This window comes from Scardinius erythrophthalmus (genome assembly GCF_964197995.2).
Source record: "Scardinius erythrophthalmus genome assembly, chromosome: 2".
Classification (NCBI taxonomy): domain Eukaryota; kingdom Metazoa; phylum Chordata; class Actinopteri; order Cypriniformes; family Leuciscidae; genus Scardinius; species Scardinius erythrophthalmus.
Genome location: NC_138222.1, coordinates 41104608 through 41176158, shown reverse-complemented (window position 1 = coordinate 41176158; position 71551 = coordinate 41104608). Strand labels below are relative to the sequence as shown.

Below are 71551 nucleotides of genomic sequence, written 5' to 3'. Positions count from 1 at the left end.
CCACTAGTGTGCCAGCGGAGTGTTCCTTAGCATTACCACACTTATTTCTACTGTAATGTGCTGTCATGACAAGCAATGTCAATGTTTTGACCACTCTCATATAAGCTCCCTTATTCTTTTTGATGTTACACAGAGCATATTCATTCACTAAATCTCCAATCCTATCAGGAGAGGATTCGAAACTGAAGAAGCAGCGACCCCCACTAACAGGCCCAAATCTGTCATCTCTGACTCTAACACCCCCCGCTTCTGCCTCAGCATTCCTCTCTCCCCGCGCGGGGCCGACTGGGGCCCCCTCTCCCCCTCCGAGGACCAGCATTCAGCTCTCTGACCACTCAGTGAAGGCTCGCGACCCCCTGACCCCCCAGCCGCCAGCCTATCCAGTCTGATTAAGTCAAACACAGACTGATGGCATTATTTTGCTTCACAGGCTCTATTGAGGGAGAAGATCTAAAGCCCTGGGCCTGTGCCCCCATTCTGCTCAGTCTCAACCCTCTCTGGCCCAAACAGACAATCAGAGGACACACTGTTAATGAAGTAAGTTTTGGGTACGGAAATGCACTGTCATTATCTTGGATTCTCTGGCCGCTGACTTAGTAGGCTATGTGCTTCCAAGTACATAAAAAACAGATATGCATGGAAAAGACCAAGACCAATTTCCATAGAGATTTGCATAAAATTACATTTCTTTCTTTTCTGGATTTAAAATAGATACAAAGGGAAAACCAGGCAAAACACCCATCAGAAGTCACTGAAAAGAATACAAACAATCTGCTTTTCAAAGAGTGCCTCATTAATGTTGAAGTTTAACTTTCTTAAATCTTACGCAAAGACATGGAAATTGAAATAAATAAGGAATAAACACATTTGCTGCCTAGTTTAATTCTGTAAGCAATGCTATTGTGTATGACAATGAGGTTTCAGGATCTCCTTTAAGTTTAAGTAAGTTACTCATATGCACTGTTTTGCATGCACAGTTGTTAGTGCCTGCAAAAGCATTCTTGTGTGCCTAGCCTAAACCAACACCACAAAATGAGAGGGGGGAGGAGAGGATGGAGTCTTGTGTGTCCTGCTATGCCAAATATTAGATCTCCCTCCACACATTAGACCCTTCCACCGAGCCAGTAAGTGGTGGGGGAGCTTAGAGGGGTGATAATGAAAATGCCACGACAAGAACCACCAGAGAACTCTATAACACTTCCAGTATTTTCACAGCTCTAGAATAATAGCAGCGGTCCAAATCGTTTGGCTCCAAAAGCAAGCTAACATCTTTCTTTCTGTGCATCTAAATCTACACTCTGAAATAACTCTTAAAGGGACAGTTCACCTGTACCTGCCCTCATTCCATTTCAAACCCCTTTTATTTATCCATTAAATAAAAGTCAATGGGATCCAGTGTTATTTTGGAGCCCATATACTTCAGAATTTCATAAAAATATCACTCCTTTGTGTTGTAAAGAAGAAAGTATGTCAAATTGGTTTGGAATAAGGGTGAGTAAATGATAACAGAATTTTCATTTTTGGGTGAACTGTCTCTCTATGCTACATTTTTAGTAAAATAATACATGTCAGTCAGGCATACATGCACAAATCCTTAAATTGGGGGACATATTTGTAGAAATGTCTCTCTTTTGCAAGTCATTTTGTTGTTCATTCCTCTGGATGATGAATTTGTGGTAAGAGAATTGACTGCATATTGATCCCTATCTAAGATGAAACTAATAGCTTTTGTCAGGATGAGAAAGCAAAATGATTTCTCCCTGTCACAATACTGAGGAGACACTGAGAGAAATATGCAGACAGACACACACAATCATGCATAAACATAATTACAATAAATCAGGCAAAAAACAAAAACAAAAGAAAAGAATAGATCTAAAAAGCCTAAACATGTGTCCCTTAAAAAGCGGGGGCAAATCATTTTCCAACAATTGATAGAGTCATTCTTTGTCAACATCTGCAAAGAATCTCTGCAGAGACAGGCAGGATTTCATTAGTTAAATTGCGTGTTGGCCTGCGCTCTGTCAGGAAGAGGGGAAGCCACAGCGAGGCCTGTAATTTAAACCTTATTTTAAAATGCGACTGGCTGGCTATGCCAGGGCTTGCATTGCAAAACTCAGCAGGAAGCATCAACATGAAAATAATGTAGGAAAGAACGTATGCGACACACCAAAAGGATCTTGTTCCTTGTCTTCAGAGCTTTATATGCAGGGTAATAATCAGCGCAGGACTGTAAGACTCACAGCAGATAAGAGCTCAGGAGGCCCTGAGTCCCCCAGTCAGCATCCTGACAAGACTGCCCATTGTTGCTCATAATCTAATTTTGACTCAGTGCTGAAAAGCTGCTGGATGACGTCTTTTAGCTGTTTGCATAAAGCTCATCTAGATATCATATTCAAACTGGAGACAGTCAATATCAATGAATGAATATTCAGAGGAAGGTGTAACATGTTTTCATCATATTAAAAATATCTTTAAACACAGAAGCGATTAAATGGAGAGAACCACAAACCACATGGGTGCATAATTGGACTATAGGAAAAAGATGAAGAAGGAAAGAGACAACAAAACAGATGTCTGCACATAGACAACATGCTTATCCTTCAAGAACCATATATATAAGAACCATAAGAACCTCACGACGTAAAGTTTGTGTGCGTGTTATATAACAAGCACAGAAACTTTACGTGGGGAAGTTATTATATGCACGGTAGAGAGAGGAATGCTTAGCTGACCAGTGCTAACAAAAATAGCATGGATAAGCAAAGCCATTTGACATGTTATCCTAATTAGCAGCTCTGAAAACAGCAAGGGCCAAACCAAAGCATCACATTCAGCATACACTAACGTTCAAAAGTTTGGGCTTCTTCTCTTATCTCTTAAAACAGGAATAGTTTGAAAAAATATTACAATATAAAATAACTTTCTCATTTTTTTTAATGTAAATGTGATGGCAAATCTGAATTTTCAGTCTACATACTACCAAATAATCCTTTAGTAAATGGATTGACGGCTCAATCAGACTGAAAAGCCTTCATGTAAACACCTTAATCGATCGGATTGAGCTCGATCCGAATGAAATTTCGATCGGATTCGAAGGGATGGTTTATTCCTTTTCTAATCTGATCGAGAGGACATGTAAACACTTAATCGGATTGAAAAACGAAGCTGGAAAGGACTGTGCAAGTGAAATGACGCAGAAATGGCGTAATGACGTATGACGCGTGGAACGAGCTGCAGTTGTTGTTAAATAAAGTATTATAAATGACTTTTGTGTTATTCTAAAATTCTCCTACCACTCATCATCTGTGAAGTGGAGCAGAACTAAGTCCCATCAGTCCTTACTTCAAACTCTCATCTGCAGACACTTTATTTTGGGCATGGGAAGAGGTGTTTTCACTGATTGAGAAATATAAGCAGCACGGCACAACAGTTTATGTGCTCGTCGTCTCCTAGTCAGGACCCGTCATAGCTTGTGTCATAAAAACGCGAACATCAAACCGATCACTTTATTTAGCGTTCATGTAAACACTACCATCGGATTCCTCAGACGGAATGAATTCATTCTGATTGAAACAAAAGGTGTGAATGTAAGCGTAGCCAGTGTCACGTGACATTATCCTTCAGAAATCATTTTAATATGGTGCTCAAGAAAACTTCTTATTATTATTCATGGTAGTCTCGACCCTCTCTGGCCCAAACAGACATCAGAGGACACACTGTTAATGAAGTAAGTTTTGTACGGAAATGCACTGTCATTATCTTGGATTCTCTGGCCGCTGACTTAGTAGGCTATGTGCTTCCAAATACATAAAAAACAGATCTGCATAAAATCTGCATTGCATTTTCTTTCTTTTCTTGGTTTAAAATAGATACAAAGGGAAAACCAGGCAAAATGCCTATCAGAAGTCACAGGAAAAAAATACTCAAAGAGTGAAATTTCAAAGAGTGCCTCATTAATGTTGAAGTTTAACTTTCTTAAATCTTATGCATAGACATGGAAATCTAAATAAATAAGGAATAAACACATTTGCTGCCTAGTTTAATTCTGTAAGCAATGCTATTGTGTATGACAATGAGTTTTCAGGATCTACTTTGACAAACCAATTTGACGTGTTGAATACTTAACCATGTTAACTTCTCTTCATGTTTATTTGATGAATATAAAGTTCAAAAGAACATCATTGATTCAAAGTAAAAAAATATTTTGCAACATTTTAATATTTTGAACTTTTGAATGGCAACCCAAACTTTTGAACAGTAGTGTAAATACACACCACTTGATTTTCAGGATCAACCAGAAAGTCTCAGTAATTATTGAATACTTTTCCCTCATTTAAATGCATTAATTTACTGAAGACTTGAACACCAACCTGAATAGTCCTGCGACATGCCACAGTGTGAACGCGTGGCTTCGGTTTCTATGTAAGGCAGCATTGGGAGGGAAGAATCTGCAAAATGACAAGACATAAAATTCAATCTTTTCTCATGACAAACAGAGTTAAACATCATACTTTATTTCAAGGAATCTTTGCTTACTCGAACTAAAGAAAACTAAATTACTTACTCAGTGGCTTGTGTTCTGGTAAGGGGGAGAGATGGGAGTATGGAGGAGGTGGTGTGTCTGAAAATAGGGAGAACTGAGTTAAGAGTTTTCTTTTGATTGAGAATACCTCCAAAACTGAACACATCTCTGATGCCTATTTGACCAGACCTAGATCTAAAGATTTAACACTGCGAAAGTGTTTGGCACAGATTCTCCAGCACTTTTACAGCCAATGAGAATGTTACCAGCTGGTATGAAAATTACAGGTGAAGAAGAGCCATCCATCAAAAAGACAATGAATGTGTCACCATGACCAAGAATGCATGGAATCCAATTAAAAGTGATCAGTTCTGAATCTCATTAGTACAGAGGGTGGAAACACTTTTGCTGACACAGTGAATAAAAAACTTCAGATGAAAAAATATGGAAAACACTTTATGTATCAGACTTTGCTTTAAAACTATTAATCACTTACATGACATCAATGTTGGACTGTAGTGACCATTTGTATGCATGACTAGTTCTCGTGTAGGACTAAAGCGCAAGTCATACTACTTTTATTCTTGATGTATGGTTTAGTTACTAAACCAGCATGCTACATTTTTACTCTATATTCTTTCTTGACCCTCCTCTAAGATTATTGTTCAATCAATTCTGTTCTCAATCTGCAACTGTTCATACACAATGTTAGGGCAGTGTTTTTGTGAATAGGGAGGGAGCAGAGAAATTGAGAATCCCAGAGGGACTCTAGTTGGGAATTCCACTTCCTGAACAGGAGTATCACTGTCCAACTCCCCTCCCAATCATTCACCCAGGCTTCACAAAAAAAAAAAAAAAAAAAAAAAAGTGTTATATCAGTACAAAGGACTTCATTTTGTGTTTTGCCTCATTTGATACTATACAGAAACAATTAAACCAGCCTAAGATGGTTTGCTGGTCTCAGCTAGCTTAAAATGGTCTTAACTGGTTAAAGATGGTCTCCTGGCTTAGGTCAATTTTTACTTCCAAAAAGTGCCCATAACTCATCTAAAAGCATCAAACAGACCAGCCTGGATCAGTGGGAAGAAACAGCAAAGAAGTTCAGTTTTTTCTGCAGGGTTGAAATTAAATTATTACAATTCAAAAGCATAGCAGATTGAACAAGAAAGTCATTATTGCCGTGACTAAAAACATTCACAGGGTTTCCTTACCATCTTTGACTGGTCCACAGAGGCGGCTGTAGTGATGGGGGTTGCAGCAGAGGGTCTGGCTCTCCTCTGCCCTGAAGCTTTGACAGTGACAGAGCGGTTTGAGGAGAGAGGAGAGCCGCAGGTCTGGCCATCGGAAAAGTCGACACAACAGGTACTGTGGAGATACCAGTTGACCTCCAATGCGCACTTCAGTCTGTGAAACCAGGACACAACCACTCGGCATCCCGCCTTGAGATTCCACAGCTTCCAATAAAACATCCAGAGACTTCTCTTTCAACTTTTTGAGAAACGCATAAGTGCACTTCTTGAGTTCTTGTTCGGTCACGGCACCATTTTTCAGTTCCCTGCCACTCAAACTGCTGTAGTTGTTGTGGTTCCTATGTTCCACGCGACAAGCAAGTCGGGTTTTGCCTCTGGGGAGGTCTTTAAACAAACAGCATGTCACCGTCCTGCCCTCGCTCCCCTCGTCGAGGGGTCCATCCTGTTCAATAAGGACCCCCGGTTCCCCGCGTTCCTCTACGCGTTTGCTGCAAGAGCCCGCATTGTTTCCCAGTGCGTATTCCGTTCTGGGGACCTTCTCTGGGTTGCTGTCACTCCAGTCATCCGGACCTCCATCGCCCCTCTCTTTACCAGCGGTGACCAAACGGCTTCTCCAGAGTCGCCGAACCAGACCCGAGCGTCTCGTCCTGAACATACGACAATTTAAACAGTTTGCATCCGTTTTTTCTATGTTTGGTCAGAACCGCGGGGACTCCAAACGGTCGTGCGCTCGCTGTCCGACATCAATGATCTGTGCTCACATACACAGCCGAGCAGAGCCTGAGCAAAGCCCAACATTAGACTCCACTGCTACAATATATCAACACTGTAGCAACGGGATGCCTGTAATCATAGTGCACTACGCGAGGAGCGGTGCATCCACTTTCTAAACATTCCCCGTCAACATGATAAACTTTATTATTGATAAACAACGCGAAATGCACGATATGCAGGAAAATTATTTCCGAAACAAACCTCCTTTTTCAAGAAAACCTCCTGCAGCAGTTTAATGACACCGAGCACATGAATGGATCTCACTATTATCCTTATTGACGTTTAACGCTCTATTCGCGGAAGAAAATGATCGTGTTGCGACGGCAAAGTGGTCGTTCCGGGTGGATATGGACATATAATGTCTTGAGGTTTCGTTCCGTGTTTCGTGCGAGATTAATGGGATTCTTCGATGGTTTCTTTCACCGTTTCACTCTCTTTCTTCTTCAGATACACACACACACGGGGCCCCTGAGGAGAGCAGTGGAGCCATTGGTTGATTCCCATCATGTGCTCGTCTAGACACTTTGGCGGCTGCGAGCCGCGCTGATTGTTGCGCAAACACAGTATCAAGTTTCCGAACTCTTAAAGGAGCAACATGTACCTCTGTGTGTGCGCGCGCTGTGCCTGCGACAGGAAACCAAAATGTTATGGCTGCAGTGATTGTGATTGTGCACGAAAAAACGTTATTGCAAGACACCAAAATGTTACTGCTGTAATGACTGTGATTGTGCAAGAAAAAGAAAACGTTGGCTATCACAAACTGCTACCTCTCAAAGTGGATATATCGCTAGTAAGACAAATAGTAGGCTACAACACTCATATTCAGAGCCGGATTAACGCAAAGGCAAACTAGGCACGTGCCTAGGGCCCGATTGGCGGGATGGGGCCCAGACAGAGGGACAAAAAAAAAAAAAAAAAAAAAAAAAAAATTAAATGTCCTATCTACAATTTATTTCAAAATGTAGCCTATTAATCAACTAAAAATAGTGACGATGTTTATCTTAACCATAGACTGTTACATTACGTCACATTAACGCCAGCCCATGACTGTAGAGGCGCCAGCCAGTTTAGTCCGAGGGGACGTCAGAGGCGATCAGAGGCGGTCAACGAACGCATCCATCAGGTGCTGAGTGCGAAGCAAAAGCAGAAATAGGCACGCAAAGAAGCACAGCTCGTAATGCAGGTCATCGATTTTGGTGTGATTGCAATGTATTTTAAATATAAACTTGTGGGCTACTGTAGATCAGCGTCATTTCTGGAAAAACCATTCACCGCTTTATGAGTTTAAAAGAGCGCGCGAGCGTCATTAACGTGCCCAGACGCGACGCTTTGAATTTGCGCGTACAATCAATGAATAACATCGCGTCCAGAGCTGACTAGTAAAAAAGCTACAAAAGTAAAAGACAAGACGTTTGTATTCAAAGTTAAAAAACCAACACACTGCAACATTTTTAAATGTTTCAAATAAAGGATCTCATATCTATGGGTCTATCTTCTATATTCTGATGCTGATGATTAGATAATACCCTGACATCATAGCCTATAGGAATATTAGTTTAGATTTTTTTTCCTGCTCAGTAGCGATCGTGTCTTTCTCTTCCACTTGATTTGTGTATAGCATATTTAAGGTAGCAATGCAATACATAATAACATATTACTGATATTAATAATATGACAATATCTGCAGTCAATATTGATTAAATGGGAGGGAAAAATCCTGCCCATAACGCAGAAAAATGATAAAAGCACGTTCATGATGTTCATCTACTGAAGTGGTATTCTGGAACTGTGAATAAACTGAATAAAACAGCAAAATAACAACAATAACAATAACATCTTCATTAAACAAAAAAAGAGATTAGCTTAGATAAAGTTTGATAGGCTACCAGTAAAAAGTCTGGACCCATTACTATTTTTAATGTTTTTGAAAGAAGTTTATTATTATGCTACAAGCCTGCATTTATTTGATCAAAAATACAGAAAAAAAAACAGGAATATTCAGCAAGGATGTGTTAAATTTATAAAAGTGATATTGAAGACTTTTTTAAAACAACTTTTTAATAATCAAAGAATCATGAAAAAAAGTATCACATGTTATAAAATAAATATTAAGCACCATTTCTAACATTTGATAATAAATCAGAATATTATAAAGTTTTCTGAAGGATCACGTGACACTAAATTCAGCTTTGCATCACAGAAATATATTTTAAAGTATAGCCTAGTAAAATAGAAAACCATTATTTTAAATTGTAATAATATTTCACTATATTATTTTTCTGTATTTTTGATCAAATAAATCCAGGCTTGATGAGCATAAGAGACTTCTTTCAAAAACATTACAAATAGTAATTTGTCCAAACTTATGTACTGTGTAAGTAAAAATATACTAAATTTAAAATTAAATGTTGTATAAATAAAAAGGTTAGGAATCATATTTGTTTCAAGTGTGTTTTATTGGGGGTGGGGGGCCTCCAACATGAATTTTGCCTAGGGCCTCCAAATGTCTAGATCCGGCCCTGCTCATATTTCAAAATAAATAATAAATAAAGTATTCTTTGGGGAACAATAAAAATCTTTGCATCATTAGCCTAATTTTTATTAAGTTCATTTTTATAATATAAATTATATGTTTTATATAAATACTACTAGTAGGCTACTGATTATTCTTATAATAGGCTAATTATTAATATAGAAACATTAACTTTTGAAATAACTGCATGCAAGACGAATTCACTTCATTTAACTTTAAGTTTATTCTACATCTTTTTTTGTTTCACACACACACACACACACACACACACACACACACACACACACACACACACACATCATGTCATGTGGTTCACTGAAACAAACATTAAGTAAAATGTTCTTATTTTTTCTTTTGCACATTTTTTTGCACGCATATTTTTGTGTAATTTTCATTTCACATATGTAATTAAGTAAACTCTACTTAACTAAGTTGGATATAATTAGCAAAGAAAATAAGTTATTTTAACTTGGCCATACAGTAAAAGGTTGAGTAATTTCTACTTAGTTGAAGTTTCCTAAACAATACTTTTTACTCAAACAATATAACACTGAACCAATGATAAAACTGAAAATACAGCTGGAAAACTGCAAAAAAAAAAAACCTTATTAATTATTTAAGCCCCAGTGCATGATGGGAGCACCACTCAAATTTATAACGCTGATATTTACACTTTAAATTCTACAAGCTTAAATTGAGTGCTAATATAGAATTTACTTTTGTCTTTTTACATTATCCAAACATTATTAACATTTACATTATCCAAAATAATTTGGATAATTATATATATTATATATAAATTTTTTGGTCCCCATGAGAAAAACAGCTTATAAATCATACTAAGTGATGTGTTTTTGAAAATCTAAAAATGCAGAAAGTTTTATGTGATGGGTAGTTTTAGGGTTAGGGGGATAGAATATACCGTTCAGTATAAAAATCATTATGTCTATGGAAAGTCCCCATTCATGAAAACCCAACATATGTGTGTGTGTAGTCAGAAGTCTGGATAAACCCATATGATATTCTTTATTACTTTGAGAATTTGCAATTTGTATTAAACATTTTTTTTTCTGCACTAGTGAATGATATTTAGCATAGATAACAGACATTCAGAATGATGAAGACTTTGCCCATTATGTAAATGTTGCAAACTTTTGCAAATTGTCAACATCAAGAGCAAACTGCATTTGCTCTTACACTCCTACTTCAGTGGCAGAATCCTTAGGCTTTCTCCCTTCACTTATCAGAGGGAGTGATAACTGTTGTAGCCTGCATGGCGTCAGGCTAATAATTGCAGCTACTCCCATGAAGTCTCTTAGATAATCTATCAGCAGAGGTCTGGAGCAGAGACGGAGAGACCAGCACCAAACTACCACCCAAAATAACCCCAGTCCTTACAGTCCAGACAGACGTGGTCCTGTTGATGGGGTCTAGCAAGACCCAACAGGAATAGCATGTCAACAAGCCCCTTACTCCGAATGGACTTTAGGGAGAAAGGCAAGACAGTGGGAGACAGAAAGGACGGCACTCAGATCCCCTCAAGGCCTTTCCTTGGGCCCATACTCCATACTAGATGGCACTGTTTGGATACTGCTCAAATTCTCCAGACTAGAGAGACAAAAACATAGTAAAAAAAAGGGCTAGTGAGTTGAGCTTAGATGGAATGAGTTTAAGAAAAAATCCTTACATTACACAATGTAAAGATGTTTTAGCAGTTTTGTAAGTTGCTGATTTGTGACTGCTGGTGTGGTCTATGTTGTAGCCACAGACAGACATTAGCAGTGCAATCTGTCTCCTGTGGAAGATTCTGGAAGTCAAAACAGAGTTTCGGCAAGGAAAACCTCATTTATGGTGAAGACAAGGAGACAGCCAGAGACTTAAATGAATGTCTGCTGTGTAGATGTGACAGATGTTTCTACGTGGCAGGAGTATGCGCATAAAAAACCCAACTATGGAATATCCTTAACAAAAGCAGACTGTGAAGTTTTCTTCTGAAAATTGTAATATAATGTCAACTTGTACTGTTTGGAAACTTTTTATGTGTAGTTGCTGGTTGTTTTGATGAATATATTATTGTGTGCATTATAGCATCAAGGCATCAGTGTGTGTGGAGGGTGTGTGAGTTGCTGTGTCATTCATCTCACATCCACTGTGGCTGCTTCTCACTAAAACCAATGAAAAATTGATGGACAGTTTATGGTCATTGAAGACATAAATAAAATCATATTTAATGAATTAACATTAATGTTCATAAAACATCAACATTAGAATTTGTAGCTCTGTATTTTAGATTTAAAAATGTTTGCACAAAATTTCAGAACCTGGCACACAACTAATTGAATGAGGTTCCTGCTGATATCTTTTAACACTGATGTCCATTGTGATGGACATTAAACTTAAAAAAATAAATTGAGTTCTGAAACTCTGAAAGATCTTCAAAATAACTTTGAATATTTTCACTTATTAAGTTTATATTAGGTGAAAGTTGACGAGGCTGCCATGAACATAAATCTGCATATAAAAGATTAAAAAGGGGCTCCTCTTCCTCCTGTCTAGTTGGTTAGCTTGTCTTTTGAGATGCCTGAAGCTTAATCAGATTAAATTAGGGGTCATATCTTCATTGTGATTGGTTGATCAGAAACAGTCAGTGACCAGGCATTACTCATATTTTAAAAACATAAAATATTATTGGTTTAAATAAAAAAAAACATGTGATGTCCAATCCAATGACTGCAGGGTCTGAAGGGGTTAATAAAGGAGGCACGCACATTTATGTGATGTTGCTTTTATATGACAATTAAAAAACCTTTTTTTAATTCAATATTTTGTGTGCTTTTGCTGCAAAACTGTATCAAAGAAAGAAACCACAGAACCTTTGCAACACACTGTTGTGGCATTTGATTCCTGAATCAGTCAGTGTTTTTGAACGAATCAGTAGAGTTAATGATTCAATGACACATTGTGTTGTTCCGGAATTATTCCCTTTTTTTAAATGACTTTCTCATACAGTCACTTGCTTTGCTCCTCAATGAATTAGAGTTCCCATTCAGTCTGTTCACTCGGAGCAACTCATGACTATGGGATATCGCCATCTTCTGAAGACACCTTTATTCACGCCTGAAAGGCCAATGACGCATTACGACGTGGGCGAGGCCACCTGCACACAGCATATAAATACAGTATGCCGTGCTGTTAGAACACCATCACGCCACATTTTCGCAAAAAGAAAAGCCCACAGTGGTGATTTCTTGTAGAAACTAATGCAGAAAGAGCAAGCTTTTAGCAACAAGTTTAGCTTTGTTAACAAAGGGCTAATAAGTTTTTCTCAAGCAAAATGTTCAAACATGCCACATTCACAAGAAAACCCATGGTGGTGACACTTGTTGAAGGAAAAGACATAAAAGAGAAGTTTTTAGCTCTAGTTTAACACAGCTAACAAATGGCTAATAAACCTTTTCACGAGACATATCTAAACAGAAGTTCTGTCCTATGGCATGTGGGTGTTTATGGTATACTCAAGGACTGTCAGTGTCCAGTGTGTTTGGAATTGTCCGCGCTAGGCTGGATCTCTCCAACCCTAATGCACGTGTGCTGTGCACTGCTGGCAGCTCTATCGTTCCGCTCGAGCGGCGTGTAGCACGTGCTTAGCAGGGCAGTGGCTGAACACGGTCCGCTCCTGTTTTCGGGTGCTAATCCAAATGCAGTGATCGCCATTTTTGGATGATCGTGTGGAGGTCGAGAAGTGTTGGTGTAGTGTTCACAGCATGTTTCCTCTAGCTGCCCTGAGTCTGAGCGGAACAAAGACATGGTACGCGAGCATCATGATGTTGCTGTTAAGGACACTGTGATGTTTTTCCCTATGCAGGGACCTGCTGTCCCAGGTGGGAGGCAGATTCTGCACCCTCGGCCGGAACGGTGCTCTCTAGAGGCCTATCTGTTGAGAAAGGGAGAATCTGATTGTAGCTACAATACAGAGCGCTTGCATTCTGAAGTGTGTTGCGTTGTGTTAAAGCAGTGTTTATTTGAAGCTTGGTGCGAGCAAAGATCTGTATCGCCGTATCAGTACCCGATTGAGGGGATACTGTTATCTTTTCTGAAGGAAAGTCAGTCCCATTCCACGCTGGAAGGTTATTGGACAGCCATTTTGGCTTTTCATGAGGGTATTAATTGTGCTGCGCCAAAGCGCGCACCTGCTTGCCTTTCGGTTCCTTAAAGGCCCAGGTAAACTTAATTTTTCTATCCGTCTCGCGCATAGTCGAGAGTGCAAGTCTACTCATTTGGCTGCATGGGTGTAAAGACACTTTCGGCGCATGCGCACTTTGTGGATGTTGTTTTCAAGTGCTTTGGTTTTCAAGTGGTCTCTCTCCTCTCCACCTATAGCTGGTGTGTGTTGAGCGCACTGGCACCGTTGTACTGTGGCTGCCGAAGCATCATCCAAGTGGATGCTGCACACTAGTGTTTAGGAGAGACCCCTAACATGATTGTAAAGCGCTTTGGGTGTACAGCAGTAAATAGGCAACAAGCTATAAATACCTCTTCATTATCACTCACACATGCACTGTTGTACCAGATATCCGCGGGCTCTCCTGATGGTGATGATTACGTCACATGGACAGTGCGTGGGCTGTCGTGGAACTTCCGCGTTTTGCGCACAGTTGAGTTTGTGAGCATTTCAAAGTATACTACTTTGGCTGTGAGTGTGAAAAGACACGTTTGCCGCGCAAGCACTTGCTAGTGGACTATGTTCCAAAGCGATCAAGTCGCTCATACATGCGCTGTTGTACACACACAGTGGACCCGCCTGTTGATCTAAATTATGTTGCGTGGACGGTGTATACAGCTAAAGTATACTTTGGGCTTTAAGGGGCTCGGCGTATTTAGGCTCGTTACAAGATTTAATGGTGCTGTCCTGACCTGATGGTAGGTCTGGAAGGATATGTGTGAACCTCCATTTGAGCCTTTATAATCCTTGAATAGAAGGATGCTGGCCTGTCGTTGATACTGGCATCAGCAAAGCAAGATGGTGTTCTTCATGCGCTATTGGTGCATCCCTTTTTCATCCAATTTGCAAATACACCTAAAGTCATGTCAAGAGTGTGCTCTTGTTCGAGCTACCCACCCTGTAAAATCTCTGACTCAGAGGAAGACAGGAGAATTGCTTCGTGCCCTGTGCAAGTTGTATGCAGGTACACTGGGCAGATGCAGGCTATGCACTCGTCTGACCAGCCTTTTTGTCATGTTTTCCAACTCGGCCAGTGTGAAGCTGCTATCTTAAGCAACATATTTCGCATAGGATTGTAAAAAGCTATGTCTATATTTAAAGAGTTGGTTCTGCCTGGAGGGGTGTGTGCACTCTATGAGGGCATAGAAATGTCATGGGCAAGATTTTCGTGCGGATGCCAGCTGGTCGTCATTGCGTACGTTTGTCCGGTTAGATGTTACTGCAGCGACGGTAGCTCAGTCCGTGCTCACTGCAGGGTATTTTTAACCAGGGGCCTTCTTTCTCTTGAAAAAGGGATAATTGGCGGTGGAGGTCCCTTCCGTCTAGTTCAGCGACATGGCGGGGTGTGAATATATTTCCCATAGTCATGTGTTGTACCGAGTGAACCGACTGAATGGGAACGTTGAGTTATGCATTTAAGTATAACTACTGTTCCAAGAAGGAGGGAAACGAGGTACAACACCTCTGAGCCTCACGCAGTCGGAGGCTCTGTGAAAAGCTGGCCTGAACAAAGGTAATGACGCATACCACTGAAATGCTGTGGGTAGATGGCCCCGCCCACGTCGTCATGCGTCATTGGACTTTCAGGTGTTGATATTAGCAGTGGGTAATAAAGGCCTTCTGAAGCAAAGCGATGAGTTTGTATATGAAAAATATTCATATTTAAAACTTTATAAAGTAAAATAACTAGCTTCCGGCCAAACGCAGTCTACTTGCACAACTTACGCAACTTGTGAGGTCGGACGGGCGTAGTGTAAAAATCAGCAGTACGCCGCATGACTCGCATTAGTTGCACTTTAGGCGCAAGTAGACTGCGTATGGCCATTTGGCCAATGGCAAGAGTGATAAGATTGTTTGGCCGTTAAGCAGATGGCACAAAAGCGCAATATCCCATAGCCATGTGTTGTACTTCGTTTCCCTCCTTCTGGGAACAGTAGTTATATTTATAACTCAACGTTTTTAAATTAATCAGTTTTGTGAATAATTTAAATGACACACTCCTAAATACAGTCACTTGCTGCCACTTACTGGCATTACAATATATGAAGAAGAGTAACTGAAAAGCTAGACCAGGGCGTGCTAGACCAGAAAGTGGCCATGAAAGAAAACTTGTCACTGCAGGTTGTCACTTTTATTTTACATAAGCCAGTGATTGAATTAAATGTATTTTGTATGAAAAATAAAAAACCCTCAAAATCTAAATTCTTGTATAACTAAACAGCATATGAGGAGTACGCAATTCAAAGATTTCCTCTTTGAATATACAACAGTCTCTGCATTGCAAAGCTGACTCCTTCCATTCATTTAGTGTGCTTTTAAAGCCTGTTGTTGCCTCTGTGAGGAAAAGAGAATATCTGAGAACCCGAGGAAGGAAGTAGGCTGAAAACAGAGGAAAGGGAGAGAAACTCAGCGAGATCAGGCCACTCTGTTGCTATAGCTGATTGTACTCTAGTCTAGTCTCAGAGCGCCTGGCGCCGACGGAGCGGGCCATAAACTTCTAGACGATAGAGAGAGATAGAGCTCATACTCTTACTTGTGCGAGTAAACAAAGAGTTTACTTCACTTAGCGTGCAATTCACTTCGCATTTGTGCAGCACAGTCGATGCAAATGAAGTTATCTTATGCCAAGTCATTTCAGAACTATTACGGTGGCACACAAGACTAAATGATTACAATAACACCGGTAAAAACATGAACAACGATAGACCGCTGCTGAGATTGAAGTACGCTTCAGGGAAAAAAAAGAAAGAAAAACAGAGACAGAGATGTACAAACACAGACAGACAGATATGAAGATTACAAGTTCATCAGTTTGCGTTCATCAGTAAACCTGCATAACAAGAGACAGGCGTGTCCCATCAGAAGTAATAGACTTTGCGTGCATCTGTGCCAATCAGTATTTACGTCAGTGGGTACAAAGACTACATCTAATCTACAGGAGAGAGAAAGAGAGAGAGAAAGAGGACAGAAAGGGAGACGACTAGTCCAGGGGCCAGCAGGACTCCTCGGGGTGAGCTGAATTAAGAGAGAGATCGAGAAAGAGAAATAGAGAAAGAGCAAGGGGTGGAGAGGCAGAGTGAGGAGAGTAAATCAATGGAGGAGATTTGAGACAGGAAGAGTATGGCGTCAGTACAGGCTGGAGATAAGGGCTTCAGTTCCATACACAAACACACTTGTTCTCCCCGGGCCGAGCAGCTTTGTCTCACTGTCAACTGGCCAGACACCCACAGGGCCTCTCTGCTGGTGCTTTTCAACAGCACTCATGCACTGCTATAGGGACCGTGTGACTGAGTTAATGCTCCCGGCGCTCATTGACTTCCCATGTTGAGATACCCCAGTGATTATGATTATGTTTAATTAAGATTCTTTCTTTTTTTCTTTACTGAGAGGCTTTTTTTTACATTGCTCAAAACAAAATGGATTCTGGTGTCTTATTTTGCTCCTTTCATTTCTCTCATCTTAATGTAAAGTTGAACTTGGGTCAAAATGGTAACAATAGATTGGCTGAACACACATGTATTTCGTCCTTGAATAAGATCCGCAACACTAAGGTGAGGAAAGGCGGACCTGACTGAGAAACGTGTGAGTCTGGCTGGGGTCAGACAAAATTTTCCTTAAAGATAAGCAAGAAAGATAGAGTAGAAAGGAGACTAAGGGAAAATCTACTTCTTTCAGGAAGAACCCTCTGCTTTGCAAGTAATGTTGAGTATACGTTTACCAAGAATGCATGTGTTTTTGTGTGTTTTTGGCTCTGATTTAGACTGACACAGGAGCAGGAAAGAAATTAGGAACTGAGCTCCTCAAAAGAAGAAAAAGAAAGAAAGATGACTTTTATTTCACTGCTTTCTTTCAGTTCTTTTTGTATTTTGTTCCTACTGTGACTTAAATGTTATTCAGTGATCTCTGTCAACTTCATTATGTTAGCTAAATTACTCAAAAATTACCTTTGAGGCTGCATTTTGAGGCATTGAGGTACTATTTCAGTACCCCTTAAAATGTTGCAGTGTCTTTGGACTGAACATTCATTGATCTGTGAGTAAACTGATCCCGTGTGGCTCTCTTTTTGTGCACTGTATCACAGCACACAACATGCTGAATGCTTCACAGAACAACACTGTCCTTAGTTTAAATCATAGTGATACGATTATTACTGTGTACACAAAAAAAAAACATTTTAATCATATTTTTGTCTTGTTTTCCAGTCAAACTATCTAAACATCCTTAAAAACCAATTGTTTTCAAGTGTTCTCATTAGAAAAATGCTTTAAAGTTAAAAAACAACAACAACAACAACATTGGTATAAAGAAAATAAACAATTAAATATATGTATTGTCTGAAAACAAGTAAAAAAAGAATAAAATAAAGGCTATAATGTATGTGTGTGTGTGTGTATATATATATATATATATATATATATATATATATGTATGAAGAGTTCAGATGCAAAAGCCTCAAAGTGCCATCTGAAATTTTCTTCTAGAATGATCATTTTTATCAAGCTCGTATATTTAAGTTTAGTAATTTCACTTAAATGACAATTAATAGGTAAATTTCATTGCCAATTAAGTGAAATTACTTAACTTAAATATACGAGCTAGCTTGATAAAAATGATCAATTAAGAAGAAAATTTCAGATGGCACTTAGAGACATTTGCATCTGAACTCTTCATATATATATATATATATATATGTATATATATATATATATATATATAATTTATTTATTTATTTGCAGTGTAGTATTTTATTGTAAAAAACAGTATTTTATTGATCGAAGGAAAACCAACAGGAATAAAATGCTAAAACCCTGACATTCCTCAAAATTATACTGTACATACAATATTTGAATGAAACAAATGAAATTTGGCTTGATGTCCTTAGTGGTGGAACTTATAATGAAGAAATAAAAAGTGTAATATTTAATATCTGTAGAAGAAATGAAGGTGGATTCGGGGTTGTGAACTTGCCAGAGGAGTGATTGTCAGGATTAAATAAACATGGTCCGTCCTGGTGAATGTTCTTTGAGCGACACACATCACAATCATGTCAAAGTTACTATTTAGTAGAACACACATATAAAAAAACATTATGCAAATCATCTTTATAAGGGTGGGCATGGAGAGAGAGGGAGAGAGAGAGAGAGAGAGAGAGAGAGAGAGAGAGAGAGAGAGAGAGAGAGAGAGAGAGAGAGAGAGAGAGAGAGAGAGAGAGAGAGAGAGAGAGAGAGAGAGAGAGAGAGAGAGAGAGAGAGAGAGAGAGAGAGAGAGAGAGAGAGAGAGAGAGAGAGACTTATTCTTATTCTTCTCTGATTGTGTGCTATGGTCATCTGGGGAATTCTTTGCATTCTTTCTCTCCTGAGGAAGTTTAGTTCTCCACTCCTTCACTTACCGGAATCAGACACTTTCTGGTTTTCAGAGAGACAAGAATGTTGGGCACAAAGGTGTGACAGTTTCATATTTCTAAAGAAGGCTAAAAGTAAAGACAAAGAGAAAGGTACTGAATGCATGTAAGAAATAACTATTATGGGTAATGAATTCATCAAATTTGTGTTTGTGTTTTTTCTGCATGTTTCTGGAGGGAATGGGTGGGATGTTTTTATAGTGCGATTCTTTCAACTGTTTAAAAATCTCTCTCCTTGATTACTGTATATTGAATTCCCAGCATTTGGCGAGTCAACAACTCCCACTAGTTCATAAAAAATATAAGCCCTCAGTGAGAGAAGGAGAGAGAGGGGATCTGTTTTTTGGAGAACGTGGTTTATATCGCAAGTAATTGCATGTGATTCTTCTCGCAACTTCAAAGGCGAGCGGTTCTGCAGTTTAGGGTTGGGAGGCCAGACCACTACCAGGTCGGCTCTCAATTTCCTGTCCCTGCCTGGCTCTGAGCAGAGAGAGAGGATCTGAGGCAGAAACGTGTGAAATACAGAAGAGAGATCTACAGGCAAAGTTTGTGTGTGTGTGTGTGTGTGTGTGTGTGTGTGTGTGTGTGTGTGTGTGTGTGTGTGTGTGTGTGTGTGTGTGTGTGTGTGTGTGTGTGTGTGTGTGTGTCTGTGTGTGTGTGTGTGTGTGTGTGTGTGTGTGTGTGTGTGTGTGTGTGTCTGTGTGTGTGTGTGTGTGTGTGTGTGTGTGTGTGTGTGTGTGTGTGTGTGTGTGTGTGTGTGTGTGTGTGTCTGTGTGTGTGTGTGTGTGTGTGTGTGTGTGTGTGTGTGTGTGTCTGTGTGTGTGTGTGTGTGTGTGTGTGTCTGTGTGTGTGTGTGTGTGTGTGTGTGTGTGTGTGTGTGTGTGTGTGTGTGTGTGTATCAAGTTTCAACATCAGAAAGTTCAACATTTAACAAAGATGCACCTCATGTTCATAACATCTAAATGAATTATTTTTATTCAGGCCAAAGAATGATTTATATTTCTGAATAGCCTTGGCCTGACACCAATGCAAGGGGTAACAACTGCACGTTCATTATTTACAGTTCATTCTTTATCTTTGTATGAATAAAAATAACAAGCAAAATCCAATTATTTTTCAAGTTGCTGGATTTAAAACCTCACAAATCAACTAATAACAACAGGGAGACTGTCTTTTCTGTTTTCTGAATAAAGATAATCATTTATGAATGAACAAACAAACAAATAAATAAAACAAATAAATAAAACGTTAGTAATATTGGTGGGATGCCAATTAGTTATATCTCATGGTCTCTCTCTAAAAAGGAAGACAAACTGAGGGTTTCTGTTCTGCTACATCTCACACAACTAATCAAATCTTCTCTATGATCTATGATAAACTCTTTTTTTCCCTTTCAAGCTTTTTTATTATTATTATTCTAATTTTCCTTTGCCTGCATCCATGGCATAGAGCAGTAAGCCTATCATATAATTATTATCCATAATGAGATAAGAAAAAGCATACATTGAGTGGCCCAGGGTGGAGCGTGAAAGATAAAGCTTTTCAGTATAGACCAGTTTTCATTTGAAATCCAAATATGAGCTATCTAAAAGGCTCCAGACTGGCCGTTCTATTATGATAGTCTAGCGCATGGTTTGGACCTTCACACATCCAGGGCAAAATATACTTCAATTATGAAAGAACAATGTTCACATGCATGGACAATGTTTCACTGTGTATTTTCCTCTCTCCTTCTATTCTCTAATATGCACATATGCTTCTAAGCATCCTACATATGTTTGTACAAAAAAAATCTCTATGATTCACTACAATGTTTTTATTTTTTTATAAAGTTATGAAACACAAAATGTTTCATAAGATAGTGGCAGTGCCAAGTTAAGTCACTCCAAGTGCCTGAGATGAACTGCACTCGGTTTTACTCCTTGGGCCCGTGGCTGGAACACACACACACACACACACACACACACACACACACACACACACACACACACACACACACACACACACACACACACAAAGATTACTCTAGATTACAGCTTCATGGTCCCTCTCACAGTCCATAGCTGGGATTGGCAATGACATGTGAATGCAGACCAGCTCTAATTTAAGCATCCACGTTTATACGCCCATAATGGGGTCAGTATAAGCACTTTTGGAGCAGGCCAGAGATTGTCCAGAGCTCTCTTTCCAGAAGGCAACACATGATTCCCAAAACCGCCCAAAGCACTCTTTCCAGAAGGAAGGCTATACGTTATTGCTACATTTTATATAGGAAAATGAAGCATGGCTGCTAGTACTGTTGGTTTTTGAAATTAATTCATAACAAATAATCCAAAAACGCATGAATTAATTCAATAGATTTCATGCATGAATCAAATGAAATCTAAAACCATAATCTGTTTATTATCTTGGGGTTTTGTAACTGTGCATTGGAACAATATTAAGCGCCATCTATAAATGCAACTAATGCCAAAACAACAACTTTGCTTTTGCAATTACACACACACACACACACACACACACACACACACACACACACACACACACACACACAGGCAGAAGTATGAAATCAGTATGGAGGGTTGAAAATGACCTGGTCATGCATATCTCTGCAGCCAGGCGGCTATGGCATGCCTGTGTTATTGAGTAAACCACTTTGGCCTGTGTTTGTGTTTGATAGGATCAGGGGCTCAGTGGGTGGCGCAGGACTCTGGTAACTGAGTAGTGAGACTTTAAAAACGCCTTGCTGTTTTTTTGGCTGTTTCTTCAGCCCAGCCTCCAAGCAGCCTCCACACTGAAGGGAAGGACTGAAATGTAAACATCCAAACATGATCAGGCCCTTTTAAAAGACTGTTTTCCAGCCTTCACTCTTAATTGGAAACAGACATTGGCCTTGTATGCAGAGGTGGGGTTAAAGCTCAGACACTACCCTGACAGGCTGCAAATCCCACTCAAAGTCTTTGATGTGATGTCTCATTCACTTTGAAACATTTTCAAGCAAATTAAATGTTATGCAGCTCAAAATATGTATCAATGATACAATGAGTAGCCTATATGTTTCATAAGGGTGACATGGTGTGGATATGAAAACTGAATTTTATGAAGCAACGCAAGTGCTTTGTTTGTGCAAAAAAATCATAATTTACCTCTATATTTACAAAATAATATTATTCAAAGTGTGCATGGAACAACTTCCGGTCTTGAGTCAACACAACACGCATGTATAGTGGTGCTCCCCCTATTGGATTGCAGATCAATGTTTTTGTAAATACACCATGCAAACTGTTATGAGGATTTTTAAATCCTACAAGTTATTTTTTCAAACACATTTTAAGTAAATTTTACTGCAACTGCTCTGTACAAATTACCTGTTATTATCAAGTAAAGTCTACTTACTATTGAACTTAACATTCATTTGACATTTAATTGACACTTAAAGGGGTCATATAATGCCATTTTTGTACAAGCTAATATGATTCTTTAGGGTCTAAATTAAAAGTTTGTAATATACTTTAATTAAAAATTCTCATTAGTATTGTAAGAAAACACTAATTTTACCTGGTCAAAAACAGCTCTGTTTTCAGCACGCCGTTTCAGTGCATGTGTCTTTAAATGATAATGAGCTTTGCTCACCCCGCCCCTCTGTTCTGTGCGTACACCGTTTCTAACACAATAACCACGTGTTGTTCATTATAAACGTGGGATTATGAATTATATTGAGAAGGTCGTACATAGAAAACATGCCGTAATGTACCCTGAGTGTAAACCTTAGATGCATTCATTGTGAAGCCTGCAGCAAGGTTTGCAAATTTCGCATAGATTATTATAAATACTAATATAAAGGTTAATAAAACATTACACTCACATTTTCTGGAGGTTCAGCAGGAACACGTTGGTACCGATCCGTTTTTTTCTCGTTTGTAAAGCTGTCTGGTGTGAAATGATTCGCGCAAACATGAAAGCATGGACGATCGTGGGGAATCCCCGTGAGGGAATCCCCGCGTCAATCCTTTGGGCATCGCTTCAAAAACAAAACTCTTCAACGGCTCGGATTTAGGAACATCCAAATTACTGCTGTGTTCCTTATTTCATCTAAGAACAGAACACCACAATCGCTTAGACGCCATTCTGCTCCAGCATATCCACAATGGCGGACTACTATGACGGCTGTCACAGCTCACTCAGGGCGGGTCTTGTGTTGCAACACGGCTGTCAATCACAATAGCGGGAGGGGCGTACGATCTTATGACGTCACAATATCGAACGGCTTGATTTCAGAGAGGGTCAAACATATAAGGAGATTAAAACAAAACCACTGGATGGATTTTTATCATGATAGGATGGTTGTGTACAGGCACTGCCAACAGACATTTCAGTGCAATCAACTTGTAAAAGTGCATGTACCATTATATGACCCCTTTAACAATTAGGCTAATTCAGTTAGTTAAGTAAATATTACTTAATTATATTTAACATAATAGAATTATCTACTTAATTAGGACAAATAAATGTAACAAAACATTTTTATTCAAACAATATAACTGAATTATACAACACTATTATTGTGTATGTTTACAAACATCTAAGTAATTAATAAATTAGACATTGTGCAGTTTCCATCCTACTCATATGTAAAGCAAATCAGTTACCTGAACACAGAGACCTCAATACTTGGTAGGCTACACAATGACGGTAACAATCAATAGATCGTTTTTGAGTATGAATGTGTCATTTTGAGTAGAAAATTAATCCAGATGTCACAAAATTGCAAGTTACCAAACCTAACAACAAAAGCAATGATAAAACGGTGTAAATACAGCTGGAAAACAGTGAAAAATCAACCTTATTAATTATTCATGCCCCAGTGCATGATGGGAGCACCCATATAAGAAAAGTTAAGTAGATTTTACTTCATTTTATATTGATTTATATTTATATATTTATATTATATTGATATTTACGCTTTAATTTCTACAAGCTTGAATTGAGTAGCCTACTAATTTGGGATTTATTTGCACTAACTTTTTCATGTAGAAATTACATTTGCTTTTCTGTAGCATTTACTTCACCACAGAATAATTTGTATCAGTGTAAAGGCCCGTTCACACCAAGCACGATAACTATAAAGATAACGATAAAGATAACTATATATGCGTCCACACCAACGACCGATAACGGTCTTTTTATTCTAAGCACGCGCGCGCCCGGATGATCCAGATCCATTTTAAATGCGCGAGACCTTTAAATTAGAATGGATTCTAATTGGCTGTCAGTGTTTTATCGTTCGACAGTTCTGAAAGTGATCCCAACGATGTCGTTCCTCATATCTTTATCGTTAGTTGTGGTGTGAACTCTGTTATTAGTCCGGTGGCGTAGTGAAAATATTGTTACCGAGGTGATAAAAGCACCAAATTTTGCATGGTGTTTCCTTAGGGTCTATAGTGTAATTTTGGCCTAGGAGCCCTCGGAAATAAATGTTGTAACATGTCATATTAGAAGTATATCATTATCAATGAAATATGCTTAAAAACACTGAGATTTTCAAGTTCCTGCACAAGATAAAGTATTCAAATGAATCCCAAAGTTAACATTTTGATATGTTTATTTATGTTTATGAACTTTTACATAACTAAAGCTTCAATACATGTTAAAGTATTAGCAATATGGTCTTTATTGGCCCTGTAATTGATAATTATGAGTTACAGTTGCATTTGCAAAGAGGTGAGCAGTCTAAACTTGCTTTGCCACATTTGCATGTGGAACAATCCCCCTTACAGCAACATTTGATAAGTTCTCTGCAAGCTGTGGGGACTTCTGGAAGTGTCATCCAAACTGGTTCCCAAGACCCTGTTTCCTTGGTCCATCCATAGTCCCTTGGAGAAGGAATACCTTGCTGTGAGAGTGTGCTGGTCGCCCAGATTCCAGTCTGATAAAGTGCCCGTCTTATGTGCTGCAGTAGAGTATCTTGGGTGGGTGGCAGTTTCTCCATTGTCCTACTCCCATAGCAGAAGAGTTATTTCCTCATCTGGACAATGGAGCTTGAAGGACTGGACTTGTCATACAAGATGACAGTCAGTCTCTCAAGCTTTTGGAACTGCCATGAGGCAGCAACTAATTTTTGGAATGGATTTCTGGCAAGGGAAGCAAATACGTACTCAGTTACTAACGTAGAAGAAGAGGGAACGAGTACTGCATAATATCTTACGCTAGGGGAAAACCTCTTTTCCGCGAGATATTGATGCCAAAAAATTATCCTTAATTTTGTAATAATGTAAAACGCGTTGCGGCAGCATGCAGACATAGGCGAGACAGCTCGCTTGCTATTGGCTGCCCTGCGGCAACTGCAGCAGCCTATCAAAAGAGGCCCCTCGTGACGTCAGATCCAATGAGGGCGCTTCGCGCCCACTGCGTCACGTCCTGCCGAAACGGGCGTGGCTTGGGCCTATAAATATAGCTCGACAGGCTGTGAAATCTGGTTTTTCATCGCCGAAGCGAACCAGAGCGTGATGCATGCACGGCAAAGATACGCAGTACTTGTTCCCTCTTCTAGAGAGAACCGAGGTTACGTTAGTAACCGAGTACGTTCTCTTATGAGAGGTCTCTCGTACTGCGTAATATCTTACGCTAGGGGAACACAGTGTAAAACGCTGTGCGTGCTGAGATCCAACACCAAAGTCCCAAGGGCAAGTGCCCGGGGCTCATATAGTGCATGATCATCAGGGACTCGCAGAGAGTCCAGGAAAGAGGGGCTGGAACAGCATCATTCCTGTACTAAGTAGTGTCCTGTAAGGAGCAATTATATAGTGTTCCACACAGTCAGGGCGAAAACTCGGCCTGGTCTGATGAATATTACGGGTCTTACACACTGCCCATGAAGTTATTTAATCGATCAGCGAGCGGTGCTCGAGCATTTTCAGTATTCTGAGCCGATAGCATCTGGCAGATAGTACTGATTTTAGACTGAAAGCAGCTTAGCCTGCAAGGCGGGAACCTCTAGGTTACAAAACCTCATAAATGTAGATGGGGAGGCCCAGCCTGCCGCCATACAGATATCTTGCAAGGCAATCCCACTAGACCAAGCCCACGAAGAGGCCATGCCTCTTGTGGAATGCGCTCTGACACCTAACGGGCACTGCAGGCAGAAGCGTAAGCCAGCGCAATAGCATCAACTATCCACCTGGATAGGCCCTGTTTCAACGCAGCTAGTCCCTTAGAACGTCCGTTGAATGAAACAAAGAGCTTCTCCGTCTGTCTGAAGACAGTCGAGCGAGACAGATAAGCCCTTAATGCCCTGACTGGGCAAAGGAAGCTCGCGTCCTCCTCCTCGTTGGAGACCGGCAGGGCCGACAGGGAAATCACCTGAGCCCTAAACGGTGTGTTGAGGGATTTTGGAACATATCTGTGCCTTGGTTTGAGTATGACTTTTGAGTCATTTGGCCCAAACTCCATACACGTTGCGCTTACTGAGAGCGCATGCAAGTCCCCTACGCGCTTTACTGAAGCGAGAGCCAGAAGAAACGCTGTCTTGAAAGACAAATGTTTGATATCTATTGATCGGATTGGCTCGAATGGGGCACCTTTCGCATGAGGATGCTTTCATGGCTTCCAAGACCGTAGAAAGGTCCCACATGGGAACTGAGGGAGGTCTGGGAGGATTCAGCCTCTTAGCTCCTCTAAGGAAGCGAATGACCAGATCGTTCCTTCCCAGTGACTGGCCAAGCCTCGGTTTAGTGAACGCTGCTATGGCCGCCACATAGACCTTGAGCATGGATGGGGTTCTGCCCTTATCCAGTAGCTCTTGCAGGAAGGAGAGAACCTCCGTCACCCCACAGTCTTGAGGGTGAAAAGCCACGAGCTGTGCACCAGCTAGTGAACACAGACCAATTCGAGGAGTAGAGCCGTCTAATAGACGGGGCTCTAGCCTGCGTGATCGTGTTTAACACTTCTACCAGGAGGTTAACGGGTACCCGTTGATGGCCCACGCATGTAGGGACCAAAGCTCTGGGCGAGGATGCCAGATCGAGCCCTTGGCCTGAGAGAGGAGGTCCTTCCTCACTGGTATTGGCCATGGGGCAGTGCTCGTCAGCTGTATCAGAACCGGGAACCAATCTTGGTTCGTCCAGAACGGAGCCACAAGTAGCACTGAGCATCCGTTTTCACTGATTCGCTCGAATACCTGAGGTAGGAGCGAGACGGGGGGAAAGGCATAGAGCGGGCAGCGGGGCCAGACATGGGCCAGCGCATCCCTGCTCTTGGAGAAAAACTCCGGACAGTGAGCATTTTCCTGAGACGCGAACAGGTCTACCTTCGCTCTGCTGAATGTCTTCCACAGCAGTTGGCTGTAATGCACCTGACCGGTACCAATCGGTCACCCTCCAAGGTTTCAGAGCCGAGACGCATTTCTGATCGACCTTGAGGTGGAACAGACCGGAAGTCCATGCTCGGCGCGGTACTCACGCTTTTAGCCAAAACTGCAGTGGGCGCATGCGAAGCAGGCCCAACTGGAGTACAGATGACGCTGAGGCCATGAGACCCAGCATTCTCTGAAACTGTCCAAGCGGGACTATAGTGCCGCAGCGGAAGGATTCTGTCATGCGCTGAATGTCCAGTCTGCGCTGTGGTGATAGCTGTGCTGTCATAGACTGTCTGTGCCCAGAAAGGATATTCTCTCTTCTAAGATGAACTCTGTTTTAGCTATAGATTCATCTGCACAGTTATGGCTGTCAAGAGTGACTATATCTTTAAAATCATCCAAGAAAGGGTTGCCCATTCTTTTAATTGTTTCAGACAGGTTGGCTACATGTCTTTGAAATGTCTTCTGTGTGGAAAGACACTGTTCATGATGCTGGAAGTTCTTTGGATTATCTATGAGCCTGTTTACACCTGGCCACTTAATGCGTTTTCTCAGATCGGATAGCTATCTGATTTATCAAAACGATTCCATTTACACCTGGTTACATAAATGTGTTTTTGCGAAACGGATTTAAATCCGATCTTCAATTCCCGCGCTATATGCAGATTTAATGGAGTGCCCGTCACGAAAGCAACAGATATGAGCTGCATTTTATTGATCATCAGCTAAAAATTTCTAAATCAAAGACCGCAATAAGAGAGAGCGGCAACAGCCCTGGTAAGATCATTTCATTTCTCTACTTTTAATGATGATGATTGTGTATTAAGCGCCTGCGACTTACTTTCACTTTGATTTGCGATAGTTTGCACGTTGGCTTAATGAATAGATGCTCAGCTTCTCATCTGCGGTGATGCGTGTTCCAGTAGCCTCGTCATATCTGGCTATAACATTACATATAGCCTATAACACGCTCTCACACGTTTATATTTTAGCATTTTTGGGAGGAGTACAATTTACATATGTGGTTTCAACAACCAGATGCATTTACACTTGTCCAGTTTCGTCTGGAATGCGGCCCAGACCACCTCCTGAAGTGGTTTGAGCGATCGGATTCAAATCCGTCTCGAATGCGTTTCGGAGGGCATTTTCACCTGGTCTTTTCACGATCGGATAGCTATCCGATCTGAGAAAACGCATGAAGTGGCCAGGTGTAAACAGCCCCTATGTCATTTTCAGGAAGAAAGTCCTCTTCAAATTCTTTCAGTAATCTTCCTTACTCTGGTCCAGAGATCATCCATCGTCTGAAAGCATTTGGGTTTTCAGTGAGACCAACTGCACCACTGCAACCTTTCACAATCTTATTCTCTTGTTAATGAGCTTGGTCGAAAGGTATTGCAGAGAACTTGTTGTATGTCTTTGAGAGAACCCAGTGTGAATGTTTTTCAAACTCCTCCTTGATGGTGCTGGGCAAAGACTTCGGGCCCTATCTTGCACCCAGCGCAATTGACTTTGTACACCGACGCATGTATCATTCCTATTTTGCACCCGCGCAAAGCGGACTTTTCCCTCCACAGACGCACGTCGGTTAACTAAGAAATACACTTGCACTCCCCGGGGCGGTTCAGCGCAAAGAGGAGGCGTGTTCCGGCGCAAACGTTCCCTCATGCTATTTTACAGGTTTAGAAAACAATTGCGCCACTGACCAAAAAAAACAGTTTAAAGTCAGTGGCGCGTTGCGCATGTTATTCATATGCTATTTTAAGGGCGCATGCTTGGCCATAATCAATGTAGCGTGTGCACAACGCGCATACACTTTGATTATCTCATATACACACAGACGCAGCAGTTTTCATTTTTGCAAATCATACATTATTACAATAGATAGATAGATAGATAGATAGATAGATAGACAGTTTATTATAAAAGCATACATCTAGCTTACACATTTACCCAAATTATCATACGCCTGTTTAACCGAAGTTAATTTGGGTGTGTTTCTCCATCCCCAACGTCCCTGACGAGAACGCCGGTCTCCTCGGCTGTGAACCGCTCCTGGCGCGCGCCTGGCAAATCCGCCGTTATAATAGCAATCCGCCATGGAACAAGAGTCATTTATCCCGCCGGTATAATAGCAACAGCGCCCAAGACCCGCCAAGAAAGTTACTAGCATTTTGCGCTTGATACTTGAGGTTCAGATCCTTAATGTGGACAGACACCCATATTGCATAGTTTGTATGGTCCAAGGCAAAAAATAGTGGGATGAGTTATTCTAAAACTTCTACATATAGAAGGAAGTTCTTCTCTCTGTGAGCTCTGACAAAAATGAGAATGAGGGTTTCATATCTTAGTATTAGATCCCAATACATGAAAGTTGGACTTTTCTTAAGCATGTCATTTCTCCAAGTGATAAAGGTATTTTCATCTTTGGGGCCAGCAATAAGCCTAAAAGCTTCCTGCTGCTATTGTGAAGTGACAGTAGAGTGACTTGGTCTCCATGACTCGCACCATGCCTAGTTAGGTGTGCTGCTTTCAGAAATGAGTCAGCCTTTCCAGAAGATGCTACTTCTGCTTCAGTGAGTGCTGTCGTCCAACCAGAGCACTCTGAGAGGACGCCAAGTGTATTCCAAGTGTATTCCTTTGTTGGATATTAAGCATAAAAGAACGAACAAATTCTGACCTGCAACACGTCTACAATAGGCAAACAAAATAACTGAAAGTACATCTAGATATGTACTGTCACACACAAATTGGATTTAATGTGATGTGATGCAGCCTAACATAAAACTAATGACCAAACTATGAACTCAGTAGACAGCTATATGAATGACCTAGTTTAATTGAAAAATAAAAGAGAAAACCAAGATCTCTTAACATTTAAGCATTTTTGCTGCCTTTTTTAATAATTCCGCCTATATTATACAGGGCTTTTTGAGTTTTTTTTTTTTTATAAGGTGTCTTGGCACTCTGTTTTACACTTATAATTTGGAAGATATACTGGCCTGAGCACAAATTTACAAAAGGAAGCTTATTCAGTGGTCTTAAAAGGCCATTACCCTGAAAGCTTTACTTGAGAGAAAAAAAAAAAAAAACGTTTTTCATGAATATTGTTTTTTAAGTGATTTGACACTAAATTTCAATATTTCAGCTGGGCTCCTAGGCTGAAATCATTTAGGAGGTCCTAAAGAAGCTTCATGTAAAATTTGGTGCTTTTATCACCTCGGTAACGGTATCATTTAATATGTTCACTACCCAACTGGACTATATTCTTTAATATGGAGAACGATTTTTAGAATTATGTCTTTATCGTTATCTTTATAGTTATCGTGCTTGGTGTGAACTGTGTGTGTGTGTGTGTGTGTGTGTGTGTGTGTGTGTGAGTGTGAGTGTGAGTGAGTGAGAACAAAACACTCGCGTCGCTTCATTAAATTGAGGTAATTCCACTGGAGTCACATGGATTACTAGTATTTCCTATCCTTCTGGACCTTGAATATGTAAATTGCGTTGCTTCCAATGGAGGGACTGAAAGCTCTCGGATTTCATCAAAAAAATTATCTTCATTGTGTTCCGAAGATGAACGAAAGACTTACGGGTGTGGTGTGGTATATTATGAGGGTGAGTAATTAATGACAGAATTTTCATTTTTGGGTGAACTAACCCTTTAAGTCCTCTGTGATCATTTTCACAACAATCGATAACTGAGACACAAAGTGGCGCCAGTTGCACTATCATTTGTGAATCATTCCAGAAAGCACGAATCCGCGAGTCATTGGTATGACACATGCATGGGCTGTGTCCGCAATCTGAAAAAAAAAATACTGAGGGGGAGATAGTGTTCACGTCCGAATCCAATGAACATGTCACATCTTGTCTAGTATGTCTACAGAGATAGCCTACCTTCATCTGATGGATTTTTGAAGGCAGCATAAATGTTTCCTTTGCTATCCACCGATACTGTGCGTTCTATTCCGTGACAGTTGAGCTAAAAAAAAAAAAAAAAAACCTTGGCCTAAATATGGCGTCTGACAATTGTGGTTGGTGGTCAGTTTGTGTGCATTTTTGACCTACCTACTTTTCCCAACTTTTATGTCATTTTATTCACTTAGGCCTAGTTGTCACCAAAGCTCTCTCTATTTAGATAATTAAACCGCTTATATGCTGCCTCAGAAGTCTGTCTGAAATCAGTTTCGTGAAGTTAGCCTAACTTCATGCGCAAACGCGTAGGCCTACGCTACCCAGGGTTGCCAACTTTTGAGTTTAGGGGGGGGGGGTATATTTCAACGGGGGGGGGGGGTATTCCAACCCAAATTTTTGGGGGGTATTTTTATTTAAAGGAATTAATTATAAAAGCGATTTAAGGGAATAAAGAAAAAAAAGCTTATTGTATTAGTGAAATAATTGTAACTATTTGCAAATAATATTTTATTTTTTATTATGCATGCATTCTCTCTAATTGAATCAAAGAAATTATAGCATATTTTCAATTAAAAAAAGGCTAAATTTATTAAATAAATTAAAAAAAGTTGAGTAATTCGCGTCACCGGATACTGTCGGTAGTTGAACATTTCTATTGTAAAACAGTCAAATATTAAATGTTTTCCACTTACATTTTGCCAGGCATTCGTTCACTTCTTTAATCATTCTGACATTGAAGAGCTAGACCGCTGAACTTTTAGTCATCCTAACACCAAACAGAGCGGTGCGTAATGGAGCGCATCAGAACAGCATCAAGAATATCAAATACATTGCAGTGAATCTTTTATTTGCATCTTAAGTTTATAGGCAATAATAACAGACATCCCAAGTCTCCCGGAAGTTCCGGGAGTCTCCCGCATATTGATAGCGGCTCCCTGATGCCCGCAAATCAGTTAAAATCTCCCGGAAGCAAGAGCGCGCAAGCGTAGCGCGCGCACGGCAGAGAGAGGGAGCGAGAGACCTTGCGTGTGTGCGCTAGTGTGCGTGTGTGCCTCGGGATTTTATCTCTACTTTCGAGCCGAATTAATCAGACCCCCCCCCCCCCCCGTTGGAGATTTCTCGAACCGAACTAATTAGAACCGAATCCCCCCCCCCCCCCCCCCCCCCGTTGGAGATTTCTCGAACCGAATACCTGCGGTGTCCCCCCCCAACCCCCCACTTTGCTATCGGGATGATTCGCCCTACTACGAGTTCGTTTACCATCGAAATGATTTCGAAGCTGTTATATTAAGGTACAAATCTTGCATAGTGTGCCTTTAACTAACTGGTGAAATATAGCCTATCACTTTCTAAAATATCTGACCATTGAGTGCCACGATTGACCACTAGTCTAATAAATCTTGACACGATTTTGAAGTACTGTCAATGTTTTTTAAATCTGTATAGCAGGAAATGTGTTGTTTAGGTAATTACTTGGCAACCCTTTAAATACCTTTCAGCTCATACTCACACACACATTGCTCAAAGAGTCATTATTGATGAGTGAGAGGGAAGTGAGGGAGTCAGTCCTGGCATCACTGCAAAGCTGTTAGTGCTGGCTGAATGGAGGTGGGTGCACGGGATGCATAATTGGTCCAGTGTGCATGTGTGCGAGCATTGGTGATAATTGTGGTTCACAGGTGGCCACAGTGGTGGCCTGTCCAAGCTTTGAGTTCATACCAGGGCCTGGGACAAAAGACAAAAGATTCCAGGGCTCTTTGTTATTGACTGTGGTCAAAGCCTCTGGCCATTCCCGTGTCCACATAAACATGAGTTCATGAGTCTCCTGACAATTCAAACAAGAGTCTTGAAAAGAATCACTGCAAAGAACACAGTATTGATGTTAAGATCTCATGGCAAAATTTACATGCAGAATAGTAACAGTTTCTGAAAATGATTTTTCTGAAACTACTAAGAGGTTCTCTACTTTTAAACAATTAAACAATAAACCATATATTTAATGTGGAAATTATAAAGTGCATGAAAATAATGATTGCTGAGCAAAACTAGTTCTTGTAATTGTTCCAACCGTCCAGTACAGCCACATACTGGTGAATGTAAGACTAGAATGTATTCACTGATTTCACATCACAGTGATCTAGGAAATTTTAGTGGCATTATAGCAAAAGTGCCCCAGTAAAACCTCTTTTGGCGCCTCCTATCAGATATTGTTATCAGATAATACAGAAATTCCTTAGATATGCCATTAGCATTGAGCATGCAGTCTCCCCAGGCATTTCCCTTCTTTGTTGACTATAAGTCCAAAAACAAGTTGAAACAAGACGCCACGCTGCCAAGTGGCATGTACCATCAAGATTTCCCTGATAATCATACTGAAATAGCTTGTCAGACATGAAAGAGTTTGCATTTAAGCCTTGCAGGATATTTTCTGGTGAGATCATCTTTCTGCAAGCAAAAAGGCTGAGAGCGCAAGAAAGAACATTGTACATTGACAAAGTGATATCTATACATTGCAAATGAATAAAAGCAGACAGAATATATTAGGATACCTACAACATTGCATTATCTTCAATTAAGTAGTGCTTGTAACCTACATTCTGTCTAATTCTCTTTAGTGTCTATACACTTTCTCTCTTGGGCCAAAATCAAGTAGGTGGAGTTTCCAAGATTGGATTGACAAAAACAATGTGACATTCATGTCCGTTACTGTGCCTCGCTTGAGAGAGTAGGAGTGAATGTAAGTTGTTACTGTGACATTCTGATGAAGATGCGGGTCAGAATTAGATAGAAGCCGTTTCATAGGGAAGTTCCCAAGTGTTTAAACACTCCGCGATACTGTGTGAACGAAACCAAACCAGACTGAGATAATAACTGCCATTAAGGTGTGCTGTACTGTGAGGTGTGTGCTTGTTTGGGACTCTGTCACGTAGTACTGTAATTATGTAACATGAGGACTGGTAATCTATGACGTTTGGCTAATGGATCACAGTAAAAGTCGACGCACAGAGAAAAAGAGCAAATAGAGAAGAGGTCAAACAGCTTTTACAGAACAACCAATGTGTGGTATGTTTGTAAGTGCAAACTTGCATACATAAACGCACTCCGAGACAGAGGGATTCAAAGTAGAATTGTTAAAACTTGACTGGCGGTTTGCTGTGCGGATGTAAATGGCCTAAATGTTTTTGTGTATGTGTTTGTGTGTGGGGGATTGAAGCAAGAGGAATGTTGTGTATGGGTGGTCAATTAGTTTACCATTTCAGCTGTGACCAACTGGCTTACTGGAAAGTAACATAGGATCCTTCCCATTCAGCAGGCCTTACCACCTCCAAGGTCAGACTCTGACTGTTTGTTTGTGTGTGTGGTACAGAGGGAAAGAGTTTTGAGTTTTGTGATGGACTTCCTGTCCTGACCTCCAAAAAAAAAAGTACTGTTTAGGCATTCGTTTTTTCTGTTTAAATCATGGGCCTAAAACATAAGAGCAACACAGCTGTATTTGCCTATTATTTTCTATTGCGTGCACATACACTTCTGTAAAAGTTTGGGGTCAGTAAGATCTTTAATGAAGTCTCTTATGCTCACCAAGGATGCGTTTATTTGATCAAAAATACAGTGGAAACTAATATTGTGAAATATTATTACATTTTAAAATAATACAATTTGGATACAATTATGCTGTTTATTTGCTTTATTGCAATTATGCTTGCTACAATTATTTGGTGCTCAAGAAACATTTCTTATTATTATCAATGTTGAAAACAGTTATTATGCTGCTTAATATTTTTATGGAAACTGTCCAAATTTTGGGGGGGATTCGTGGATGAATAAAAAGTTCAAAAGAAAATAATTTATTTGAAATAGAAATCTTTTTTAACACCTAACATTTGAACAGTGTTTGTATGGTTTGGCATTATCAAATCAGCAGATTGTTTTATGAATTGTAAATATTCACTATTCACTTATACAATAAATTAATTCATATTATAAACTTAATAATCTATATTATAGTATATTATCCACTAGACTCCTGTTTTACTCTAATTATTGGATTTTTGGATATTTAACCCTGTGGAATCATTTAGTCATACTACTCGTATAAGATCAACAGTCTCTGCAGGAACAGCAGTGGTAACAGTAACATCTGCTCTAGTATTATATTGTAAATAAAGTGCCAGAACATTATAACACAGTGGTTGTGCTAAACATTTGTTTATAATCAAATAACCTCTTTTCACTCTTGCCTCTCTCTCATTCCCTGTACTTCCTTCTCTTTGAGACACAATTTGCATTCTTTCTACCCCTCCGCTGTTTCTGCATGTAAAGGAGGCACTGGTGGATACCTCCAGGCTGCTGTGGTGACCGTGAGAGATATGTAGCAGCACAATGTCATCGGCACAACCGGGCCACAGCAACTGCTATTCCCACGACCCACAAAAATACCTCACCGGCCTTTAGAGAGCACGGCAGCATGTGTCTGTCAGTCCAACACAGAGCTAAAGCCCGTGTGAATTCCTTAACGTATGCTCAAATATACACAGATGAGCTTCACAGCTGCTCTTTAAAGGATTCGGATCATAGAAGAGAGGGCAAAGTCGTGAGCTCACTGTTCCTATTAGCATCCCACGTCTAATGATGCGTCCCATCAGGGTAGTAGGACGAGTACTGTAGCACCCTGGGAACAATCCTGGATCTGTGCTATGTGAAGATGGTGGTGGCTCTGGTAACAGTATAACAGACAGGCTGATATTGCAGAAACTCAAATGCGCATGCTGTGCTTCACCAGCAGAGGGCGACACAACACTCATTCGTGCACCCTAAAAGCTCTTGAGCTGTTGAAGAACTTTTCATCTTTATCATACCAGATGAATTATGTAATTACTGTTAGATAATGGAAGCACAAACAATAATATTTGTCTTTTTCATCAGTTTATTACTAAAATAGGTCTTCTGTAGGTTTTGTTTCACTTAGAGCTGGCATATTTTTGTATAAAGAGCTGACGGGTGTGGGTGTTTTCCAGGGGATTTTGTTTAGCTGAAGCGGACGCGGCGAATTGAGCCAACGGTGCTGTTTTGAGCACCCCAGTCGGAGAAGTTATTGTAGTCCTTCTTTTCCAGGATGTAATGGGCTCCTCTGTAGTTCGGCTCCTGGTACGCCACCCAGCTGTGGTCAAGAAAGAGTGATTGGAAATATATTTTAAAAAAGATGCACACAATACTGAATAGATGAACAGAATAAATATCCAAGTACTTTAACATCAGTGAACTTGTACTCACGTTCCGCCCATTACTTTGATGGAGGACACCCTGTTAAGGCTGTAACGGCTCATCAGGTTGGGGATGTCATCATGGAGCTCTGTCCTCTTGCCTGAGTAACCTGCCCTCTCAAACAGCTGTGCACGGGCAGTGTTTGTGTCCTAGCCCACCAAATACACACAAACAAAAGGAAAACTCTAGGTTTATGATTTTTTTTTTTACATTCAGTGGAAATGACAAAGATTGATACTTTGATATTGTGAGAATATTGTTTTTTAATTATTTTTGTACTATTGAATAAAATGTGTCTCACCTGTTTCACAGCACGAACCGAGGAGATGTGGTCACCCAGAGCACACCACTTATCAGTGCAATTGTACTCCCCCCGGTCAGACATGTCCCACAGGTACTGACGCCCTCGGAAGTTCTCATGTTCGTATCCCACCCATCTACATATGAACACATGTCACAGTTAAAATGCAAAAATAGCTGAGTGGGCTTGAATTGGCAAAATGTAATTACATGGGGAAAAATGATTTAATTTAGCTTTTAAAAAATATCGACTGAATCAAAATGTGAAGTAATCATTAATGTCAGATTTATAAAAGGTCAAACAAGGTCTTGTGATATAAAACTGCCATGTACTCACGCTCCACTCTCCACCTGGACAGAGTTGCATCTGTCGGGAAAGTTTTTTTCACTCAATTTCTGACAGTCAGAGGTCAGGTCCAGTCGCCGACCTGCAAAGTTCCTCTGCTCGAAAAGGGTCACCTGAAAAACACAACTAATGTTAAAAAACCCCACTTGAATATATACACATTCATTTAGGCTAAGTATTTAAAAAGCACAACAGGATTTAAAAGAATTTTCATAGCATATGTGACCCTGGACCACAAAACCAGTCACATGTCGCACGGGTCAAAATTATCGATTGTTCTATTATGCCAAAAATCATTAGGATATTAAGTAAAGATCATGTTCCATGAAGATATTTTGTAAATTTTCTACCGTAAATATATAAAAAATATATTTTTGTGAGTGGATGCAGCAAAATCACGAACATAAATGGACAACTTTAAAGGCGATTTTCTCAATGATTACATTTTTTGCACCCTCAGATTCCAGATTTTCAAATAGTTGTATCTCAGCCAAATATTGTCCTATCCTAACAAACCATACATCATCTGAAAGCTGAATAAATAATTAAAAAAAATGACCATTGTGACTGGTTTTGTGGTTCAGGATCATATGAAACTAGCAACTTTTTCAGCTAATTTTCCAAATGACTTTTCCTAAAAACACCACTAAAGCTGTATGAGAAGCGATAAAAAGAATAAGACTGATATATTATTCATCAGCACCAAACTCAGTGCTGAGTCACCATGCAGGAAAGTAAACTCTTACCCTCCCACTGGACCCGTAGAAGGCACGTTGGAGCACAGACCCCAGCTTGCTAGGGGGAAAAAGTCCAGTACTCTTAGTATAGTTTCCAACAGAGAACACATATACAACAACAATCAATAAAAAAATGCCATGAAAGAAGCTAGTAGAAAACATAGCTTTTTGAACTGTTAACATTTAAATTAAAGTTCCATTTGATTTGTTCCATGACAATGTATGCGTGAAACAAATCAGTTTGCCAACTAAAGCATAACAGTATGTTGTTTCAGGGCTTTCCTAACCGTATGAATGTGTATTCTCTTCCACAAAACTGCAGTGAGTCATGGATGTTGGTCTGACTTTTAAATGCCTTTTTCTGCATTGATTAATACAGCCCTCTTGAGAGGTGCAGGTCTGGTTGAAACTCAGTCCACAAAATTTGGTGTTGCTCTTGTTTCCAAATGCACCGCAAACATACCTGGTTTGTTGGGCTAGTCCGGGGACCTTAGTGAAGATGTTCATGTCAGCTCGTGGTGGCCACTAAGATGGTCCTTAAATACAGCAGGTACATAGGAACAGGGAGTGCTAGAATGCTCATACTCTTTCTGCTGCTCTCTCTGTAGTCGGTCTGTGTATTGATATGCTAAACACACAGTTTGCTATGTTTTGTCAAAGCCTTCAGCTATATGTGCATACAGAAACTCAAATGCACACATAAAGTACAAAAGCTTAGACATGCAGATCAGTAGCCCATGCAAGACAACACGCATGTTCACATGATAAACCAACATACATTGAACACATTCTGCTTCATACACACTTAAACACACATACACAAACATACACATACAGTTAAAGAGTGCAGTGCCAACACTTTCTAAAACAATTCAGCATTCTTTTCACAGTTGATTTACAATGCATTTTGCATGTTGTTACTATTCGTATTGAAACTGGAGCAGCTAAAATATAATAAAAAAAATATTTAATAGTGTCGAAAATTGTTTTAATGCATAAAGCAATGACACAATGACAGCCACACATGTATAGATCTGTTCAGTAACCAACCATGATTTTATATAATATTGGTCTATACTGATTATCCTAGTTCAGTCAGAATTGGATTCGTATTTAAGTAAGGGAAAATATTTTATACATTGAAATATTATTTTATATCATTTGTATATTATATTTTGATGAAATAAAAGAACATTATTACTAAAGTATATGTAGTGCTCATTTACTCAATAGAAAATGATTCAATTTTTTTTATAGTCTCATTGGTTCAGAATTTGATTCAGAAATGCTGCTGATTAAAGTCGACCTTTTTTCATAGCATAAACTTGTATTTCTCCTTTGGGGGCCAAAATGCAAATGTATCACCCACACCAACATCAACTTGCTTACAGAGTCAAATGTTCAATTCTATAAAACATGTTAGGAGCAGCACTTTTCCCCGCTCAGCCCATTGAATTTGAACAGTGGGTATTTGGGCCTGTGTGTGGCTCCTGAATGGAGCTTGGATCTACTAGATGCTTCGCTACTGTTTTGTGCGTGCGGGCGCACAGGCACTGGGCAGCTTTGTGAGGGTGAATGAAGTTCAGAAGCTTAGGTAACCTTCTGGCACTTTGGAGTGGATTCCAGTCGGGACAAATGTGAGGCCTGGAGCAGGTATACGTGTATATGTGCTTGAGTGTGAATCTAGATGGAGGGAGAGGGTGAGAGGAGGGAGAGAGAGACGAGAGACAGGGCAAAGCTGCTGGTTCCTGTGAAGAGAAGGGAGCGTTTTAATCATCTTCTCATCCTCTCTCCTTCAGATAGAAACTCACATCTCCTCTTTTCAGGATAAATACTTTTGAGATGTCTTTCATATTGGCAGCTCTTGACAAACTGACTTATTTTTTGTCTCTGATAGCCTTTTGTATCAGTTTGTCTTATAGCTGGCTGAAATGAGAGTTAATTCATCTGATCTGATCTGGGTTTGGAATTCTTTTTGACATTTTGGGCGATTGCACGTGGATTGTGACAGCTTTTTAGTTTGGGATGCATCATTGATATGCCTCAGCTCCAGAACTGACCACTCTGAGTATGTTTTCTTATTTTTGAAATGAGGATAACTGATGTGAAGTTTCTCCATGTATACCTGTGTAAGAACAACTGCAAGAATAAAACATTTTCGAAGATGTGCCTTTAAGTAAAAGGAGTCTGTTTTATCTGTGCAGGTGTTACTAGTAAAAAAACTAACTCCTATGAGAATAAGAGGATGCCACAACACAGTGTGCTGAGGATATGCCACATTCTGCTACTGGCACCCTGCATTTTTTCCAGCGAAGACTTTGACTGGACCAAGAACGAAAAGGGATCATTTCAGTATGGCACATTTCCTTCAGGTAAAGCATTACTCATAAAAGCAATTAAAACTTACAAATAACAGCAAATAGATGTGTTTTCTCTTTAAGCTCAAATATTAAAATACATTTAAGCATGCAACTAGTTGAAAAAAAAAAGTATTTTACATTGTTTGCAGCACAGTAAAAATAAAATGATTAAAGCAGGTAAATAAGATTATAAACTATAATTATGTCTTGAAATAATAAAAAATAGACTTAAAAAACAAATTCATAAAAATGTTTTATATAAAATTACATTATCATTTTATTGAAATCATTCATTTTCAGGATTCTATATAAATGAATGCATATTGCATATACAAATATACAAAAAATTATATATATATATATATATATATATATATATATATATATATATATATATATATATATATATATATATATATATATATTATTAATTATTAATTAATTACCTACATGATGTGCAGATTATTTAATCGCACATCAATTTCGGCTGAGAAATTACCCAAATAATTACAAAACAGTTTGGTTGCCAACATTCTTCAAAATATCTTCTTTTATGTTCCACAAAAGAAAGTAAGTCATACATGTTTGAAACTACATGAGGATGAGTAAATGGAAATAAACAGAATTTAAATTGTTGTGTAAACTATCCCCAGAATATATATATATTTAAAATAAAATGATACTCTAAATAAGAAAATAAAACTATCAGTAGGTAGCGGTAAATGTCTAAATGAGGATGGTATTGAGTCGTTCATTCATCTGATTCGTTCAAACGGCTGATTCATTCAGGGATGAAGTAAATGTCTCTCTTTATGAATGGGCCATGTGAGACTGCTGGCCTGGCGCTGCTGTCCTCAGGCTGCTGTGACGTATGGCTCTGCGGTTCTGCAGTTGGTTATTATTGGAGAGATTCGCTCAAAATGCGGACGCTTTAGAAATAAAACACCGCTATGTTGCTCGGAGACGCACAGCACAGTTCTTCTGGTTGTACAGGTCATATTTTCATTGGAAAAATTTCAGCAAAAACTGACAATATTGTGTCTGAAATAACACAATATTAACCTCCTACTTACTGTTTAAACAGCACTAGTGTGATATTGCACGTGTTACTTACTGTAGCCTATCATATGATATAAATATGAGACAAGAAACTTATAAACGGGCATCTCAAATTTTAGGGGCATTCTAACTGCATTCTATAGGCTCCATCACACAGTGGGTTGTCCAATCACCAATCAATCAACAATGAAATAAATGTAAAATGACGTATGTAGGTCTGGGGCAGGTGCATTAAATAATTTTAAAGAATTATTTCCCCATAACTAATTAATTAAATGAACACATTAAATCGACAGCCCTAATATACAGTATATCCTTTTTTTTATATAAATAGCAATGTGTATATGAATACATTTTCAGGATTCTCTTGGGGTGCTGGCAGTTCAGCATACCAAACAGAGGGAGCATGGGATAAAGATGGAAAAGGAAAGAGCATCTGGGATGTGTTCTCCCACAAGAGAGGGAAAACCCACCGGAATGACACCGGTGACTCATCCTGTGATGGCTATAATAAAATCAAGGTGCTAAGATTAACTTTATCAGAAATGCACAATGACGTACAGTATGTAGACACTTTGGTTCTAAGAGTTTTTTAATGTATGTTATAGGATGATATCTCACTGATGAAAGACATGAAGCTGAACCACTATCTCTTTTCCATCTCCTGGCCAAGGATTCTGCCCAGTGGCATTAAGAGTAATTGAAATTAATGTTAAAATGAAGGGGAAAAAAAGTTTTCTTGTACTATTTTACAAGAGTCATAACCAAACTTTTTTCTGATTGTCTTTTAGCTGACTACATCAATGAGAAAGGGATAGAGCACTATGATAACATGATTAATATGCTTCTGGAGAACAGAATCACACCGATTGTGACGCTCTACCACTGGGACTTACCTCAGGTAAAACAAAATCCTCACTGAGGAAGACAATAGCTGAAATCGCAAATTGTCTAGTAGGTACTACATTTAGTTTGAAACGTACTTTACAACCATTAAAAAGTATATTCTATAAAGTATGAATATGGGTAATATGAATGAAACTTTGGATGTCCTACATCTGCCATGTTGTCACTGTCACGTGACCTACGAGCGTCAGTTGCGTCACTTCTCTGCCATTCACAAATCCTCTCCCGTGGCATCATGGGATAGTAATTGGATGTATACTTTAGAATCTCGCTGAAAGTAGCAAGTCATCTGGGTACTTTTTGCTGTACTGTTTTATGAATCCTGTGAATTCATATATACTACTCGTCTCCCAAATACTGCTCTACTCGTTATCCACCTACAGCTCATAATACATGTAATATTCGGACACAGGGAATGACTGAATTCTCTTTCTAAATTTTTTTTACAATTAGCATATTAGAGTACACATCTAAAGAGTATAGATGAGAGTATACTTCAATTTGATTTAATTTTCAAAATACCTGTGCCTTTACAGGTTCTGGAGGAGAAATATGGAGGTTGGCAAAATGCAAGTATGATCAACTTCTTCAACGATTTTGCCAACCTGTGCTTTGAGAGATTTGGCAATCGAGTCAAATACTGGATCACCTTCAACAATCCTTGGGTAAGAACTGTAAAAATAGTGTCCACAATTATAATTCCAACTCATTAAAAATGTAATCATCATAATTCATTTTTCATGCAAATTTCAAGTAACTTGGCCTTTCTCTAAAATTCCACAATATTAGTAAGTAATATCAAGTTGTTGTTTTTTAAATAAAATAAAAGCTAGCAACAATTCCTGTCAGGTATACTATATGAGAAAAAAGAGTTTATTATCTGGGTCAAATTCCATTCACTGGCAGTAAAGATTCCTCCCATGTTTCTAGTCTGTTGCAGTAGAGGGGTATGAGACTGGAGAACATGCTCCTGGTCTGAAGATGAGGGGTACTGGTGCCTATAATGCTGCCCACAACATCATTAAGGTGATCAAAATCCACCGCAGTCCACTGTAGTCTAATAACCCTAACAAGTGAGCAACATAATTCAGACGCCAAGTTATCAATGCAATCCACTTTGCTGTAGTATCCACCTTATTTCAACATAAAAGTGGGTGCGGCTATTTGTAACTTCCGGTATCGGTATCGGTTCCAGTAATTTTAGCTGTACAAAAGCAGCTATTATGCTGCTTGATATTGCAATTTGGTTATCATAATCATAAACACAAAGTTTTACCGTTTACTGCGCTTTGTTAATCTTCTAGTTATCTACCTATAGTGGCTATTGAATCTGAAGTCTTACCCATTTACAGAAAATAGCTTACTTAACTGAAGAATAAGGTGGATACTCTTAAACCAGAAATTGCGTATGGACAGCAGAGACAAAAATGCTAAATATAAATGATAAAACACAAATGATAATATAAGCATGCGTTTAGGGATAGCAAGCTATTCCAAAAAGACCACTGTTCTTTTGAAACAAATTCAAATGTAGTGAACTAAAGCTCACTTTTACCATTTTCTGCACTGACAGGCTCATGCTAAGGTCTGGCACACATACGACGCCCAATGGCGAAACAAGCAGAAAGGTAGACAAATTTCAGATACTGAATTCAACTTATAACCTGTCAAGGCACAAAGGTCCAAACTAGTATAAGTGTTTCTGCCATTTCAGGTATGGTGGGCATCTCCCTGTCAGCAGACTGGGGAGAACCAGTGGATGTCACCAATCAGCGAGATATAGAAGCCGCTGAAAGATATGTTCAGTTCTACTTGGGATGGTTTGCCACGCCACTCTTTAATGGAGACTATCCTCAAATTATGAAAGACTACATAGGTAAGGCAAACCGCAAAGAAATAGAAAAACAAAAATGTATCTGGTTTTTTAGTAGGGGCTGGTGATAATTTACAGATACGTATTTCATCAGCATTTTCTGTTTTATTTCTGCAGTTAGGAAGAGTGCCCAGCAGGGCCTGAGTAGCTCTCGCCTGCCTACTTTCAGCCCTCAGGAGAAAAGTTACATCAGAGGCACTTGTGACTTCCTGGGCATCAGCCACTTCACCACACGCTACATCACACAAAAGAACTTTCCCCCCAACCGTGGAAACAGCTACTTCACTGACCGTGACCTGGCTGAGCTGGTGGACCCACAGTGGCCTGACCCTGGATCAGAGTGGCTCTATGCTGTGCCATGGGGCTTCCGCCGTCTGCTCAGCTTTGTAAAGGTACATTTACACACATCTCTGTAAACATCTTTGCAACAACTACTTCCAGATGGTAGCCAGTAGTAGCACATATACTGTATCTTTTTGTATTCTTAGACACAGTATGGAGACCCCATGATTTACGTGACAGGAAATGGAGTATCAGAGAAGATGATGTGCACAGAACTGTGTGATGACTGGAGAATGCAGTACTTCACGGATTACATAAATGAAATGTTGAAAGGTCAGAATCAATAAATCTATGCCTTCTATAGTTAAATACTCTTAGACCAGTGGAGCTCAACAAAGGGGCCAGGGCCACAGTATGACTTTGTATTAAAAATGATTTAATTATTCTTTCCCCTGACATTGTTCTCTACTGTTCTATCAAGATAAAGCCAAAATAATCCCATAAATATAACTACCCTATATATATATATATATATATATATATATATATATATATATATATATATATATATATATATATATATATATATATATATATATATATACACACACACTTATACTTTATATATATGTAATTATATTAAAAAAATTCAAACTAAAATACAAAAACAAATGTAAACTGAAATCATATTTCTTTTTTCCTATTTGTAACCAAATTAGTTGAATCCTATAGAATTACAAAATTAATTATGTTAACTTAATTTAATATATCAGTGCTCCCAGTTTTTGTAAATAAAAGAGTTTTAAAACAAGCAGCATTGTCATAATTAAAAAAGAAATCTCTTAACCATTAATGGGGCTTATGAATATTGTAAAATGGGGGACCTTCAAGTCAAAAAGGGTGAGAACCATTGTCTTAGACTAGATTTAATAAAATGACCCATTCAGAACATGCAAATCTAAATTTACAGAAACTTGATTACTGATTGACCATGTCACTGCTTTAGGTGTCTAAAAGTTTCTACAGATCTTCAAATCTCTTCATACACTGATAAATAAAACCCATTCAACCAGTGAAAGGAACCTTTTTGTTTTTCACTTCTATTTCATTCAGCGGTTAAAGATGGAGTTAATGTGAAAGGCTACACAGCTTGGTCACTGCTTGACAAGTTTGAGTGGGATGAGGGCTACTCTGAAAGATTTGGCCTGTACTATGTGGATTTTGGGAGCAAAAATAAACCACGCTACCCAAAAGCATCAGTTCAGTACTACAAGCGCATCATCAGCTCGAATGGTTTCCCCAATCAGAGAGAGGTATGACGTCGTAGGAAATTGACTTTAGCAATATAATATAATGCTATTTTAATGTTAGTTCGTCTTTTGAGCTTTTTTTGTGCAGTCTGTGTGATGAACTTATTATGTCTCAGTTCATATCTTATGCAGTTTTTAAGTTGGATCATGTTTACCACAGATTGAAAGCTGGAAAAGAAAGGCACTGGAAACATGCACCTCGAGTAACCAGCTCCTTGCGGCAGGTTAGTGTAACCGTTGCTGACTTCACTCCCCACTGGGCAGCACGACCGGCAGTGATCTAGCTGGGGCAAATAAAAGAAAATTCTGTCTCAAATTACATTTTCTATTTGTAACCAAGCACATTATACAGAGAAAGAAAAGTATAGCGTAATTTTCTAACAGGAATTTTCTTTTGTTTGCCCTTCCAGCTAGAAGAAAATCCAAGGAAAATAAGGAACATGCAGATATGCCAAAGGTTTGGCCTGTGCATGATGAAGTTTAGGTACAGGGCTGAAATATTGCTATTTTTGGAGGTTGGCATTTTTCACGTGTTCTCTGGGCAGTGCTATTTATGACTTACCTGTGTGTGTGTTTTTTTCCAGATCCACTGATCAGACACATGGAGATGGTCACGGAGATTGTCGTCCCCACTGTGTGCACTCTCTGCATTCTCCTCAGTGCAGTTTTTCTCATGTTTCTGCTGAGAACACGGATATTAAACTGACTGCTTCACATTTACACGCCTATATTTTTTTAACATTGCATGTGTCCCTGCAGCATTTCTCTTTTTTTATTGATTATTATGAATAATTATGAAATGCAGAGACTCGTTTACATGTACCTTGAAATAAAATGGTACGCAAATGTACTTCTGTGTTCATGAATTGTTGGACCATCCGAACATCTCTCAACAAATTACCCAGAGGATAAGTTGAGGTCTGAGTGTTGGAGAGTATGAGGTGATAAAGAGTTTCTGAAACTTTTTGAAAGCAATTTTGTATCTCTTTTGTGTGTGAAAAACAATCATACGATTAGCACTATAATAAAATGTGTCTGTAAAACTTTAAAACACTAAAATTCAGTGATTCAACCACCTATTGAAGCATACATTGCAGTGTAAGATCCACATGTAGCCTATAAGATTTGTGCTTTCAATAAAGTTTGAAACCCTGCATTATAGCTATATCTTTTTTAATATTATGATGTGTCTGTGTCTACATCGGTAATCTCTCGCAAAAACAACTACTAAGCGAATTCTTTAAACAAAAACAAGCCCAAAGTCGCGTATAATGAGAGGACTTGTGAACGTCAGACTGGTCAGCGCTCCGAGCCGGTAGACGTCGCAGTTCTCATCAGTTACACGAGAAACGACGTAACAAAACCATTGACGGTCGCCGTGTCAGAAATTTGATTGGCTGAGGGAAGCCGCCGGCAGAAACTTTGGTTCAGCACTCAGACAGTGCACTGACTGTATCGATATCCTCGTGCTGCTGAGGTCGGTGTTGAAGTGTCCTCCTTTGACAGCACATATTCAGTAAGTTCGACGGACCGCACTGATATTCAGCTGTTCACTGAAATTACAGTGATATCGGTTAGGCTTGATATCCAGTCATGGGCGAAACTAAGGGCGTCGTGCGTGTTGTTGAATCTTGATGGTGTCTGGCGCCAAATTGCTGGGACAGTAACAAAACAACTCTCTTCTGCAACTTTTACATTTGTTCAATTCTACAGCTAAACTATAATTGTGTCATGAGAATAACTCCCAATAACAGAATCGTGTGATATTGTTTTGTATTGTATGCTCCTTGCAGACGTTTAAACCTTTTTACAGTCTATGGTTTAAACCCAGGATGTTTCTTATTTCATAATGTATGAGCTATTGACCAAAAAAAAACAAAATGTTTTTGTTGCTGAGATCTGCTCTTACTGTGTTTTAAAGTCTTCTCAAACATACTGCTAAAATAAGGGTATTTTCATCACTCCAGTCATTCAACATTTTTAAGTTTCAGTCAGATATAGACAGTACAGCTACATGATTTTACTGAGGAAGTTTATGATTGACTTTCTCGCTGCAACATTCTAGCATGGCTTACTGATACAATATTGAGGTGACGTGAGAGGTTGTTTCTAACAACTAGATTAAAATATTAATAAAGCTAAATAATAGACTGACCACATGTAGAATTAGTTTGACATTTTAGCAATACATTTACATTTTTTTATTTATAAATTAATAGCATTTTAATTGGTATCTGAAAAAATTTGTATCTGACCATATTACCCCCAGAAAACCCAGACTTTAGACAATGATACTTACTGATTGTTTATTGTTCAGAAACACAAAAAAGATAAATAAAAAAAAAAACAGCTGATGTATCTGAACTTAATTTATGTGACCACTACTGAAAGTAAAATTAAGTTGTATTTTCCTATCTCTCTACAGGATCTTGTGCACCATGATTGATCCGTTTGACATACCAGATTATGAGCACATAGAGGACGAGACTTTCCCTCCTTTTCCTCCTCCGTCATCGCCTGGTCGGCAGGACCTTGGGGAGGATGCTTTTGGCAATGGAGAGGGTCTGTTAGACTGTTTCTCATTCTTAACCGTTTTAAAACGAACATTTCAGTGGGATTTCTTTTCCACTTGCTGCTTTGGTGATGTGAGCTGGTCAAATTCCCCATCCTGCCTTCCCATGCTACATAATTCCTGACAGTAGTTGTTCAATCCCTAACTACCTGTCAGCACCAGCTACTGGCAGGTCATCTGACCTCTCAGTGGCAGCTGGAAGTCTGGTTCTGGCAGGTCACGTGACCTGCTAGTGGCTGGCAGTCTGCCTCGGCAAGTTTCAGCAACATGATTTTTGGCAGATTTTGTGTTTTGCGCTCCTTCCTCTCTTGCTCCAGCGAATTATTACATTCATGTATTATTGTACATCTGTTCATATGATTCTGTTCTTTTAGAGGTTTTAAAATGTTTTATCACAATTAAAGCAGTCAAATATCTGTGATCCTGACTGGTTGGTTAAATATGGTTATTCATTTATTTAAAGTATATTTTTTAAACAACATACAGAAAATAGAAAATTTTGATAGTTTTGAAATTGAAAGTTTTTATAATTAATCTGTATTCATTAGTTCAGTAGTTGTCTTAACTGAGGAGGCACGTCACGTGATCTGTCGGACCTCTTGCCAGCCAGCTGAATATTGAACCCCCACTCGATATTCATACTCTACATAGTAAAAATGTTTTGAGTTTAATCTGCAAATAAAACCCATTTTGTTGTGTGTTCAGGTGAGGAGGAAGGAGAAGTGTCAAAACTAGCAGAAGTGCCAGTGGCGAAAAGACGAACGGTGAAGAGGCCTCGGCCGAAACTGGATGCTAACAGGTACTGCACCAGATGGCAGTTAATTGGTAATTAATGATAATTATTTGTTTATTTTAGCAGACAGAGTATGACTGACTTTCTCCACTGTTTACGGTTCTTCTCTTTCCCTCTCTTCTTTCTTTTAGGTTGATTTCTGAAAAGGGTCTCCCAGCTCTGCGTACTTTATATGATGATGTAAAGTTCAAAGGCAAAGGACACGAGGTAATGGCTTATCTTTCACTTAGACTGATAAATTCTGCTGAATTCTTTGTTATATGATTACAGATGCTGTTGTTCTAGGATGTGTGAATACAGTTATCACTGCTCACCCTCTTCATTCATTTCTGATTCAGGCAGAGAATCTGAAACTCCTCATGCAGAAAATGGAGAACTGGGCCCATCGCCTATATCCTAAAATGCAGTTTGAAGAGTTCATTGATAAAGTAGAGAGTCTGGGAGGCAAAAAAGAAGTTCAGGTAGGACTTCTGGCTTTACTATGCAAATGAAAAGAAAATAATTTTATCTGAAGGAAAAATCAAGATCACCTAGGAACTGTTCACACAGGATGTGTTCTTTCCATCTGTGTTTTTTTTTTATTATCTGTGTTTTTAAAAGTTTAAAAGCACAGATAAAAGTGTATTAACCATTTAAAAGTTATATTGTTGGCATTATGCCTTTATGACAGGACAGTAGAAGCTGTAACAGGAAGTGATAGGATAGGAGAGCGGGAAGTGGAATTGGGAAAAGACCATGAGCCGGGACTTAAACTCGGCTGCCTGAAGCACTATTGTGCAAATCTATACTATCCGACCAATCTATGCACTTTTAACTTTTACTCTATGCACACATGCATTAAACAAGTGTCTTAGGTTATTGAGCCACCTCTTGTTTCTTTTGTTACACCATGACTGGCACATTTTTAATATCGAATGTGTGATTTAGCACACATTCAAGTTACAAGCAATTTCTGTTCAGTTAGCACAAGAACATCCTGTTGTGAACACCTCCTCAGACAATAATTTATCCAGGAAGAGTTGACCATTTAAAAACCATTAACATGTGATATTTTACATCCTTAATAGACATTGATTGCATCCTTGTTAATGCTATACTTTGTTTCTACTTTAGACATGTCTAAAACGAATTCGATTGGACATGCCAATAACACATGAGGACTACGTTGGTAATGATACTTTTCAAATCTTGGCTGTCTTGCGCTACTCTTGAAAGCAGTAGGTAAAACTGAAGTTTCACTGACTTCCTACTCTTCTCCAGAGGAGGCAGAGGTTCCAGTCCCAGAAGAGTCTGATCCAGCTGGAGACGGAGTTTTCCCTGAAGATCCGTTCATCCATTCTACTCCTGCTCCAGCCTCTCTCACCGTGGAACAGCAGCGGCGCATAGAGCTCAACAAACGGCTGGCTCTGGAGAGGAGACTTGCGAAGCAGAAAGAGTTAGGTGTGTGGAGCCATTTGATATGATATGGCTTGATGTCGAGTTATGATCAGAATGCAAGCTCTCTCATTTGCCTCTAGCCCTGGGAAAAACCAGGGTCCACTGTGATTACAATTATTAATTTTAAGATTCAGCTGCTTCGGTCTCATTTTTGTTTCGCATTTTTTGACCATTTATTTTTTTGTATTGTTTCCACAGAATCCTCTCAGAATTCCGTCCAGGGAGATGCAGATGAACCGTCCACCAGTTCTTCAGGACAGTACCCCATTCAAGAGAATCAGGACATTTTCGATCAGAGCATCTCAAACCAAACTCCACTCAAAGAAAAGCCGGCTGTACTTCAGAATTCCCCTGTAAATGATAATGAGGGTGCCAGCCCTGTTCCAAATGGCATAGTTGATGACGACGATAGCAATTGAACCAATCCTCCCTGTTTGTACAAAGAGGACTACAAATAAATTGTGGGGGTGTTTTGGGGAGTAGCAGCTAAATCAGTCCAGCTTTTTTACATTTTAACCTTATAAAATCTTCCCGGACATTTTCTGCACCTCATTTGCATGTTTTGTAATGTCAACCCAGGGATTGATCACCTCTAATGGTCTTTCACACACATTGATGTAGTTCAGCTTGATTTTGGTCGTATTATCTTTTATCCTCTGTGAGGATTTTGAAATATTTTGCCTGTATTCAAAACTTTTTCCATAATCTCTTCCTCAGGTTCTTTGGGAATCACGTTCCTTTTTTGCAGATAATCTTAATTATCACCATTTCATTTATTGTTAGCCAAAATTTATTTAAAAGTTCTAATATGTAAGCATGCAATAATGCAGGACTTCAGTGGGGAGGCGGGGGATCAAGTCAGTTTGTCATCACAAAACTGTTATTTTCAGTAATGCTGGTCAATTTTCAATGTTTCAGTGTCAATTGTTTTGATTTTCTGAATAAATATGTTGATGTAGCACACCCTTTATGTATGATGTAATTAATGCAGTTCTATATTTTGAAGTGAGATTAAAGGCTTAGGTTAAAATCACTATAAATGGTTAAAGAGACTTTGAAGTTATGACCACAGCGAACTCGTGCAGAAATGTGTATCTTGTTGGCATGACAAATGAAAACAATGTTTTCAAAAAGTCTGCGCACATCATACACTAGATGATTTTCTGTGAGCTCTGTCAACTCTTGACTGACCAAAATCTGCAGACGGGCTCTGACTTTCGACTACTGGTGTCAACTCAAAATCTGGGCAAAAGTCATGTAGCGTATTCAAGCCTTTACTGGAGATAAGCATCTTTCAATTTGATTCTGTAGCATCAAAGGAGAAAATAAAAATGCACCGTGAATCATTACTGACATACAAAAATACATTTTATTTCTAAAAATATTTAACATTTTTACATTATCAAGATAGAAAGCATTAATGAAAACATCTTGGAAGTCTACAGTATAAGCCTACTTCAAAAATATTGTAGGTTATTATTCTCATTTGCCTTAAACTGGTTTACAGATGTGCCTAAGAGGGACTTCAGGCAGAAAAAAGAGCCCATGTAAATCACATGCTATCTGATCTTATTCTAGATTAATCATTTTGAGAAATTATCTCCAATCAAATTGTATCGGGAAACCCAATGTGTCCCCTTATGAAATAAAGTATTGTACAATGCAAAGGAGCCAGGGTTCATAAATCCTGAGTAGTTATAACTCTTGTTTGTTAGTTCACATCTGGACACTTCAATGGAACTTCATGGCAGACGTAAATCTAGCAAATATTACAAAACCATCACTAAAGCTTTCTGTGTAGAGTATTGTGTCAAGTCAATTTCAGTAACAGCAGTATAAAGCTAAGAAGATGCAGTACAAGTCTGTTCCTCTGTATTTCGGATTTGGCATAAAGATAGATCCAGCAGGGCAAGTTCACTGATCTCCTGTAACAGGACATAGAGGTTTGGTGTTCTGCTCTGTCTGAACTTCCTCTCCTCCCTGCTCAGTTTGGACTTCCTCTCCTTCTCTTCCTCTGCCTGGAGTGAGGCCTCTTCTGCCCAGCGCACCACTTCCTGAACCAGCTCAGACCGACCTCGACCAGCTGGCTGGGACTCGGGTTGCACGGCGCAATGAGGCTTGTTCCTGATAAGCTGCAGACACAAGCTGTCGGCATGGCAACGAGATGGTTCTACAGATATACGAACCTGTGGAGGAAGACAGACACAAGAGGATGAAGAAAAAAATGCAACAAGCAAATATCTATGACAGTCCAAATAAAGGTACCACAAACAATGTGATTTTTTGTTGTTTGCTGGGAATTTACTTACTGTAATGTGGTCGAAGAGGTAAAAGGTATGAGTTCCAGTGCTGGTGCAGGTGCTGATCCTGTCAGGGTATCTCTGCAATGTCCCAGCCTTCCACTCGCATCTTCCATCTTCAGCGACACTGACCACCTGACCCTCTCGATCCTTAAGGTACACAGCTCCCTTCAAACCATACCTGTGTGAACAGGTTACATGATAAGTGTTACAGCAGCTTGACATCAAACAACATGTCCTTTTTGCTATTCCAACACGCTATTTTTGGTGTACACCGCCATTCAAAAGTTTTGAATACATTTATTCAGGATGCATTACACTTTTACATTGTTACAAAAGATTTCTATTTCAAATAAATGCTGTTCTTTTAAACCTTCTATTCATCAAAGAATCCTATGGAAGCTTGTTTCTGCCACAAAAAAAAAAAAAAAAAAGATAATTGCGACTTTTTATCTCACAATTGCGAGTTTACATCTCGCAATTCTGACTTTATATCACGCAATTCTGACTTTATAACACATAATTGCGAGTTTATATCTCGCAATTCTGACATCTTTTCTCAGAATTGTGAGATATAAAGTCCAATTCTAAGGAAAAAAAAAAAGACGGACTTTTTTTTTTTTTACCTCAGAATAGTTTATATCTCACAATTCTGACTTTATATCTCCCAATTGCGTGATATAAAGTCAGAATTCTGAGATATAAAGTCAGAATTCTGAGATATAAAGTCAGAATTGCGTGATATGAAGTCGCAATTGCGAGAAAAAAAGTCAGAATTCTGACTTTATAACACGCAATTGTGACTTTATTTCACGCAATTCTGACTTTATATCTCGCAATTCTGACTTTATAACACGCAATTGCGACTTTAAAACACGCAATTCTGACTTTATATCTCGCAATTCTGAGAAATAAAGTCAGAATTGCGAGATGTTTTTGATTTTTTATTTTTGTGGCGGAAACAAGCTTCCATAGAATCCTGAAAAGAATGTATCACAGTTTCCACCAAAAAATATTAAGCAGCACAACTGTTTTAAACATTGATAATAAAAGGAAATGTGTCTCGAGCATCAAATCATCATATTAGACTGATTTCTGAAGGATCATGTGACACTGAAGACTGGAGTAATGATGCTAAAATTCAGCTTTGCATCACAGTAATAAATTACATTTTAAAATATATTAAAATAGAAAACATTCACTTGAAATTGTAACAATACCATTGTGCTATTTTTGATCAAATGAATGCAACCTTGTGAGCATAACTGCGTTCACACCGTCAAAATTCGCTCTGGCCGCCCTACCAACAACGCCGTAGAAAGATTCGTGGACGCTCTGACATAGATCGAATACTTGGTCTTTTCATAAACTTTATTTAAAGGGGCCGCAAAGCAAACACGTTAACCTCATGGAATCTTTTAAATGTGAAAGTAAGAAATTGATCGATGGAAAGAACTTAACAATTATAGTGACATGTTTTCTAACGAAATAAACCAATTAAAAGCCATTTGTGTGGTGTGGCTTTTGTGTTCATGGTAAAGTGCTAATTTGCATTCCCGCTGAAACAAGCGTTCTAGCATGAAAATGTTGCCTATAAATAGTGTTGCGCGCCATCTTATCAAATTCACATGATCAAACTCTCCTCCATTTTGCTTGGGAACTAATGTGGTCGGAACCAGTTTACAGGACTATGTTCTCTGGAATCCTCAAGTGGAGGACTTCTACATTCCAATTGGTTGCCGCCGAACCGCGCCATAGCTCATTACCATAAAGTTGACCAGACTTCAACTCTCCTCGACGCCCACACTGTACAAGACGCACCGTGCCGCTCTCAACGGAGCTCGCCACCAGCTCACATTGACAATGAATTACTTCCGGCCACTTTGACGCTCTCGTCGGCGGCGGTGTGAACGCACAGTTAGAGACATTTAAATTTAAATAAAATAAAAATCTATTCATTCCAAACTTTAAATGGTAGTGTATACTTTTTTGTTTAACATTTTGTCTACACAATGTTCAAAACAAAGAAATATTCCATAAGTGGGTCATTACTGTGGTACGAAGGCAAGAAAACCATTAGCCCGGACACCATAGATCACAGCATCAGCCACACAGCGCTCATCTGTGTTGGAGTCTTTATCTCTAAAGTAGAGGCACTGGAAGAGCTCTGTGGACTGCTTCTGTGCGTGCTGCGCTGCCTGTCACACAAACAGAGAGTTCGAGAAGTGTTGCTGTAATTTCCCAGAAAATCATTACTATTTTACTGTTAAAATATTGACACAAAAGCTAATGGCCCCACTTACTCTGTTTTTATTGTTGATTTGTTGAGCCAGCTCCTCAAGTTCTTTGTTACTGGCCAAAGCTTTGCTTAGTGATCCTTCCTTCTCCAGCTGAACGGCAGCCATGAGCAGCCGGTGAACTAACACATCAGCATAGCGTCTGATTGGAGAAGTAAAGTGAGTGTATCGATCCAGTGCAAGACCTGAAAACAACATGAACAGCAAAACATGATTTATAACCATGGCTTCAACCTTTTAGTTCTAGCAAGCAAATATACCAAAATTGTCACTATGTCTATGGAGGTTTTAAATCACTGTAGAATTTTTATTCATGCTATTTATTGATGTAAAAATGAAAACTCTGTTTAACATCTGTAATTTGATATATTTATATCATAAATAATGAGAGAATGAAAAGCATTTACCATAGTGATAGTACTGTTCCTCTGGACAGGCTCCTGTAGAGAAGTAAAGGGCATTAGACATCGCCTGAGTGGCCATCATTTTCAGTAACCTGTTCACCAGGGGGTCCTGAGGATCCACAGCTCGCTCCAGAGATTCAGCCAAAGCCCTGTTTGACCTAGTTTAAACAATGCAGACAGACACATGAATATACATGCATGTATTAATTCTGATTTTATTTATATATACACTACTGTTTAAAAGTTTGGGGTCAGTATTATTGAAAGAAACAATACTTTTATTCATCAAGGATGCATTAAATTGATCAAAAGTGACAGTAAAGATCCATAATGTTACAAAAGATTTCTATTTGAAATAAATGCTGTTCTTTTGAACTTTCTATTCATCAAAGAATCCTGGGGGGGAAATGATCACACTTTCCACAAACACTTTTAGCAGCACAACTTTTTTCAACATTATAAGAAGAAATGTTCATTGAGCAGCAAATCAGTATATTAGAATGATTTCTGAAGGATCATGGAATCATAGGAATAAATACAAATTTAAAACTAAAATAGGAAACAGGTGTTTAAAGGGTGATAATATTTTACAATATTATTGCTTTACTGTATTTTTCATCAAATAAATGTAGCCTTCATGAGCATAAGAGACTTCTTTCAAACACTTGAAAGAAAAAACTTTACATTAACGTTTTTCATTAACTTTACCTCGTATCAATACTGAAGCCACGGGCTTTGGCACTGTCGATTAGCTGATTGAAGAACTCCTGTTTGGGTGGTGGGTGATGACGCAGGAGAGCTTGATGTGGAAAGCTCTCCTGTATCTTGCGTGCCACCCAGTGGTTTGCATAGATCATGCACTCTGCCACAGTCTCATGAACCTCCAGAGGCTGTTTGGGCACAAGTGCTGTAATGTTCTTCTCCTCATCCAGCTGAGCCCTAACCTCCACCCCCTCCAACTCCAGGGCACCACCCTTATCTCTCTGTGCCCGGAGGTGCCTGGCTACCCTCGTCAGAGTCTCCAGGGCCAGCAAGAGCTCAGCCAGTTTCTGGTCCCGCTGCGAACTCTTTAGCTGGCCTAGCTCAGGCACCTCGACCTCCTCGCCGTTCAGCAGGCTCTGGGCCAACTCATAGTAAAGCTGATAGGAGGAGCGAATAAGAGTGCGACCGTACCAAACCGTACACAGATTCAGAGTCTCAGCATCCAGCTCCCACAGCACACTCATGGCATATCTGGAACAAATTACAGAGCGATTCCTTTGTTATTTCTCATTAAAGTCACAGAATACAGACAGAAAATCCACAGATTCCAGCTGCATATTAGGGCCACTTTCAAAGCGTCAAATAGCAGGGAAAGGTTTGTGTGTTACTCACCGGTCCACTCCTCCAAGGAGGGAGCACAGGTCAGCACTCAACACCGCTGGCAGCATGTCATACCTCCGGTCAGCAAGGTAGTAAGTGGTTGCCCTGTGTTTAGAAAAGAGAGCTGAATTCATTTAATTCAAGGCTGCATTTATTTGATCAAAAATACAGTAAAAACAGTACGTTTGTGAAATTATATTTCAATTTAAAATAGCTGTTTTCTATTTTAGTGTATTTTGAAATGTAATTTATTGCTGTGAAGGCAAAGCTGAATTTTTATTCAGTCTTAAAAGATTTTTTATAATTATTTCTTATTATGCAGCTCATTTTTTTATGGAAACCGTGATCAGTATTTTTAAGGATTCTTCAATGAATAGAGAGATCAAAATGTATTTGCATTAGAATAAAAAAAACTTTACATTATTGTCTTTACAGTCAATTTAATGCATCCCTGCTGATTTATAAAAAAAAATCATACTGACTCCAGTGTACAGTGTGGTAGTGTATGCAACTTATTTAATTGTTTGGACTAGTTACCATTATATTATGCTATAAAAATATTTCAATATTTATAAATGTACATTCACCATAGACATTTGATAAACATATAAATCATTATTCCTCTTAATTAGTGTGACAAAAAAAATGACATTAAACAAATATATCAATGTGTCATATTAATTATATTAAACAATAATATACTCTCAAATATATATCAATAATATACTCTCAAATATATATAAATCCACCGCTAAATATTAAATAACTAGCAAATCTCCATACCTGGACCGTGCCTCTAGGTCTGTGAGAGAGCCCTCCTTGACAAAGTGAGTGACATCAGCAATGTGAACACCCAGCTCTAACCGTTTCCCTCCAGGCAAAGTCCGTATAGACAAGGTGTCATCCACGTCCTCACAGCCCTTAGGATCGATACTGAACACCAGATGTGTCTCTCTCAGGTCCCGTCGAGAAGACACCTCACTGCTGTCCATCTGCCACGGGTTCTCCTCTGTGTTAACTGGCATCTCTCGCAACTAAAGAGACATTCAAAAACAAAGATTTTATGGGAATACACCTTGTACCTTTCTGAAAGGTCTACTATTGGGGATTTACATTTTTAGTACCGGTAGGTCAAAATCACAGTTTATATATTTGAAATGACTCAACCCAGATGCTGACACTATGACCTCACCTGTGCCTCTGAGAATGGTGGCACATGGATGCAGTTCTCCACCAGAATGGTCTGAATCTCAGTCTCCAGCTCACCTGCTTTCCCCAGAACCCTCACACAATGACCATTTGGGTAGACAGAAGTACTCTCCCACGAATCCAGACGCACAATTACTCTTTGGTCCTACACAGAGAAGCGTGCCAGATGAACAAGACTCATACTACTATTCAAAGGTTTGGGTGAAGATTTTTAAATGTTTTTTTTTTTTTTTTAAAGTCTCTTATGCTCACCAAGGCTGCATTTAAATGATAAAAAAAAAAATAAAAATAAAACAGTAATATTGTGAAATAATATTACAATTTAAAATAACTGTTTAATATTTTAGTATTTTTTAAATGTAATTTATTCCTGTGATGGCAACGCTGAATTTTCAGAATCATTACTCCAGTCTTCCGTGTCACAAAAAACAGTTGTGCTGCTTAATATTTTTGTGGAAACCGTGCTAATTTTTTTCAGGATTCTTTGATGAAAAGAGTTCAAAAGTACAGCATTTTTTTGGGAAAAAATCTTTTGTAGCATTATAATTATCTTTACTGTCACTTTTTTTGATCAATTTAATCCTTGCTAAATAAAAGTATTAATTTATAGTTCTTCAGTCATTCATTTATAATTTCAGGAGTGTACTAATTCTACTAAAGGTTTGAGTGTTAACAAAGGGTGTCAACAACAATATAAATATTACTTTACACTTGCTGCAACAAAATCTGCTATTCTAGCCTTAATGCGCTGAAAATACTGAATTATATCTCCACCTGCAGTGCCTCAGCCTGCTGTGTGCTGATACGGATTTTAGGTATGCGGTAGTCCCATGGAACGACCAGAATCTTCTGTGAATTTCGGCTCTGGGACTGCACCTCCTCGAGAGGAGGAAATGTCACGACGTAGTCTCTCCAGTTCCTCTGCAGAATACCCACCACCCTGCCTACAGAAAAGAGAGGAGAGAGTTAAAAACAGCCACAGCTTATACAGCTATCAATCTGCAGTGAGGTTCAAAAATCTACTGAAACTTTGGGAATGTTCTCATTTGAACAAGACATTTTCTTCAATAAAATTGTCACTCAAACATACTAGAATTAGTGATTAAAAAATCTATTAAATTTGAAAAATTATATATTGATAGATTGTTATGATCTCTCCATCTGTGTAGTTCTTTGTCATAAATGCAGTTTACATAATATGATGCGGGATCAATTCAACACGGTTTCCCATCCACTGTAAAATTTGGGCTTATTTATTTATTTATTTTATGAAATTCCTTTTACCTAAATGGCATGAGACTGTGTGACTTTTCATACTCTTGTTATACTTCATACTTCAGTGCAATAAAATTACTGAAATTTGTTATAATGTTAATTTTACAATAAATCCAAAAGCAAAACACGCAAAACGAACTATAAAAGGGAGTGATGAACGGTCCTCTGCTTCTATCTACTGGTTATATTAGTAATTTCATATCATTTTCAAGTGTGTTTGTTTTCCATCAGATGACAGAAATCCTGGCACATTTTCCATGTTATCTCCATGAATGAAAATGAGAAATGTAGATCTTCTTTAAAGTTAATTTTACTGCACAAATGTAAAAAAGTTTAAAAATGTGTTTTTTTGTTTTAATATTTTACATATTGCCAATCTAGACAATTACAGTAATATAAAGTTTGTCTATATTAATGAATATTAGCTGGTCATTTAAAATGATTAGAAATGAATTCAATATTCAGGGATTGACTTGATAGGTGTATAAATGTACTCTTTGTACAACTTTCACTTGTAATGGAGTAATATTTGACCACTAATATCTGTACTTTCACTCAAGTGATAAAGTTGTTGACTTTGTCCACCTCTGCTTATGGTTACCTGTGGGCAAGGGCTGACTCTGGGTGTCCTCCTGTGCCCGCTCCTCCCCCTGACCTTCTGTAAGCGCCATAGTCCTGCCCTTCCACTCATTACGGGGCAACAGCTCTACGGCAACCACATCTCCATGCACCGCCCGGTTACGATGCTTCGCTCCACTGATCAGCACATCACTGTTTAGCTCTAACAACACAGAATCACACAGGCAGGGTCAAAGGTAAAAGACCATAAATCCATCAATATCAATAAGTGTCAGTAATCAGAAAAATGTGAACGACTGATTAAAGTATGTTGATATCAACCTGTATTTTTGCTGGCTGAACCCTCATAACGGACAAAGGCTTCATGCTGTGCTCGATGTTTGTTCACACTGAGGTTGCCCTTAAGGGGGAGAGAGCTGGTTGGAATGTATTCACCAAAAAAAGAGATCTGAAAAACAGGAGTGTCTCTGAGAGGCACTTACCTGGATGTACCTTCCAGATTTGATACCAGCCTCCAGCACCTCCGCAGGCAGGTGTTCAGAGTACACCTTCTCTGCTCCCTCACTCTCTCGCTCTTGAAGGGTCTGAGCAATGGAATTGTACAGATCATGGGCGGCCTGCAGGTCCGGACAGAAACTTAACAGGTACTCCTACAGAAGAGTTCACTGGTGTTACAAATGGACAAGTATGTTGATCTCATTTAATGCACTTAAAATCTGGATCACTTTGTGAAATGCAGAACAGTCGAAACCCAGCTCTTCACAATTTGTGACAAATTAAAAATATGTATGGTTAATGTATGATGATAAGCCAGTCATTATCACAAAATAAACCTTGACAGCTTGATCATACATAATCCTGGATAAATAAATGGACATTATTTTTTATTATGTGAAAAAAAAGAGATTGCAGTCACATGAAAAACGTGAAACTAGCACAATGATTTAGGGAATTGGTTTCCTGGCTGAGACAAAAGTCAATTTAGTGGTCATTAAACATATCTGACTCCAGACAGATACTGAAAATCCAACACGACAGATTTGACAGAAAATAAAATAAAAGAACATACCCGAGTTGAGATGACATACACTCCGCTGTTTAAGGCACTATATTCTGAAATAGCGTCACTATCTTCTGTAATCATGACCACTGGCCGGAGTCCAGCCAGATGATTATAGTACCAAACCGCTGCATTGTACACTTTTCTGGAAGAATCAACATAATGTTCACAGATAAAAAATGACTCTCCAATGAGTGATCAAATATTTTTCGGAAATATGCTTTCCTCTAATCCTGTGAACTGCCTCGTGGAAGCAGCTTCACTTCTCAATAAGGTTTCATATAAAAATTGCACTGCATGCTTCCATTGTTTATTGAAAATCAAAGTGCACTCACAGAGGAGAGGTGGTTGACACAAATTAATACTCTATTTCTCTATAGTCTATTAATACTCTCAATACTCTTTTCTCAAAGTACACACTGCATAAAAGAAAGTGTAATGCTGGATAGATTAGTCAGGACTCACCTCGTTTGCCATTTGTCCTGAGACTCACCCTTGTCTCTGGGGCAGTAGGAATATTGCTGAAACTCATTTGCAAACATCACACAATCGTGGCGAGGGTCCTTCAGTAAAGCACGCAGTCTATTATAGTGCCTGTACAAGACAAAACAAAATATAAAAGCAACCCTTCTCATTTTTCTTAAGGAATTTTCCTTTTTTTAATTAACAAGCAACAACACTAGAAGTGAGTGAAAAATGCACAATGTGTGACAGTAAAATAAAGTAAAACCGATGACAAAAAATAATATTTGAGAGGTCTACCTGCGTCCACGAGTGTGCTGAATAGTCTGGTAGGCTGTCTGGGTCAAAACGATCCCCTGCATCTCCCTGAACTCCAGTATCTCCAGGAAATCCCGAACCACTCCCACATCCGGAACCACATAGTGGGTCACATCACTAGACAGCACCTTCCCAACTGTTGGACACACAAAATGGTCGATATCATATTGTAAACCATTACCGTCTTATCTAAATTGTGAACGCAATATGAAAATTCAAACTAATTAATTGCAGGATGAATTCCCGAACAAAAATATTTCTCACCAAAACATCAGATAGTAAATCACTGATCATTTTCAGTGTAGTAGGGTGAAGAAGTGTTGCAAGGTTGTAACTTTCACAAACAAGATTTGTGACGTTTGCTTAATAATTACTACAAATCAACTTTAGGTTCGCACTAAACTAGTATGTAATGGTAAAGGTCTGACATTATTCCAGGGGGAACGTACCGCATTTAGTCACCAGCAATGAGAATTACTGTACAAAGTAAGATTTTCTGAATCAATGTAAGTTAACATTTCCTAAAGCTATAGTTCGGCGAAGACGGTAGAAATGTCTTATTTTAAGATTACCTCTTGTTAGTATACTGATGCGTTCACTATAAAAATTTAACTACACATTTCATGTAGCTAGTTTGTATTGTTTGGCTGTCTCATGTCATGCTCCTCTTCTTACCGTTGTGACAGTTCGCTTGACAGAAGGAGCTTCCACACGGCACCTGCTCCCGCACATAATGCTCCCGAACCACACGGACCTTTCTACCCTTTGAGCTGTTCAAATGTAAAACCTTCTCGGTTTTAATCATGAACGGATTATGCATAATAATCTACAGTTAGAGGTAACAGTAGCATTCAAAAACATCAGTCAAGAGCCTCAATTCTTCTTTGCCGTTTATCATCAAGATGAGTTTCTCATTTTCGAGATGAATCCGCGCCATCTGCAGGACTGGAAGACGAGCGATCAATCAGTCAGTCACGGAGACACATTTATTTTAAATCATTTTTATTATTTATAATAAACTGAGAACCTACTGTCATGTTAAATCTCTATTAAATTTTTGTAAACTATAAAAATTATTAACATATTATAGGCTCAGAAGAAAGGTATTAGACATGTGTCTGAAAATTCTTCCCCCAGTTAACTGACATAATCTTGATCTTCTAGACAAAAACATAGTGTGCATAGAGAAGTTGTGTCATAATGCTGGTCATTTCACACCATCTTGCATATAGCAACATTCAGAAACGAAGTTTGGTTTTGATATGATACAATAACTATTAGTCAAGTAAACAATCTTGTTGACTTTAAAAAGATCAAAGAACAATTAGAAAAAAGCAGACATACAATCCAATGCTTTCCAATTTCAACAAAACTGCCCAGTATATACATTTTCTTCAGAGGGCGTATTACAGAAACCTTCTATCTTAAGTTTTAAGATAAGATCTGTCGAGACAAGTTCATTTAGAATTTTTTTATTACAGAAGCAAATCTTAACTTGATTTAGGATTCTTATCCTATCTTACAAAATCTCATCTTATCTGTAGTTAAGAAATCTAAAATAAAATAGGTGTGTTTTTAATTAAGCGCGGCAAAAAGAGAAGGTTTGATAAGCTTGGTAGGAAAGGCAAAGCCTACCACTATATTTTATGGGAGGCTGTAATTATTTATCAGTGTTTTGTCATCAAAGTGCAGCACATCATTTGGGTGTTCAACTTTGGGTCTTTCCACCAACAAACATCGCTGTTCTTCTTCTTGTATCATTAATAAATGTGACGCCATTCTCAGACAGGACTATTGTAATGGGATTTTAACAGCTGGCTTTCAAATAATTTTGAAGTTAGGACACCAGTGGGGTTGTTCTAAAGTGAAGACAGTTTTTAGGGTTTTTTGTCGAGTTAGAATGCTTCTGTAATACCCTTTTCCCAACCGTAGTTAAGATAAGATTATGCAGAAGAAATATAATTCTGCAGCTTTTATCCCAAATGGGATTCTAACTGATTTGTTACCAAACAGAGATCTTTCTGTAATATGCCCCCACATTTTGGTTCCTTAAAACATCCAAACAAAAGACACTATACTTAAAATTTAAAAAAAAAACGTTTTTGATTGTTCGGTTATGTAAAATTGCCTTGCGATTGATTTGGCAAATCACTTTAAAATGACAATAATTTCTTAATTATCCTTTTGTCTTCACATGCGTGCAACATTAAATAAAGAGTCTTTGGCATCAGAGATTTGTTCTTATTGTGACCGTCCCTGTGGAAAGTTGGTCATCTGGATGCTGTCTCCTTGTAGTCCTGGATTGTAGTAACCAAGTCCATCAAACCTCAGTTCTAGTGGCTCACTGTTATCCAGTCGGAGAACTTTGAAAGGATGAGACAAAAAAATGTAAATACCATCATGGAGGAAAAACGATTCTGTATTAGCCTATCATAGAAGCCCTTACAGGTATTCAAATGGATCCCGGTTCAAAGTGATGCAAATACTGAAAGGAGAGTTTTATATTACCTGGATCAGGTGACGTCTCTTCCACCAGTTTTCTGTGTGAAAAGTCTCTTCTATTCCTTCGATTCAGGATGATAAATGCTGCCAAGGCAATGATCCCCACTACAATCCCAACAGCTAGGACGATAGCCCATGCCTGCCCTTTCTTGTTTTCAGTAGCATCTGTAATATCTGAGGATAAACCTGTAAAGACATATTACATGTTTATTGTAACAAAGACACTAACTTCTTCATCCAAAGATGTTCTCATAAAAAGATCAAATTATTGACCAAATTAGAGAACAGAGTGGCTTGTGGTTGCCTTTAATACGGAGTTAAAAATGGTTGCTTTCTAAAAGCTTTTTATAAGCTAATTATTCTTCAACAGGCCAAACACACAAAATCTAAATATATATAATTATTCTGTATTTGTAAATAGCCTAAAACCTGTTCTTTTAAAGGTGCTCTAAGCGATGTCACGCGTTTTTAGGCAAAAACATTTTTTTGTCACATCCAGCAAACATCTCCTCTATCCGCTAGCTGCCTGTCCCCTGAACACACTGTAAAAAAACGCGGTCTCTCTAGACAGCCCAGGCTCCACAAACGGCAAGAAAAACAAACTGGCCCAACCTGGACCACGAAACATAACAAACAGTGTTCAGGCCAATAACTGACAAGAATGATTTGGGAGTGGGGGTTGGGGGGTTAGTGCGTGTGCACATGAAGGGGGGTGTGGGAAGTGGAGGAGAGAGAAACATGAAGAGGGAAGTTAGCTAGAGGAGAGATGTCCTAGACAACGACAACGACTAATGTTAAAATTGTATATTCTTGAGAATTTTGATATGGCCGACACACGACCAAAGAGACGACGTTCTGGTGAACAAATAACAAAGAATAGGGAGCGTGCGAAGTCCCGAATTTACATCGGAAAAGCGTTCAAAAGGTGGCGAGAACTCCGCCGGCAAAAGCGCTTCCAATCCGAAATTCAGGTGGCTCTGTTTTTGCTGGACAGGTGAGTAAATCCAGTTTGGTTTTCTAAATGGTTCATGACTGTTTCAGGAAGCACGGAAGGGAGGGGGAGGGGACGGGATGAGGAGGAGGGAGGGTCGAGCTAGCCTCCGTTTTGTTTGACAATACTTTGAACGTCAACAAGAAGTGACGTCACCCAGCATCGCTTAGAGCACCTTTAAGTTTAGGATGCGGTTTGGACAAAAATTGGTCAGAGTTACACAAAGAGATAATGGGATATGTTCTTCAATGTCAGGGATTTGTTCTTCAATGTTCTGTCACATTGGTCCACACCTGACCTCGAAAGGAGCCCCTCCCAATATCTGTGGGGTGAACACCACTCTTATTGTGAGGGAAGGTGAGGTGTCAGTAACTAGACACTCTGGCCCAGAGCAGAGGACAAACAAAGCCCGAAACCCAATCCAACACAGAAGAACAGCAAATATGGCTTTTATGACTGAATTGAGAAGCTGAGAATAAAGGTTAGCTTGAGGGATGAAATTAAAAGATTTGTGATCTTTGTGAACTATGGAAACGAAGAGAGAAATAATGCTTATAAAAGGTCAAAACACTATCAGTGTCCCAGATTTGTTGTGTGCTTTGTATTTACGGTTTAATATTTTTGCCATATACACTACTGTTCAAAGGGATTGGGTCAGTAAGATGTTGTTGAATGAAGTCTGCATTTATTTGATCCAAAATAAAAACAGTAAAGTATAAAAATAAAAAATTGTAAAATCTTATTAGAATTTAAAATATTTGTTTCTCTATTTGAATATATTTTAAAATGTAATTTATGATGCAAAGCTGAATTTTCAGCATCATTACTCCAGTCTTCAGTGTCACATGATCCTCCAGAAATCATTCTAATATGCTGATTTGCTGCTCAAGAAACATTTCTTATTATCAGTGTTGAAAACACTTCTGATCAAGCATTTCACTTCTGATCAATTTAAATTGTCCTTAATGAATAAAGGTATTCATTTCTTAAAAAAAAAAAAGAAAAAAAAAAAAAAGATCTTACTGACCCCAAACTTGTGTAATTACAAATATCTCATGACAAAACTCTTCGGTCGGCCATCAAATGAAGCTTGCTCTTTGGTATAAACACTGATTATTAATGCTTGATTGATGCTGATTTGTGAGTCTAACCTCTTTCAGAATTATCTTTGTTTTCAAAAGGTCCGGTCAGGTTTGCTCCTGTGTCCTCGCTGTCTGAGGCAGGTGTTGTGATGTTTTCAGGGATGGCAGGTGGAATCCCTGGTGTTGTTGTTCCGTTTACTGGTGGTTCAGTTGGTTCAGTTGTAGTTTTGTACTGGACGCTCCCATCTTTTGTTGTGGTGGCCGGACTCATAGTAGTGCTGTTGGTGGGTGCATCGTCTGAGGGCAAATATGCAGAACCCGTTTCGTCAAGGCTGCTCTCTGTTGTGGTAGTCTCGGGTTTTGGACTGGTATATGTGTCATTAAGAGTAGATTGATTTGTGTGCTCCGGCTCTGGTGTGGAGGTATTTGTGGCTGTCTCCTGGGTCTGTGTTTCATTGGATTCCGCTGAAGATTCCGCTGAAGCATCTGAGAGCTCAGAACTTGAATTAAGTGTAATCATAGGAGGTGGCGTTGTAGAAACGGGTCCGCCAGAACTGGCTTCCTCTGTGTCATTGTCCCTTTGATCTGGGATTTGATACAGTTCTGTGGAATTCTGCATTTGTTCGTCTCCTTCAGTAATTAAAACTGAACCAAATGATTGTGCTTCATCATCTGAACTGCTCTCCATACTTTCTCCCATTGGAACAGATGGTTGAACAGGTGGTTTCTCACTAGATGACTGTGTTTCGTTGTTGTTCACTGCCCCATTATCTCTTAGCCAATCATCAGGTATCTCAGTGGATACGTGTTGGAATGTCTGAAGTATCAAGAGGAGTGTAAGTATGATGCCCAGTGGCAATTTCATGTTGGGTTCTTCTACCTGTCAAAATGAGACACATTACTTGTGTGTGAGTGAATGTGCATATGACAGAAAACACTTTGGTCTCACTTAAGAGCAACAATGTTTTACTTTTTTAAATGTGACAAAAGTTTTATTAAATATACATTGCCGCAATAAATGCTGGCATCAATCAAAAGGCGAATTCTCATAAAATATTCAACATTTGAATGGGAAAAAAAAGCAAATCCTAAGATGTCTCTCCTCTACAAAATGAAAGTGTTCTTCAGTCTTTATTTCTCAGAAACCTCTGTTTAGCAGCCCTTTGTTCCTCTCAGTCCTTTTCACTGAAGTGTATCTAAGCCCTCTTGATGCAAGTGTAATGTACACCATTCAACCATTTCACTGCATTGTAATAACAGGAGGTGAGCACACAATATTCTGTATTCTGTGTCTGGTATACAAATTACACACCCAAACTATATTTAGATATACATACTGAGTGAGATTATAACAAAACAAAAAAGGACAAAGCGACTCTAACACAAATACTTGTATAAATTATGTTGTGTATACTTTTTTGTATATTGATGAGATATAGAAGTGGCATAATGTCGATAATCGATATCTATATTTAATTTTAATATGTTGTTGAACAGACACACCCACACTTAACATATGACTAACTGGGTAACTATTTCCATCACGTTGTGACATCATAGCTATTCCTGTTTGGCCAGTTTATGCCAACCACCAACAAAACGCAATTAGCAGTGATACTATTACAGAAATGAAATGGAAAGAGTATTTGGTGTTCACATTAGTGACCTTTTTGTGTGTATTTATTATATAGAACATTTAATCTGCCATGTCATATCTGAACCAGATGCTGATTGCTAGTGGCATAATTATTAGGGCCCGAGCACCGATGGTGTGAGGACCCTCTTGGAATTGCTCTGTTTATTATTATTATTATTATTATTATTATTCTTCTTCTCCGCATTGAATTGCATTTTTGAGGGCCTAAACATGCTCGAAAACTCACGAAACTTTGCACACGCGTCAGAACTGGCGAAAATTTACATCTGATATAGGTTTCAGAATTGGACGGGGCAAAATGGCTCGATAGCGCCACCTATAAAAGTTCAACGGAGTGCGCCTCCCGCATCGTTCCACGTACGTGCACGAAATTCGGTACATACATGTAATTACCTAATACCTACAAAAAAGTCTCTTGGAGCGTAGCCCTAAACACAACAGGAAGTCAGCCATTTTGAACTTCCTCTCAGATTTTTGTGCAGTTTTTGCCATTTTCAGGCCTCGTACTTTAACGAACTCCTCCTACAGTTTTAATCTGATCATCTTCAAATTTGGTGAGTGTAATCTTCAGGCCTTTGCGACGTTAAATTGCGAAGATCTTGAGTTTTCGTCGAAGTGCGGGTCCTCGGCGGCCTGACAAATTTCGATGTTTCGCCATGAAACAGGAAGTTGCTGTAACTCAGGCATGGAATGTCCAATCTGCCCCAAACTTCACACTTTTGATAAGAGTTCTGTCCTGAACACATGACCATGCTCATATTCAGTTATAGTCATAGCGCCACCTGCTGGCAACAGGAAGTGACATGTTTAACACTGTTATGGACTCCTAATAACATATAAAAAAGTGCCAGCAAGTGCTAAACATGCTAACAACATACTAGAAGCATGCTAAAACATGCTAGCAAACTCTTAGCTAAGTGCTAAAGCATGCTATTATTGCAATTAAATAGGAATTTGCTGTAACTCAGGCATGGAATGTCCAATCTGCCCCAAACTTCACACTTTTGATAAGCGTTCTGTCCTGAACACATCTACATGAGAATATTCAGTTATAGTAATAGCGCCACCTACTGGTAACAGGAAGTGTCATGTTTAACACGTTGATGCCATTCTAGCAACATGTTAAAAATGCCATTGACTTCTAAACATGCTAGAAACATGTTAAAACATGCTAGCAATACTTAGCTAAGTGCTAAAGCATGCTAATTCAATGAAACAGGATGTTGTTGTTACTCAAGAAGGCAATGTCCAATCTGCACCAAACTTCACACTTTTGATAAGCGTTCTGTCCTGAACACATGACCATGCTTATATTCAGTTACAGTCATAGCGCCACCTGCTGGCAACAGGAAGTGACATGTTTAACACTGTTATGGACTCCTGATAACATATAAAAAAGTGCCAGCAAGTGCTAAACATGCTAACAACATGCTAGAAACATATTAGCAAACACTTAGCTAAGTGCTAAAGCATGCTATTGCTGCAATTAAATATGAATTTGCTGTAACACAGGCATGGAATGTCCAATCTGCCCCAAACTTAATATGTAACATGCAAGAAACATGCTAGCAACACATAGCTAAGTTCTAAAGCATGCTAGAAATGCTAAAGGAAGTTGTTGTAACTTAGGCATACAATGTCCAATCTACCCCAAACTTCACACGTTTGATAATAGTTATCTCCTGAACACAAGTCCATGCTCATATTCAGATATAGTCATAGCGCCGCCTGCTGGCAACAGGAAGTGACGTTTAACACTATTCTGGACTCCTAATAACATATAAAAAAATGCCAGTAGGTGCTAAACATCCTACCAACATACTAGAGACATGCTGAAACATACTAGCAAACACTTAGCTAAGTGCTAAAGAATGATATTACTGCAATTAAATATGAATTTGCTGTAACTCAGGCATGGAATGTCCAATCTGCCCCAAACTTCACACTTTTGATAAGCGTTCTGTCCTGAACACATGACCATGCTTATATTCAGTTACAGTCATAGCGCCACCTGCTGGCAACAGGAAGTGACATGTTTAACACTGTTATGGACTCCTAATAACATATAAAAAAGTGCCAGCAAGTGTTAAACATGCTAACAACATACTAGAAACATGCTAAAACATGCTAGCAAACTCTTAGCTAAGTGCTAACGCATGCTATTATTGCAATTAAATAGGAATTTGCTGTAACTCAGGCATGGAATGTCCAATCTGCCCCAAACTTCACACTTTTGATAAGAGTCATGGCCTGAACACATCTACATGAGAATGTTCAGTTATAGTAATAGCGCCACCTACTGGCAACAGGAAGTGACATGTTTAACACGTTGATGCCGTTCTAGCAACATGTTAAAAATGCCATTGAGTTCTAAACATGCTAGAAACATGTTAAAACATGCTAACAATGCTTAGGTACGTGCTAAAGAATGCTAATTCAATGAAACATGACTTTGTTGTTACTCAAGAAGGCAATGTCCAATTTGCACCAAACTTCACACGTTTGATAAGAGTTCTGTCCTGAACACACATCCATGCTCATATTCAGTTATAGTCATAACGCAACCTACTGGCAACAGAAACTGACATGGTTAACACAGTAATGCAGTACTAACCACATAATAATAGTGTACTAAGCATGCTAGAAACAGACTAAACATGCTAGCAACACTTAGCTGAGTCATGAAGCATGCTATTATCACCATTATACAAAACATTTTGTAACTGACTTTGACATACTCTTACTATATATACCTCCTTAAATGTACATTTCCCAACCATGCTCTGTCTTCCTAAAGCCACCGAGTGTTGATGGCATGGGTGCGAGGGCCCTTTCATCGCTGCTTGCAGCTTTAATTATATTTTATGTTTGCTTGGCAATATATCAGAGGCAATATGAAGTCAATATGAATAATTTTGTATTTTAAATATAAATATTTGTCAATTCTGCCCTCCCCCTCCCCTCCCAAAATAATAATAATAATAATTAAAGTACATGTCCATTAAATTAGAAATGTAAAATAACACAATTTTAGACTTCTCTTTCCCTCCTTCAAACATCCTGGAGAAAAAATTATATTTATAATAATATTCTTGGAATGTGCCAAAACAGGTTTCCCAGTACTGAGTATGTGGCATCTCTTATGTTGAAGTTTGAAGCAGGATTAAAGAATAGTCAATAACGAGAAGAAATGTGTTAATCTATAATATGATATATATTCCATAGGTTTGTTCAAAGAATACATTTTTGGTTCATTTATTATTAGAGGTTCATCAGCGCATTCAGAAAAACTCATACTAATATGTCTAATTTTACTAATGGTTTTTAGGCGTTATATGTCAAACCTCCCAATGGTAATGTATTATTAGTTACTTAATCCTAATGATTTCCTTTGATGGATCAGAATTTCAATAGCCTTCATACCACTGACATCTAATACCTATTCTCCATTTTACACCAAACTAGCCCAGTCGAAGGTGAAAGCAGCACAATTCCTCAATAGATTTCTATGTATTTAAAATTAAAACTGAGTACCTTACCTGAGTGCTGCCTGCTGGGCTCGGGTGAGATGATCGAGGTTAAAATAGAATCGTTTGAGAGTTCAGAAACTGTGCATCCAGAGACAAATGGCAAGGGGAGGGATCTGTCTCGCTTGTGGCTATCAGGAAACTGGCCTTTCCTGAATTTGCACCTGTAAACCACACCTTCCTGCATGCAGACAGACAAATAAAGCATTGATGTGCGTCAGCTGTAACAACGATTTAAGCTGAACGTCAATTTCCAGTCATACGTCAGGTATACAAACCTCATCACTATTCACGCTATATCCTGGAGGTGAGTTTTGAA

At 38.9% G+C, this 71551-nt stretch overlaps 6 protein-coding genes across 6 annotated transcripts in view; 2 read left to right on the top strand and 4 right to left on the bottom strand.

Annotated features, from left to right (window-relative positions):
* smad6a (SMAD family member 6a) overlaps positions 1-7066 on the bottom strand; it is a 9363-nt gene extending 2297 nt beyond the window's left edge. The window contains exons 1-3 of the mRNA XM_081352042.1: positions 5737-7066; positions 4568-4624; positions 4374-4451 (exon numbers count right to left, since the gene is read on the bottom strand). Of these exons, the coding sequence (XP_081208168.1) occupies positions 4374-4451; positions 4568-4624; positions 5737-6430 (829 nt within the window). The 5' untranslated portion in view covers positions 6431-7066. The remainder of the gene's footprint in view (positions 1-4373; positions 4452-4567; positions 4625-5736) is intronic.
* A 28929-nt stretch (positions 7067-35995) lies between these two features.
* Positions 35996-38134, bottom strand: crybgx (crystallin beta gamma X; the record flags this gene model as incomplete). The annotated part of the gene is made up of 6 exons (XM_081359610.1): positions 38079-38134; positions 37625-37673; positions 36870-36991; positions 36534-36669; positions 36242-36381; positions 35996-36128 (listed from the first exon to the last, which is right to left on the bottom strand). The coding sequence occupies exons 1-6, from the start codon at positions 38120-38122 to the stop codon at positions 35996-35998; spliced, it is 624 nt and encodes a 207-aa protein (XP_081215736.1). The 5' UTR covers positions 38123-38134.
* Positions 38135-39851: 1717 nt separating this feature from the next.
* On the top strand, positions 39852-46111 carry lctla (lactase-like a; the record flags this gene model as incomplete). Its single annotated transcript, XM_081389790.1, has 13 exons — positions 39852-39987; positions 41395-41555; positions 41643-41730; positions 41826-41935; positions 42477-42605; positions 42871-42966; positions 43514-43568; positions 43655-43816; positions 43931-44205; positions 44302-44428; positions 45209-45408; positions 45566-45629; positions 45990-46111. Exons 1-13 carry the CDS (start codon positions 39861-39863, stop codon positions 46109-46111), a joined length of 1716 nt encoding a protein of 571 aa, XP_081245916.1. The 5' UTR covers positions 39852-39860.
* A 683-nt stretch (positions 46112-46794) lies between these two features.
* tipin (timeless interacting protein) lies at positions 46795-51555 on the top strand. The gene is made up of 8 exons (XM_081358905.1): positions 46795-46921; positions 47831-47967; positions 48683-48776; positions 48902-48977; positions 49109-49231; positions 49884-49938; positions 50031-50210; positions 50406-51555. The coding sequence occupies exons 2-8, from the start codon at positions 47844-47846 to the stop codon at positions 50624-50626; spliced, it is 873 nt and encodes a 290-aa protein (XP_081215031.1). The 5' UTR covers positions 46795-46921; positions 47831-47843; the 3' UTR covers positions 50627-51555.
* Positions 51552-62372, bottom strand: dis3l (DIS3 like exosome 3'-5' exoribonuclease). The gene is made up of 17 exons (XM_081358904.1): positions 62149-62372; positions 61456-61609; positions 61159-61287; positions 60703-60838; positions 60116-60283; positions 59955-60033; positions 59656-59835; positions 58554-58723; positions 57763-57924; positions 57354-57604; positions 56583-56675; positions 55917-56441; positions 55212-55366; positions 54811-54989; positions 54560-54705; positions 52517-52688; positions 51552-52393 (listed from the first exon to the last, which is right to left on the bottom strand). Exons 1-17 carry the CDS (start codon positions 62291-62293, stop codon positions 52049-52051), a joined length of 3189 nt encoding a protein of 1062 aa, XP_081215030.1. The 5' UTR covers positions 62294-62372; the 3' UTR covers positions 51552-52048.
* Positions 62373-62570: 198 nt separating this feature from the next.
* LOC308679752 (uncharacterized protein) lies at positions 62571-71312 on the bottom strand. The gene is made up of 4 exons (XM_081347433.1): positions 71245-71312; positions 66118-66928; positions 63982-64161; positions 62571-63836 (listed from the first exon to the last, which is right to left on the bottom strand). Exons 2-4 carry the CDS (start codon positions 66911-66913, stop codon positions 63715-63717), a joined length of 1098 nt encoding a protein of 365 aa, XP_081203559.1. The 5' UTR covers positions 66914-66928; positions 71245-71312; the 3' UTR covers positions 62571-63714.
* Positions 71313-71551: the final 239 nt, after the last annotated feature.

What these genes read in the sequence shown, in the direction of transcription:
- tipin (XM_081358905.1), top strand. Translation starts at nt 47,844, where the DNA reads ATGATTGATCCGTTTGACATACCAGATTATGAGCACATAGAGGACGAG. An exon ending in AACACATGAGGACTACGTTG is followed by an intron (nt 49,939 to 50,030) that starts GTAATGATACTT and finishes ACTCTTCTCCAG; the next exon opens with AGGAGGCAGAGGTTCCAGTC. An exon ending in TGCGAAGCAGAAAGAGTTAG is followed by an intron (nt 50,211 to 50,405) that starts GTGTGTGGAGCC and finishes TTGTTTCCACAG; the next exon opens with AATCCTCTCAGAATTCCGTC.
- dis3l (XM_081358904.1), bottom strand. Translation starts at nt 62,293, where the DNA reads ATGCATAATCCGTTCATGATTAAAACCGAGAAGGTTTTACATTTGAAC. An exon ending in CAGCACACTCGTGGACGCAG is followed by an intron (nt 61,288 to 61,455) that starts GTAGACCTCTCA and finishes TGTCTTGTACAG; the next exon opens with GCACTATAATAGACTGCGTG. An exon ending in ACCTCTTCGACCACATTACA is followed by an intron (nt 52,394 to 52,516) that starts GTAAGTAAATTC and finishes CTTCCTCCACAG; the next exon opens with GTTCGTATATCTGTAGAACC.
- LOC308679752 (XM_081347433.1), bottom strand. Translation starts at nt 66,913, where the DNA reads ATGAAATTGCCACTGGGCATCATACTTACACTCCTCTTGATACTTCAG. An exon ending in CAAAGATAATTCTGAAAGAG is followed by an intron (nt 64,162 to 66,117) that starts GTTAGACTCACA and finishes ATGTCTTTACAG; the next exon opens with GTTTATCCTCAGATATTACA. An exon ending in AGAGACGTCACCTGATCCAG is followed by an intron (nt 63,837 to 63,981) that starts GTAATATAAAAC and finishes ATCCTTTCAAAG; the next exon opens with TTCTCCGACTGGATAACAGT.